At 41.4% G+C, this 72,089-nt stretch overlaps 1 protein-coding gene across 1 annotated transcript; it reads left to right on the top strand.

Moving 5' to 3' along the window:
* The first annotated feature begins 29,378 nt into the window (after positions 1-29,378).
* Positions 29,379-31,118, top strand: LOC128474792 (protein N-lysine methyltransferase METTL21D-like). The gene is made up of 4 exons (XM_053457189.1): positions 29,379-29,602; positions 30,106-30,216; positions 30,325-30,397; positions 30,955-31,118. Exons 1-4 carry the CDS (start codon positions 29,379-29,381, stop codon positions 31,084-31,086), a joined length of 540 nt encoding a protein of 179 aa, XP_053313164.1. The 3' UTR covers positions 31,087-31,118.
* The last annotated feature ends 40,971 nt before the right edge of the window (positions 31,119-72,089 follow it).

Below are 72,089 nucleotides of genomic sequence, written 5' to 3'. Positions count from 1 at the left end.
AATAATATCTCCATTTGTCGGGCTTTTGTATTGGACCCACTTGCCAGATAAAATTGAAGATCTGTAACCAATGTGATGAAAACCAGGAATACATCGCTCACAACGGGATTCAGATTGAATTAATTAATTTTTATTTATGTATATTTCGAAGAAGCCAGGTGTTGTATCTTTAAAACAATATCAACATGTTGTCAGTTCCATTGTACAGTTGTGTCTATGTTAAGTATCCATCGTGTATTTAAAATATTTAAAATAAAATTAAAAGTGTAGCAAAGTCTTGGTTCATTCTCACTGAGCTCCACAAGCAAAATGGACACTTAACTGCATACGTTGTATGGGGGGGGATTGTATCATACGTTGTATGATTTCTATTGAAAGGTGTATGTTTGGACATCAGAGGTCTCTCCTACAGAAGAAATGGTGACGAAAAGACCTCTGAGGTCTAGAAAGCTTATGTGCTTATAGCATGGACCAGGTTAAAAAAGTATAAAGATCAGTGGGTGCAGGGTTATGTAGCAAGAAGGAAAAATAGGAAACTAGAAATGTATGTACCTTTGGTATCCAGGTAGATAATTCCGATACCAGCCTGGAGTTAATTTTTAATTTTTTTTATATATATGACACCCCAGCCTAAAAAGCTTCCATCCACCAATTGGTGTACCCAAAACAAAAGTGCTCTGTGAAGACATGTAGAGTATGTTCTCTCCTCCATACACAATGAAAGTTTGGTGCTGGTACATGTCAGAGGTAAGGGTGATGCACAGTTCCCAAAACCACAGTGCATTATCAATAACAATAAAACGTGGTGGGGTATACCTTTCTGATCAAAGTCAACAGCCCTACCTAGTGTTAGGCAAAACCACAACATGGTATACAAAAGTTGTGATCTACCTGACCCAAGTTTCCGTGTTTAATACATAGGTACTTTAAGATAAATTTGGAACTGGAAAGAATTACACTTTTCTACAGTTCCAGCTAAAGATTTTGAGAAACATCCTCTGATCCAAAGACAAAAATGGCATTTTCTTTGTACAATCCCCCCACCAAACGCACAAAAAGTCTGCTATAAAAAAGGTATTAGGACAGACTCCTTAGGTACCACTGCCCTCCCTGTCCCTCTCTACCAGGTCTCTGTATCATACAAAAATAGGGAATTGGAAATGTTTTCAATAATATATATATATATCGTTCTGCTTTTGCTTTAACAGTAGGATTGCAATGACATCCTGGAGTGTTTTGATTCTGTTTTAGTTATGTTTATTTTTTATTAATACTGCTGTATTTTTGTAATACTATATTTTCTGACACGATCACAGTATGTTGATCTCCTCTCCGTATCTGGTCTTGTTCACTGTTCATTCTAGAGTCTTTCGGACCCTGGTATGCTTACCGATTTGTTTTAGCGGACCGTTGTTTTACTGTGCAAACGCGGGAGGTGTCTCTCATTCCTCTAATGTACACACTATAACTTGTCTTTTACGCATACCTTGAATAAATGGAGATTTGAATTGAGATAAAAAAAACAAAAAACCGTAGGATTGCTGCAACTTAATAAAACAAGATGAAAATGTAGGGTATTTTGATGGCACATGACCTACATAAAAACTCTACGCAGCTATCAAAAAGTTTGTTCCAGGCAAGTTTAAAAAAAAATAATGTAAAAAAACCTATGCATGTAGGGTATTTCCATAATCTAAAAAACACATACTGGATTTCTCTGCCATAACTCATAACCTGTGCCAAAAAAATTCTAAAAAACACAGAAGGGTTGGTGAAAAAAAATTCAACAAAGTATTTCTATAGCTAATTTCGGCAGTGATTGGTGGCCAAATGTCTGCTTGGACTGTGTCCTGAAACCACTAGTGACATATCCTAGATTGGGTGGTGTTCATGGCTTCATTTAAAATTTCCAGTTACAAACCCAACATACTAAATGTAAAAAAAAACAGTTCCAAAACAGCAATATACACCTTATAAGCCCAATTAAAATGCTCGAAATGCATATACAATCTGGACACCTGAATTGTTGTTGGGGGTATGTTCTGTCAATTTAACTGATTAAGTGAGGGTTTAGATATATATGAAAAATATGGGGTTTTAGTATTTTGTATAACATTACTCATTCTAAATGTTTAACTATGATGTGTGTGAAGATGTAAGTGACGTCTAAACATGAGACGCACGGATGCAAATTTGTAACCTTTTAAATGTATACATTGTCCTTTTTGTACACCTGTGCATTGGTGTTTTTTAATAAAGCATGAAATACCTGGCAAAGGGCCCTGAGGAAGCCAGCCCTTCAGCTCTTTAGCATACACACTGGTTGGGCCCGAACCATTGGTCTGGATAAACTCCATTCATTTTTGTTATTACATATGGTTACAGCTACTTTTAGTCAATAGTATAAAAAACACAACAGAAACTGATGGTCATTTAATTTGTTTATTATTAATTACAAAATTAATAGTCCAATTAATTAGGCCTGAAAGCAATGATCATGGTGACAGCTACCTCGAGACTCACGAAGAGTCACCTTTCAGCGCGCAGGAGAGGAAAAACCACCCTAAGGGTGGAAACCTCTGGGGAACCATGGCTTGAAAGATTGTCCTTCCCTCTGGACACTAAGAGGTTAACTGTGTATTTATACCTGTAGAAAAGAAAAGGCAAAACGTAATTGACAACACGGAAGCACAAAGCTTCTGTGGATGATTATGCCTCCACCGCAAGCTCTTTCCCTTTAATAGACTGCGTAACATCAGTTCAATATAAACGGACATCGCATTAAAAATAGACATCGCATTAAAAGTAGACATTGCATTACACATGGAGATAGCATTAAACATGGATGTAGACCTACTCACAGACATAGCATTAAACATGGACATAGCATTAAACATGGACAGAGCATTACACATGGAGATAATGATACACATGGACATAGCATTACACATAGAGTTAACATTAAACATGGACATTGCATTACACAATGACATAGCATTAAACATGGACATAGCATTTGTCACGGAGCTGGCTAGTCCGACCGACTACCTCCGCTGTCTTGTGCTCCCTCAGCTTTCCCCGGTTCCCCAGTCACTAGCCGAGACTCAGTGTAGGGTAAAACCAAACGAAGACTGATTTATTTTGGACACACAGGGCTGGATATATCCAGCAAAACACACATTTACATAAAATAAGATATTGAGACACAAACTGCCCCCCTTAATCTGCCTCCCAGAGACAACAGGGGCACTAACTAGATTAACAATACAATGGGGGGGGGCTGATTTATACAACATTAAACTGAAACAATGGCAGTCACTCCCTGGTTGCAGATCCTGGCTGTATGCTGGAGATAATCCCCTCAGCTAGTGATGAGATGGTACTGCTGGGGGTAGCCACAAAAGTCTTTACAAACCCAGGGCCCATAGTCAATAGGGAGGAGGCAGATTCTGGTATTGTTCTGTAGGCAGAGTAGTGGTGTAGCAAGAGAGGATGACCCACAGCAGCCCCTGGAATTCTGATACCACATCCATGTCCTCGTCAAGGCGACCGAACTCCGCCGTCCTGTTGGTTAATCCCGGTAGAAAGTGAGTGTCCCTCAGACTAAGAAGCAATCCCACTGCTTGCCACCAATGTCACGGAGCTGGCTAGTCCGACCGACTACCTCCGCTGTCTTGTGCTCCCTTAGCCTGGGACATCACACTTCCCCCGGTTCCCCAGGCACTAGCCGAGACTCGGTGTAGGGTAAAACCAAACGAAGACTGATTTATTTTGGACACACAGGGCTGGATATATCCATCAAAACACCCATTTGACTGAAGGGCAGGGCAGGTTCATAAAGGCAGGGTAATCACAGGTAACAAGGCCCAGCTGGATGTATTGGCTAGGGCTCAACCCAGGTAACAAGGCACACCTGAGTTCTGAGTGCTCCAGAGGGCGGAGGGCAGCCACTAGTGGTAGCAGATTTAAACACCACAGGTATAAAAAAAAGCCATGGTTCAGGCAGCGAAAAAGTGGTTCCTGACAGTACCCCCTCCCCAAGGAGCGGTCACTGAATGCGAACAGTCTGAACAAAATCTGTACACCTTTAATAAACCGAGCAGAAGGGTGTACTTAACGTGATTTCTTCTTTTTCTTTTTCGGTAAAGCTTGTTCACAGATCTCCAGGTCTTCATTTCTGATTATATTGCCATTAGAGGTAATAACACAATCAAAGGAAAGGTTATCTGTGGTGCAATCATAGGTCAAATTGGGACTGGATGCTGAAGAAGTTGATGAGAAGGTATGATTCAGTGCTTTCTCTTTCCATGTTCCAGGGGTCACATAGCTGCCCTGTACCCAGGGCACTACTGGGGGCAGGGGGGTAGTACCAGAACTGCACTGGTTCAAAACAGGAGAAGCAGACTTGGTATGGGAAGCACTGATGGAAGGTCCCTTCCTCCTCAGAGATGGAATAGGGTCATGTATCTTTGCTATCAGTCCAGAGGAGATATTAGGGGCTATGGTAGTCTCTGGTGTATCACACTTTGCTGAGGTAAGAGTGATAGGAGTTGCAATCATGGCTGAACAGAAAGCAATAGGAAGTTCATCCATATGGGAGCAACCCACACTGCCACAGACTGTAGAATCACAGAAGCTGCATTCCATCACAGAACAGTCATCAGGCTTCAGCTGGACATCCACTGGAGTTTGAGAAGCATTAGGAATCACCAGGGGTGGTATATACTCCATGGGTTCACTGTCCTGGGGAATAAAGCTACTTCCCCTTTTAGGAGAGCTCTGTGCTTGTGACGTAGACTGTTCAATCAGTACAGAGGGTTTGGGAGGTTTCAGAGGACATTGGGTGATCCAGTGTCCCTTTTTGCCACAGTAAAAGCAAGCCTCATCATCACGCCTTTGTTGCAATTCGGTTGTGGTAAGGGGTTCACGTTTCCTAGAAGATTCCTTTTTCATACTGGTAACAGGCTTGTTGGATTTCTCAGGTGTAGGTCTTCATGAGGACACAAAGCAGGGAGTCCGCTTGGAAGGACGCAAAGCAGGGAGTCCGTTTGGAAGGACGCATAGCAGGGAGTCCGCTTGGAAGGACGCAAAGCGGGGAGTCCGCTTGGAAGGACGCATCGCAGGGAGTCCGCTTGGAAGGACGCATAGCAGGGAGTCCGCTTGGAAGGACGCATAGCAGGGAGTCCGCTTGGAAGGACGCAAAGCAGGGAGTCCGCTTGGAAGGACGCAAAGCAGGGAGTCCGCTTGGAAGGACGCAAAGCAGCGAGTCCGCTTGGAAGGACGCAAAGCAGCGAGTCCGCTTGGAAGGACGCAAAGCAGCGAGTCCGCTTGGAAGGACGCAAAGCAGCGAGTCCGCTTGGAAGGACGCAAAGCACCGAGTCCGCTTGGAAGGACGCAAAGCAGCGAGTCCGCTTGGAAGGACGCAAAGCAGCGAGTCCGCTTGGAAGGACGCAAAGCAGCGAGTCCGCTTGGAAGGACGCAAAGCAGCGAGTCCGCTTGGAAGGACGCAAAGCAGCGAGTCCGCTTGGAAGGACGCAAAGCAGCGAGTCCGCTTGGAAGGACGGAAAGCAGCGAGTCCGCTTGGAAGGACGGAAAGCAGCGAGTCCGCTTGATCAGGACGCAAAGCAGCGAGTCCGCTTGATCAGGACGCAAAGCAGCGAGTCCGCTTGATCAGGACGCAAAGCAGCGAGTCCGCTTGATCAGGACGCAAAGCAGCGAGTCCGCTTGATCAGGACGCAAAGCAGCGAGTCCGCTTGATCAGGACGCAAAGCAGCGAGTCCGCTTGATCAGGACGCAAAGCAGCGAGTCCGCTTGATCAGGACGCAAAGCAGCGAGTCCGCTTGATCAGGACGCAAAGCAGCGAGTCCGCTTGATCAGGACGCAAAGCAGCGAGTCCGCTTGATCAGGACGCAAAGCAGCGGGTCCGCTTGATCAGGACGCAAAGCAGCGAGTCCGCTTGATCAGGACACAAAGCAGCGAGTCCGCTTGATCAGGACACAAAGCTGCGAGTCCGCTTGATCAGGACCCAAAGCAGCGAGTCCGCTTGATCAGGACACAAAGCAGCGAGTCCGCTTGATCAGGACCCAAAGCAGCGAGTCCGCTTGATCAGGACGCAAAGCAGCGAGTCCGCTTGATCAGGACGCAAAGCAGCGAGTCCGCTTGATCAGGACGCAAAGCAGCGAGTCCGCTTGATCAGGACGCAAAGCAGCGAGTCCGCTTGATCAGGACGCAAAGCAGCGAGTCCGCTTGATCAGGACGCAAAGCAGCGAGTCCGCTTGATCAGGACACAAAGCAGCGAGTCCGCTTGATCAGGACACAAAGCATCGAGTCCGCTTGATCAGGACGCAAAGCAGCGAGTCCGCTTGATCAGGACGCAAAGCAGCGAGTCCGCTTGATCAGGACGCAAAGCAGCGAGTCCGCTTGATCAGGACACAAAGCAGGGAACCAGGAACAGTACAGGTGCCGAGCCACAGCAGGAAGATCCATAGACTTCAATACAAAGGCCCTGACTGAAGGGCAGGGCAGGTTCATAAAGGCAGGGTAATCACAGGTAACAAGGGCCAGCTGGATGTATTGGCTAGGGCTCAACCCAGGTAACAAGGCACACCTGAGTTCTGAGTGCTCCAGAGGGCGGCCACTAGTGGTAGCAGATTTAAACACCACAGGTATAAAAAAAGCCATGGTTCAGGCAGCGAAAAAGTGGTTCCTGACAATAGCATTAAACATGGACATAGCATTGCACATAGAGATAACATTAAACATGGATATAGCATTAAACACTGACACTGCCTTACACATGGATAAAGCATTAAACATGGACATAGCATTTGTGACAGTGTAAACCCCAGGGAGATGCTTAGTGTGGCATTTGGGTACAGGTGCTATCCAGATCGTAAATATGGGTCCCTGGGGTGGAGCAATTGGAGAGCAGGGTGGGCCAATGCTCCGTTTCCCCATGCTGTGGAAATTCCATGCCGAGTTTTCCAGGAGGCAAGAAATCTGCAGGATCTGGTCCGGGATTCCTATGGGGCCGGCATCAGGCACAGGTGCTGGACATTAAAAGCCCCTGGAGCTTGATACTCAGAGAGACTGTTGGGGGAAGAGGAAGTTTCCCTGTGCTCCTAGGGCAAGGAGAGGCCCCGAAGAAGAGAATCCCTGAGCCAAGTGAGGCAATACCTGCCTGGACGTTTTGTGTGTTGTCTGGGGGAGGTTTTCCAGAGCCTGGCGTAGCTGGGTCTGGCTGGGAGGTTGAGGTAGTGGGTGATTAGGCTGGTCAGTCTGCACCAGCATAGTTCAGTTAGAGACATACCATGCAACAGTCAAACAGTGGTTTTTGGGGTTTAAGCGGTTAAAATAAAGTGAATTTTTTTTTTTCTTTTTTTTTTTTTGTTTTTCGTTTTTTTTTTTTGGTTCCTGCTTTCTGCCCACAGACCATAGCAGTGCTTTGCCCGCATCCTCCACCATATGTGACAAACCCTATAGCATGAGGGCCATACATGTCACTTTTAGGGGTCCTAAGCACCTAAGTCCTCTAGGGCAATTAGAGCCAGGAACAGCAGCTCATTTTTTTTATTTTTTTTTTCGTTTTTTTTTTTTTGGTTCCTGCTTTCTGCCCACAGACCATAGCAGTGCTTTGCCCGCATCCTCCACCATATGTGACAAACCCTATAGCATGAGGGCCATACATGTCACTTTTAGGGGTCCTAAGCACCTAAGTCCTCTAGGGCAATTAGAGCCAGGAACAGCAGCTCATTTTTTTTTGTTTTTTTTTTCCTCCTTATTTTAACCGCTTAAACCCCAAAAACCACTGTTTGACTGTTGCATGGTATGTGCCCTTGTGTATTGCTGGCTGAAATACATATCTTATGGAGGATGGCCTTGACGTGTTTGTGACGACTTATTGATGATCAGGACGTGAAGTTTCTTTTTGCTGGATAAAAGTATTGCATATCTGTGAAACCTGCAAAAGAAATGTCCAGGCAGGTATTGCCTCACTTGGCTCAGGGATTGTCTTCTTCGGGGCCTCTCCTTGCCCTGGGAGCACAGGGAACTTCCACTTCCCCCAACAGTCTCTCTGAGTATCAAGCTCCAGGGGTTTTTAATGTCCAGCACCTGTGCCTGATGCCGGCCCCATAGGAATCCCGGACCGGATCCTGTGGACTTCTTGCGTCCTGGAAAACTCGGCATGGAATTTCCACAGCATGGGGAAACGGAGCATTTCCCACCCTGCTCTCCAATTGCTCCACCCTAGGGACCCATATTTACGATCTGGATAGCACCTGTACCCAAATGCCACACTAAGCATCTCCCTGGGGTTTACACTGTCACACATTACACATAGAGATAACATTAAATATGGACATAGCATTAAACATGGACATAACACTACTCATTGAGATAGCATTAAACATGGAGTTAACATGCAACACATCGGAAGGATTTCATTTTGGAATGTATCGATTTTATTTTGAAATATAACTATTTCTTGTTTGAACACCAGTTTCAGGACACAAAGCAGGGAACCAGGAACAGTACAGGTGCCGAGCCACAGCAGGAAGATCCATAGACTTCAATACAAAGGCCCTGACTGAAGGGCAGGGCAGGTTCATAAAGGCAGGGTAATCACAGGTAACAAGGGCCAGCTGGATGTATTGGCTAGGGCTCAACCCAGGTAACAAGGCACACCTGAGTTCTGAGTGCTCCAGAGGGCGGCCACTAGTGGTAGCAGATTTAAACACCACAGGTATAAAAAAAGCCATGGTTCAGGCAGCGAAAAAGTGGTTCCTGACAATAGCATTAAACATGGACATAGCATTGCACATAGAGATAACATTAAACATGGAGATAGCATTAAACACTGACACTGCCTTACACATGGATAAAGCATTAAACATGGACATAGCATTTGTGACAGTGTAAACCCCAGGGAGATGCTTAGTGTGGCATTTGGGTACAGGTGCTATCCAGATCGTAAATATGGGTCCCTGGGGTGGAGCAATTGGAGAGCAGGGTGGGCCAATGCTCCGTTTCCCCATGCTGTGGAAATTCCATGCCGAGTTTTCCAGGAGGCAAGAAATCTGCAGGATCCGGTCCGGGATTCCTATGGGGCCGGCATCAGGCACAGGTGCTGGACATTAAAAGCCCCTGGAGCTTGATACTCAGAGAGACTGTTGGGGGAAGAGGAAGTTTCCCTGTGCTCCTAGGGCAAGGAGAGGCCCCGAAGAAGAGAATCCCTGAGCCAAGTGAGGCAATACCTGCCTGGACGTTTTGTGTGTTGTCTGGGGGAGGTTTTCCAGAGCCTGGCGTAGCTGGGTCTGGCTGGGAGGTTGAGGTAGTGGGTGATTAGGCTGGTCAGTCTGCACCAGCATAGTTCAGTTAGAGACATACCATGCAACAGTCAAACAGTGGTTTTTGGGGTTTAAGCGGTTAAAATAAAGTGAATTTTTTTTTTTCTCTTTTTTTTTTTTTGTTTTTCGTTTTTTTTTTTTGGTTCCTGCTTTCTGCCCACAGACCATAGCAGTGCTTTGCCCGCATCCTCCACCATATGTGACAAACCCTATAGCATGAGGGCCATACATGTCACTTTTAGGGGTCCTAAGCACCTAAGTCCTCTAGGGCAATTAGAGCCAGGAACAGCAGCTCATTTTTTTTTGTTTTTTTTTCGTTTTTTTTTTTTGGTTCCTGCTTTCTGCCCACAGACCATAGCAGTGCTTTGCCCGCATCCTCCACCATATGTGACAAACCCTATAGTATGAGGGCCATACATGTCACTTTTAGGGGTCCTAAGCACCTAAGTCCTCTAGGGCAATTAGAGCCAGGAACAGCAGCTCGTTTTTTTTTTTTGGTTCCTGCTTTCTGCCCACAGACCATAGCAGTGCTTTGCCCGCATCCTCCACCATATGTGACAAACCCTATAGCATGAGGGCCATACATGTCACTTTTAGGGGTCCTAAGCACCTAAGTCCTCTAGGGCAATTAGAGCCAGGAACAGCAGCTCATTTTTTTTTTGTTTTTTTTTTCCTCCTTATTTTAACCGCTTAAACCCCAAAAACCACTGTTTGACTGTTGCATGGTATGTGCCCTTGTGTATTGCTGGCTGAAATACATATCTTATGGAGGATGGCCTTGATGTGTTTGTGACGACTTATTGATGATCAGGACGTGAAGTTTCTTTTTGCTGGATAAAAGTATTGCATATCTGTGAAACCTGCAAAAGAAATGTCCAGGCAGGTATTGCCTCACTTGGCTCAGGGATTGTCTTCTTCGGGGCCTCTCCTTGCCCTGGGAGCACAGGGAACTTCCACTTCCCCCAACAGTCTCTCTGAGTATCAAGCTCCAGGGGTTTTTAATGTCCAGCACCTGTGCCTGATGCCGGCCCCATAGGAATCCCGGACCGGATCCTGTGGACTTCTTGCGTCCTGGAAAACTCGGCATGGAATTTCCACAGCATGGGGAAACGGAGCATTTCCCACCCTGCTCTCCAATTGCTCCACCCTAGGGACCCATATTTACGATCTGGATAGCACCTGTACCCAAATGCCACACTAAGCATCTCCCTGGGGTTTACACTGTCACACATTACACATAGAGATAACATTAAATATGGACATAGCATTAAACATGGACATAACACTACTCATTGAGATAGCATTAAACATGGAGTTAACATGCAACACATCGGAAGGATTTCATTTTGGAATGTATCGATTTTATTTTGAAATATAACTATTTCTTGTTTGAACACCAGTTTCAGGACACAAAGCAGGGAACCAGGAACAGTACAGGTGCCGAGCCACAGCAGGAAGATCCATAGACTTCAATACAAAGGCCCTGACTGAAGGGCAGGGCAGGTTCATAAAGGCAGGGTAATCACAGGTAACAAGGGCCAGCTGGATGTATTGGCTAGGGCTCAACCCAGGTAACAAGGCACACCTGAGTTCTGAGTGCTCCAGAGGGCGGCCACTAGTGGTAGCAGATTTAAACACCACAGGTATAAAAAAAGCCATGGTTCAGGCAGCGAAAAAGTGGTTCCTGACAATAGCATTAAACATGGACATAGCATTGCACATAGAGATAACATTAAACATGGAGATAGCATTAAACACTGACACTGCCTTACACATGGATAAAGCATTAAACATGGACATAGCATTTGTGACAGTGTAAACCCCAGGGAGATGCTTAGTGTGGCATTTGGGTACAGGTGCTATCCAGATCGTAAATATGGGTCCCTGGGGTGGAGCAATTGGAGAGCAGGGTGGGCCAATGCTCCGTTTCCCCATGCTGTGGAAATTCCATGCCGAGTTTTCCAGGAGGCAAGAAATCTGCAGGATCCGGTCCGGGATTCCTATGGGGCCGGCATCAGGCACAGGTGCTGGACATTAAAAGCCCCTGGAGCTTGATACTCAGAGAGACTGTTGGGGGAAGAGGAAGTTTCCCTGTGCTCCTAGGGCAAGGAGAGGCCCCGAAGAAGAGAATCCCTGAGCCAAGTGAGGCAATACCTGCCTGGACGTTTTGTGTGTTGTCTGGGGGAGGTTTTCCAGAGCCTGGCGTAGCTGGGTCTGGCTGGGAGGTTGAGGTAGTGGGTGATTAGGCTGGTCAGTCTGCACCAGCATAGTTCAGTTAGAGACATACCATGCAACAGTCAAACAGTGGTTTTTGGGGTTTAAGCGGTTAAAATAAAGTGAATTTTTTTTTTCTCTTTTTTTTTTTTTGTTTTTCGTTTTTTTTTTTTGGTTCCTGCTTTCTGCCCACAGACCATAGCAGTGCTTTGCCCGCATCCTCCACCATATGTGACAAACCCTATAGCATGAGGGCCATACATGTCACTTTTAGGGGTCCTAAGCACCTAAGTCCTCTAGGGCAATTAGAGCCAGGAACAGCAGCTCATTTTTTTTTGTTTTCTTTTTCGTTTTTTTTTTTTGGTTCCTGCTTTCTGCCCACAGACCATAGCAGTGCTTTGCCCGCATCCTCCACCATATGTGACAAACCCTATAGCATGAGGGCCATACATGTCACTTTTAGGGGTCCTAAGCACCTAAGTCCTCTAGGGCAATTAGAGCCAGGAACAGCAGCTCGTTTTTTTCGTTTTTTTTTTTTTTGGTTCCTGCTTTCTGCCCACAGACCATAGCAGTGCTTTGCCCGCATCCTCCACCATATGTGACAAACCCTATAGCATGAGGGCCATACATGTCACTTTTAGGGGTCCTAAGCACCTAAGTCCTCTAGGGCAATTAGAGCCAGGAACAGCAGCTCATTTTTTTTTGTTTTTTTTTCCTCCTTATTTTAACCGCTTAAACCCCAAAAACCACTGTTTGACTGTTGCATGGTATGTGCCCTTGTGTATTGCTGGCTGAAATACATATCTTATGGAGGATGGCCTTGATGTGTTTGTGACGACTTATTGATGATCAGGACGTGAAGTTTCTTTTTGCTGGATAAAAGTATTGCATATCTGTGAAACCTGCAAAAGAAATGTCCAGGCAGGTATTGCCTCACTTGGCTCAGGGATTGTCTTCTTCGGGGCCTCTCCTTGCCCTGGGAGCACAGGGAACTTCCACTTCCCCCAACAGTCTCTCTGAGTATCAAGCTCCAGGGGTTTTTAATGTCCAGCACCTGTGCCTGATGCCGGCCCCATAGGAATCCCGGACCGGATCCTGTGGACTTCTTGCGTCCTGGAAAACTCGGCATGGAATTTCCACAGCATGGGGAAACGGAGCATTTCCCACCCTGCTCTCCAATTGCTCCACCCTAGGGACCCATATTTACGATCTGGATAGCACCTGTACCCAAATGCCACACTAAGCATCTCCCTGGGGTTTATACTGTCACACATTACACATAGAGATAACATTAAATATGGACATAGCATTAAACATGGACATAACACTACTCATTGAGATAGCATTAAACATGGAGTTAACATGCAACACATCGGAAGGATTTCATTTTGGAATGTATCGATTTTATTTTGAAATATAACTATTTCTTGTTTGAACACCAGTTTCAGGACACAAAGCAGGGAACCAGGAACAGTACAGGTGCCGAGCCACAGCAGGAAGATCCATAGACTTCAATACAAAGGCCCTGACTGAAGGGCAGGGCAGGTTCATAAAGGCAGGGTAATCACAGGTAACAAGGGCCAGCTGGATGTATTGGCTAGGGCTCAACCCAGGTAACAAGGCACACCTGAGTTCTGAGTGCTCCAGAGGGCGGCCACTAGTGGTAGCAGATTTAAACACCACAGGTATAAAAAAAGCCATGGTTCAGGCAGCGAAAAAGTGGTTCCTGACAATAGCATTAAACATGGACATAGCATTGCACATAGAGATAACATTAAACATGGAGATAGCATTAAACACTGACACTGCCTTACACATGGATAAAGCATTAAACATGGACATAGCATTTGTGACAGTGTAAACCCCAGGGAGATGCTTAGTGTGGCATTTGGGTACAGGTGCTATCCAGATCGTAAATATGGGTCCCTGGGGTGGAGCAATTGGAGAGCAGGGTGGGCCAATGCTCCGTTTCCCCATGCTGTGGAAATTCCATGCCGAGTTTTCCAGGAGGCAAGAAATCTGCAGGATCCGGTCCGGGATTCCTATGGGGCCGGCATCAGGCACAGGTGCTGGACATTAAAAGCCCCTGGAGCTTGATACTCAGAGAGACTGTTGGGGGAAGAGGAAGTTTCCCTGTGCTCCTAGGGCAAGGAGAGGCCCCGAAGAAGAGAATCCCTGAGCCAAGTGAGGCAATACCTGCCTGGACGTTTTGTGTGTTGTCTGGGGGAAGTTTTCCAGAGCCTGGCGTAGCTGGGTCTGGCTGGGAGGTTGAGGTAGTGGGTGATTAGGCTGGTCAGTCTGCACCAGCATAGTTCAGTTAGAGACATACCATGCAACAGTCAAACAGTGGTTTTTGGGGTTTAAGCGGTTAAAATAAAGTGAATTTTTTTTTTTCTTTTTTTTTTTTTGTTTTTCGTTTTTTTTTTTTGGTTCCTGCTTTCTGCCCACAGACCATAGCAGTGCTTTGCCCGCATCCTCCACCATATGTGACAAACCCTATAGCATGAGGGCCATACATGTCACTTTTAGGGGTCCTAAGCACCTAAGTCCTCTAGGGCAATTAGAGCCAGGAACAGCAGCTCATTTTTTTTTTTTTTTTTCGTTTTTTTTTTTTTGGTTCCTGCTTTCTGCCCACAGACCATAGCAGTGCTTTGCCCGCATCCTCCACCATATGTGACAAACCCTATAGCATGAGGGCCATACATGTCACTTTTAGGGGTCCTAAGCACCTAAGTCCTCTAGGGCAATTAGAGCCAGGAACAGCAGCTCATTTTTTTTTGTTTTTTTTTTTTCCTCCTTATTTTAACCGCTTAAACCCCAAAAACCACTGTTTGACTGTTGCATGGTATGTGCCCTTGTGTATTGCTGGCTGAAATACATATCTTATGGAGGATGGCCTTGATGTGTTTGTGACGACTTATTGATGATCAGGACGTGAAGTTTCTTTTTGCTGGATAAAAGTATTGCATATCTGTGAAACCTGCAAAAGAAATGTCCAGGCAGGTATTGCCTCACTTGGCTCAGGGATTGTCTTCTTCGGGGCCTCTCCTTGCCCTGGGAGCACAGGGAACTTCCACTTCCCCCAACAGTCTCTCTGAGTATCAAGCTCCAGGGGTTTTTAATGTCCAGCACCTGTGCCTGATGCCGGCCCCATAGGAATCCCGGACCGGATCCTGTGGACTTCTTGCGTCCTGGAAAACTCGGCATGGAATTTCCACAGCATGGGGAAACGGAGCATTTCCCACCCTGCTCTCCAATTGCTCCACCCTAGGGACCCATATTTACGATCTGGATAGCACCTGTACCCAAATGCCACACTAAGCATCTCCCTGGGGTTTACACTGTCACACATTACACATAGAGATAACATTAAATATGGACATAGCATTAAACATGGACATAACACTACTCATTGAGATAGCATTAAACATGGAGTTAACATGCAACACATCGGAAGGATTTCATTTTGGAATGTATCGATTTTATTTTGAAATATAACTATTTCTTGTTTGAACACCAGTTTCAGGACACAAAGCAGGGAACCAGGAACAGTACAGGTGCCGAGCCACAGCAGGAAGATCCATAGACTTCAATACAAAGGCCCTGACTGAAGGGCAGGGCAGGTTCATAAAGGCAGGGTAATCACAGGTAACAAGGGCCAGCTGGATGTATTGGCTAGGGCTCAACCCAGGTAACAAGGCACACCTGAGTTCTGAGTGCTCCAGAGGGCGGCCACTAGTGGTAGCAGATTTAAACACCACAGGTATAAAAAAAGCCATGGTTCAGGCAGCGAAAAAGTGGTTCCTGACAATAGCATTAAACATGGACATAGCATTGCACATAGAGATAACATTAAACATGGAGATAGCATTAAACACTGACACTGCCTTACACATGGATAAAGCATTAAACATGGACATAGCATTTGTGACAGTGTAAACCCCAGAGAGATGCTTAGTGTGGCATTTGGGTACAGGTGCTATCCAGATCGTAAATATGGGTCCCTGGGGTGGAGCAATTGGAGAGCAGGGTGGGCCAATGCTCCGTTTCCCCATGCTGTGGAAATTCCATGCCGAGTTTTCCAGGAGGCAAGAAATCTGCAGGATCCGGTCCGGGATTCCTATGGGGCCGGCATCAGGCACAGGTGCTGGACATTAAAAGCCCCTGGAGCTTGATACTCAGAGAGACTGTTGGGGGAAGAGGAAGTTTCCCTGTGCTCCTAGGGCAAGGAGAGGCCCCGAAGAAGAGAATCCCTGAGCCAAGTGAGGCAATACCTGCCTGGACGTTTTGTGTGTTGTCTGGGGGAGGTTTTCCAGAGCCTGGCGTAGCTGGGTCTGGCTGGGAGGTTGAGGTAGTGGGTGATTAGGCTGGTCAGTCTGCACCAGCATAGTTCAGTTAGAGACATACCATGCAACAGTCAAACAGTGGTTTTTGGGGTTTAAGCGGTTAAAATAAAGTGAATTTTTTTTTTTCTCTTTTTTTTTTTTGTTTTTCGTTTTTTTTTTTTGGTTCCTGCTTTCTGCCCACAGACCATAGCAGTGCTTTGCCCGCATCCTCCACCATATGTGACAAACCCTATAGCATGAGGGCCATACATGTCACTTTTAGGGGTCCTAAGCACCTAAGTCCTCTAGGGCAATTAGAGCCAGGAACAGCAGCTCATTTTTTTTTGTTTTTTTTTCGTTTTTTTTTTTTGGTTCCTGCTTTCTGCCCACAGACCATAGCAGTGCTTTGCCCGCATCCTCCACCATACGTGACAAACCCTATAGCATGAGGGCCATACATGTCACTTTTAGGGGTCCTAAGCACCTAAGTCCTCTAGGGCAATTAGAGCCAGGAACAGCAGCTCGTTTTTTTCGTTTTTTTTTTTGGTTCCTGCTTTCTGCCCACAGACCATAGCAGTGCTTTGCCCGCATCCTCCACCATATGTGACAAACCCTATAGCATGAGGGCCATACATGTCACTTTTAGGGGTCCTAAGCACCTAAGTCCTCTAGGGCAATTAGAGCCAGGAACAGCAGCTCATTTTTTTTTGTTTTTTTTTCCTCCTTATTTTAACCGCTTAAACCCCAAAAACCACTGTTTGACTGTTGCATGGTATGTGCCCTTGTGTATTGCTGGCTGTAATACATATCTTATGGAGGATGGCCTTGATGTGTTTGTGACGACTTATTGATGATCAGGACGTGAAGTTTCTTTTTGCTGGATAAAAGTATTGCATATCTGTGAAACCTGCAAAAGAAATGTCCAGGCAGGTATTGCCTCACTTGGCTCAGGGATTGTCTTCTTCGGGGCCTCTCCTTGCCCTGGGAACACAGGGAACTTCCACTTCCCCCAACAGTCTCTCTGAGTATCAAGCTCCAGGGGTTTTTAATGTCCAGCACCTGTGCCTGATGCCGGCCCCATAGGAATCCCGGACCGGATCCTGTGGACTTCTTGCGTCCTGGAAAACTCGGCATGGAATTTCCACAGCATGGGGAAACGGAGCATTTCCCACCCTGCTCTCCAATTGCTCCACCCTAGGGACCCATATTTACGATCTGGATAGCACCTGTACCCAAATGCCACACTAAGCATCTCCCTGGGGTTTACACTGTCACACATTACACATAGAGATAACATTAAATATGGACATAGCATTAAACATGGACATAACACTACTCATTGAGATAGCATTAAACATGGAGTTAACATGCAACACATCGGAAGGATTTCATTTTGGAATGTATCGATTTTATTTTGAAATATAACTATTTCTTGTTTGAACACCAGTTTTACCGTCATCTATGTGGGACAGCCATGGGTGCCAGGTTTGTGCCGAGTTACGCCAACCTTTTCGTAGCCGAATGGGAAGCAGAACAGATATGGCACAACAATCCATTTGAAGCAGACCTGGTGCAGTGGAAGAGATATATCGATGACGTGTTAATTATATGGAGGGGAACACTGGATAAATTACATCAATTTATAGAATACATCAACCAGAACCAATACAACCTAAAATTTACTTTCAACATACTAAAGCAAAGTGTTGAATTCTTGGATGTGGAACTATTCACAGAAGGCAATGCTCCAGAAATTATAAAAATGCTACCGATGCCAATGGTTTCATTGATTACACAAGCTGTCATCACCCAGCATGGTTAGATAACATCCCCACGGGGCAGATGATGAGAATAAGGAGGAACTGTACACGGGACCAGGACTTTATAAAACACACCACAGATATTAAAAGTAAATTTAGGGAGAAACACTATCCAATAGAGTTATTAGCGAGAAGTCAACAGAAAGTGGAACAAATGGACAGATCTCATCTACTAAAAGGAAAGCCCGAACATAATATGAACAAGAAAGATTTCAGTTTTTCATTCATTAAGGAATATAATACTAAGGCTTACCACATTAAAAAGATATTGCGGAAACACTAGCATGTCCTGAAGAGCGATGACATTTTAGGTCCCCTCTTACCGGAAAAACCTCAAATCGTATACAAAAAAAACAAATAATTTGAAAAACATTTTCCTCCCAACAAAGAAAACAGAAATTAATTTTAATACCTTTCTGGGCAAGAAACCCATTGTTTTTTGCCCATGCGGTAGGTGCAAGATGTGCACCTACCTACCAAGGAAAACAAACAGTTTTATCAGTAATAGGACAGGGACTACATACGAAATTAAGAAATTCATCACCTGCACCACCAAATCTGTAATTTATTTATTACAATGTCCATGTGGTGCACAGTATGGGGGAAGAACAACCAGACCACTTAAAGGAAGAATTTAGGAACATCTTGGGAACATTATGAATTCAAGCATTAAACACGGTGTTCCGCGATACTGTAATTCATGTCCTGTTTTCTCAATTAATCAATTTTGAATCATGGGAATAGACACTGTACCCCCAAATTGGAGAGGAGGGAATAGTGCAGAAAACATTTCAAGAAAGGAAACTAAGTGGATCTTTAAATTAGGAACATATAAAAAAGGAGGCTTGAACATAAACTTGGATATTCACGCTTTCACCTAAGGGATCCTAACCCCCATTTGAAATAAATAGACACAGACTACTTATTCATTCATGGGTTCTTCAATATTACTTTTTACTATACACAATTCCAATATTTCATATTTTGTATTATTGTTTGGCATATTGCTCTCTTTTCTGTGGATTCATATAGACATTTATGTATAAACAAAACCCATAGTATGTTTAGTTATAGTTCATATATCCACGTTTAATGCAATCACATCCTTAAACGTTTACATCCTATAGCGTTTATACTTAGCGTTCATGTTAATCAAATGTCTTCAAATGTCATTTCTTAACATCTGCACTGCACAGCACAGCAGGACACTAGGACATGATGCAACACCAAGAAAAGAGACAGCCCTACGGAGAAGGAGAAGCCGTTTCTATGGGGACGCGTATAAACAGAATGACGGCAGTACGCACATCCAGCCTCCAATACGTCCTCACGTATTGTGGAATGACGTAACAGCGCCACCTAGTGTACATGTGAGTACAACACGTCCTCATGTTCTGGGAAACAACGTTACACCGCCATCTAGCGTATATAGAAGAAAATACAACGAATTAACACATAAAAAGAGTGGAAGAAGCGATCAAATACTTTTTTCCTGAGGAAGCCATTAAAGCCGAAACGCGTTGAGGAAAGACTTTTTATTTCACTGAATCGTTTGACGTTTACATATTTATATTTTATATATCTTAAAGTACTTTTTTTTAAAATTTAAATAAAATTATTTTAAAGGCATATTCCCGTAATAAACCTATATCTTTAAATATAAGCAGCAGTTGATTATTCTTTGGGGGTGGTTTTCCCGCTCCCTGGCTGGAAGAAGTTGCCGCACTGTATCACAGCGTTCGGGGGATTGGACCTGAAATTCCATGACATTTGGAGAAGAGATCCTGGACACCGTGGGCTTCCCCTACCCCCCTCCCTGAGCGCACCTTGCACATAATTTTACGTGCATTGGATCCCGTGATTGCAACCATTTACTACCTTTTTCACAAGCTGCTATGAGAGGGGAATGAGAAACAGACACAAATCTTCAGCACTATTGTGAGTGCAACTAACGCAATATAATTAACACCGTATTGACTGAACAGTCTACACTATTGTTGTTTCGTTTGTTTTTCTTACATGAGCGCCCCCTATTGAAATTGAACCTATACTTTACAACACCTGGAGAGAGTTGTTTTTAAGGAGGCAGCTGTGAGAAAACAAAAGGGAAGTATTTTTAAGAGATTTACTTATTTAGCACACACTATTTTTAGGGCACACCGGTTCTCCTCACAATCTTTTTACTAAAGCACACACACCCAGGCACTCACACTAACACAACCAGACAATCACCACTAATACACACACACCCAGACATTCACACTAACACCACCAGACCCATACATTAACACACACCCAGACACTAACACAACCAGACAATCAGCACTAATACACACACCCAGACATTCACACTAACACAACCAGACCCATACATTAACACACACCCTGACACTAACACAACCAGACAATCAGCACTAATACACACACCCAGACATTCACACTAACACAACCAGACCCATACATTAACACACACCCTGACACTAACACAACCAGACAATCAGCACTAATACACACACAGACACTCACACAACAAGGCCCATACATTAACACACATGCACAGACACTTAAACTAGCACAAATGCATGCTATCATACCCAGAGAAACACACATAGACAATATCATACCCATACACACACAGTCATAACATGCCTGCACACACGGGCGTAGGAACCGGGGGGGACGGGGGGGACAGATCCCCCCCAGGAAATCATGCGGGGGGGACCGATAATAGAGCAATCCCCCCCAGTGCCCTCGGTGCACAGCTGCCCGATCAGCAGCTGCAGCGTGCAGGACTGGTTGGGGATTTCCCTAACCAGTCCAACACTTACCGGTGTGCTGTCTGTCACTGAGTGCCGGCGATGGGATATGACGTTTATATCCCAGCCCCGGCGCTCAGCAGAAACAGCTCTGCGCAGCTGCACTGCACTAGAGCGGCAAACCACCAGAAGGGGAGGAGGAAGAGCAAGCAGAAAGCAGAAGAGAAAGGTAAGAGATGTGCAAAACGAGGGGGGGGGGTCTGATGTGCAAAACGAGGGGGGGGGGGTCTGATGTGCAAAACGAGGGGGGGGGGTCTGATGTGCAAAACGAGGGGGGGGGGGTCTGATGTGCAAAACGAGGGGGGGGGGGTCTGATGTGCAAAACGAGGGGGGGGGGGTCTGATGTGCAAAACGAGGGGGGGGGGGTCTGATGTGCAAAACGAGGGGGGGGGGTCTGATGTGCAAAACGAGGGGGGGGGGTCTGATGTGCAAAACGAGGGGGGGGTCTGATGTGCAAAACGAGGGGGGGGTCTGATGTGCAAAACGAGGGGGGGGGTCTGATGTGCAAAACGAGGGGGGGGGTCTGATGTGCAAAACGAGGGGGGGGGTCTGATGTGCAAAACGAGGGGGGGGTCTGATGTGCAAAACGAGGGGGGGGTCTGATGTGCAAAACGAGGGGGGGGTCTGATGTGCAAAACGAGGGGGGGGTCTGATGTGAAAAACGAGGGGGGGTCTGATGTGAAAAACGAGGGGGGGGTCTGATGTGCAAAACGAGGGGGGGTCTGATGTGCAAAACGAGGGGGGGTCTGATGTGCAAAACGAGGGGGGGGTCTGATGTGCAAAACGAGGGGGGGGTCTGATGTGCAAAACAGTGTATATGTGTATGGGCAGTGTATATGTGTACGTGTGTATGGGCAGTGTATATGTGTATGGGCAGTGTATATGTGTACGGGCAGTGTATATGTGTACGTGTGTATGGGCAGTGTATCTGTGTATGGGCAGTGTATATGTGTACGTGTGTGTGGGCAGTGTATATGTGTATGGGCAGTGTATATGTGTATGGGCAGTGTATATGTGTACGTGTGTACGTGTGTACGTGTGTATGGGCAGTGTATATGTGTACGTGTGTGTGGACAGTGTATATGTGTATGGGCAGTGTATATGTGTACGTGTGTATGGGCAGTGTATATGTGTGTGGACAGTGTATATGTGTATGGGCAGTGTATATGTGTACGTGTGTATGGGCAGTGTATATGTGTATGGGCAGTGTATATGTGTACGTGTGTATGGGCAGTGTATATGTGTACGTGTGTGTGGACAGTGTATATGTGTATGGGCAGTGGACAGTGTATATGTGTATGGGCAGTGTATATGTGTACGTGTGTATGGGCAGTGTATATGTGTATGGGCAGTGTATATGTGTACGTGTGTGTGGGCAGTGTATATGTGTATGGGCAGTGTACGTGTGTATGGGCAGTGTATATGTGTATGTGTGTGTATGGGCAGTGTATATGTGTACGTGTGTATGGGCAGTGTATATGTGTATGTGTGTATGGGCAGTGTATGTGTGTATGGGCAGTGTATATGTGTACGTGTGTATGGGCAGTGTATATGTGTACGTGTGTATGGGCAGTGTATATGTGTACGTGTGTATGGGCAGTGTATATGTGTACGTGTGTATGGGCAGTGTATATGTGTACGTCTGTATGGGCAATGTATATGTGTGTGTATATAAGGAGTGTATTTGTCTTATAGTGTATACGTCTGTGTAAGTATGTGCAAAGGCAGTGTATATTTATGGGGAGGCGTGTGTGTGTGTGAGCAGTTTATGTATGTTTGGGCAGGCGTGTATAAGGGTAGTGCATATGTGTGAGTACTGGCAAGTGTGTATGTGCAGGCAATTGCAGTGTATGTGTGTGTTTTTGTGGGCAGGCATGCGTAAGGGCAGTGCATATGTGTGTATGGATAGTGTATATGTGTGTATGGATAGTGTATATGTGTGTATGGATAGTGTATATGTGTGTATGGATAGTGTATGTGTGTGTATGAGCAGGCATGTCGTACTTAAAGGGAAGATTATGATTCCCTGTAACACATGTTTAACTCAGGGGCACCTAGGGTTAAATCCAGGCCTATTTCTGGTTAAAATGAGTATGTGTGTCACTGTATGTCACAGCATTCGGACACAAGAGAATATTTCGGGGTGCTACTTGGTCTAGGGCATCACTAATAAAAAGCACCACGAGTTAATCTAGGGGTAGGCAGAGTAAGTGAAGGATGTGTTTGCGTGTCTGGGTGTGATAGCGTATGTTTGTGGGTTTGTTATTGTGCACATCTGTTTTTATGGGTATGATAGTATGTTTCCAGGTGTGTTATGGTGGGCATGTGTCTAGGTATATTAGGGTGGGAATGTTTTGGGGTGTATTATTGTGTGCGTGTGTATGTTATTCAAGTGTTTAAGTGTGTGGATATGTTCCTGTGTGCATGACGTGTTAGGAGTCTTAGATGGATCCTTCAATACATCATAGTAGTCTCTGTGGCCGTGTCCAGTGGGGTCCATCTGTGGTTGTAAGATTTTTCTGTTTCTGTGGGAATTTTCTCCCATTCATCCAGTAGAACGTTTTATGAGCTGTAGGTGATATACCTTTTTGGACAGCACTATGCTTCTAACTTTGTGGGAACGGTTTTGGGGAAGGTCCTTTTCTATTCCATCATGACTGCCCCAGTGTACAAAACAAGGCCCATAAAGGCATGGCTGCAAAAATTCCCCACAGAAACTCTCCAAAATCTTGTGGAAATCGTTCCCAGATGAGTGAAAGCCGTTATAGCGGCAAAGGGGGACCAACTTCATATTAATGTCTATGTATTTATAATGTGATGTCATAAAGTCCCTGTTGGTGAAATGGTCAGGTATACCCTACCAGAAAAAATGCTATCCCCCCCAGATTTTTAGGGGTTCCTACGCCCATGCCTGCACACACAGTCATAACATGCCTGCACACACACTAACATAAAACAATAGAAGAATTCTGCGCATATTCAGCGAATATCAATCACTGATCTGAGGAGTAAGTATTGGGGGTTGCAAAAAAACAACCCCCCCCGATGTTTTAATTTAAACCCTGTGCGGACGCACACCTGTAAGGCCGGCCCTGGCGGGGGCTTCCGAGCCCCTTTGAGTGGCGGACCCGGTCGCAGTTGCGGCGGGTTTAAGGGGCAGGTGCATTTTTCGGTGCACAAGTTTATAGCAAGATGCACAAAACATTTCATAAAAGCCAAAATACACCTACATTTCCATTCCGACATGTCATGTTTGGGACAGTCTATTTTAGTAGTATTAATTTTAATTCCAACTATGTACCACATGAGAGATACAAAAATAAAATACCTGTATTAACACCAATATAGGCTATGCAATGTAATACTTCAAGTGTAAAAAAGGAACTATTATTTATTAACTCTAGTTACCTGGGGAAAGAAATATATTTTTGCGAGCAGTTGAAAGCTACAGGTTGCAGGTGCAACTTATAACCGTTACAAAAATAAAAATGCCCTGGTCCCCAAACCTTAATAGAACTTAAGATACTGGAAACGGCATGTGATGTAATTCTCTGCACTAAGGGAATGACATCCGTAGTTCCCGCTGGTCTCTAATCTTTTGTTCGGAGCTTGGAAGACACTGACCCCGGCATATAACAGCCCTCTGCCATAGTGACCGTCGAACCAGTTGCCTCAGATTCTGGTATTGTTCTGTAGGCAGAGTAGTGGTGTAGCAGGAGAGGATGACCCGCAGGAGCCCCTGGAATTCTGATACCACATCCATGTGTTCGTCAAGGCGACCGAAGTCTGTCGTCCTGTCGGTTAATCCCGGTAGAAAGTAAGTGTCCCTCAGACTAAGAAGCAATCCCGCCGCTTGCCACCAATGTCACGGGCTGGCTAGTCTGACCGACTACCTCCGCTGTCTTGTGCTCCCTTAGCCTGGGACAACACTTTCCCCAGTTCCCCAGTTCCCCAGTCACTCGCCGAGACTCAGTGTAGGGTAAAACCAAACGAAGACTGATTTATTTTGGACACACAGGGCTGGATATATCCATCAAAACACACATTTACATAAAATAAGATATTGGGACACAAACCGCCCCCCTTAATCTGCCTCCCAGAGACAACAGGGGCAGTCACGAGATTAACAATACAATGGGGGGGGGGACTGATTTATACAACATTAAACTGAAACAATGGCAGTCACTCCCTGGTTGCAGATCCTGGCTGTCTGCTGGAGATAATCCCCTCAGCAAGTGATGAGATGATACTGCTGGGGGTAGCCACAGAAGTCTTTACAAACCCAGGGCCCATAGTCAATAGGGAGGAGGCTGGCAGTCAGGCTTCTCCAGTAGTCCCAGTGATGGAGGGTTCCGTCACAGCATTAAACATAGAGATAACATTATCCTATGGGCATTCCATCAATACTGTCATTCACCTGTCATTCCATAGAACACAGCTATAATTCCACTTAATATGAGGTTTAGAACCTATAACTGTACTAGGGGAGTATACATGACACAGTTCTATATGATATTTAAGATGGTTTTCTCTAAAAAACAAGTTTAATTTTTCTCCCATTATATCCTATGGGCATTCACTCAATTCACATTCACTCAATCACTATAATCCCACATAATCTGAGTTTTAGATCCTGTGTCTGTGCTAGGGGAGAATGTGTGCCAAAGATCTAAATGATATGTTTTAAATTCAAAATCAATTATTCTTTTACCTTCCATTATAGTCAATGGGCATTTCTCCCCATTAAAGTCTATGGGCATTCCTCCCCATTAAAGTCTATGGGCATTCCTCCCCATTATAGTCTATGGGCATTCCTCCCCATTATAGTCTATGGGCATTCCTCCCCATTATAGTCTATGGGCATTCCTCCCCATTATAGTCTATGGGCATTCCTCCCCATTATAGTCTATGGGCATTCCTCCCCATTAAAGTCTATGGGCATTCCTCCCCATTAAAGTCTATGGGCATTCCTCCCCATTAAAGTCTATGGGCATTCCTCCCCATTAAAGTCTATGGGCATTCCTCCCCATTAAAGTCTATGGGCATTCCTCCCCATTAAAGTCTATGGGCATTCCTCCCCATTAAAGTCTATGGGCATTCCTCCCCATTAAAGTCTATGGGCATTCCATTTTGTCATTCGTTTTAGTATGTCCCTTGTATCAAGCGCTGCATAAACTGCTGGCGCTATATAAATAAAAGATAATAATAATAATGATAATAATAAATATGTGCAGGAATATTTCTCTACCAAACACATTATACAGAGAGATTTCCAGCTGCTGCTTCATGTTAAAGTTACTTTGTTACATGTGAATAGCGGAGCCGATGAGTTTTACAGCAGCTCAGATGTTTCTTCTGGGCGTTTATTTCTTTGCAACCAGACAGACGAATGGGATTTCCAAAAACAAAAATATTGGACAAATTTTGTCCGTTCCGGAGACGGACATATTTCACAGAATACGAAGACATCGTTTCTACTGAAAACTAACACAAAAGAAACTTTCAACATAATATACATAAAATTGCTTTAGGTTTACTCCCATGTGACCAATGATGTACGTCATGAAAAGATGGTAGCACAGAACTCATGATGTACCTGGTACATAAGCGGTTAAATCGCTCCCACATCAACGAGATCAACAAGAGCATGGGGGGGGCACTGCTGCTGATGGCTCCCCGATCAGAGCCGTCAATCAATGGCAGATCTTCCATGCTACAGCCAATCACATGCATGGAAAAAGTCAAAAGACAAAGGTGATGCTTGCAAGCATTGCCTTTGTCTCGGCTCTCAGTGATTGTGAACGGGTTTTTTTTACTATATTTAATTTTTTTTTTTATTTTATATGGTTAGTATGGTACTTAGTAGGGAATGTTTTAGATATGGAAAGGAAGGTGTTAAAAAAAAATGAAACAGGAATCTAGGGTGATTTGTAAATTAGGGATATGTTAAGCAATAAAATGTTTGGTAATTGTTCATTTTATATATCTTTTATATATAAAACTTTATTTCATAAAGAAATTGCTTCACATATATGAATATGAATTTTGAGAAAATCCCTACTTGTCCAAAAAAAATGTATATAATTCATGTGCGTACACGAACTGAGAAATGGGAACATAGCTGTTTAAGTCGTGTAGTGATTTTGGTGTTTTAATCCATTAGTAAAATGAAACAAAAATCCCTAACATACCCGTTACAATGAGATGAGGAGTGGATGCGCAACAGATGAGTAATAGCAATAGTCCTGCAGTATAACAACTACAGGGATTTGCTACAAAAGATTGGCTTGTAAGCTAGAATTTCTGTGTTTATAACTCAGAATAAGTCAGTTTGTCCAAACGTGACCTACTATCGCTACTCTCAGTAATAGAGTGATTGTCTGGGCTCGTGATCCCTTAATGTATACACTTAGAATGTGTGACATCACAAAGCTATGACACAACAATTGACCAGTTACCATGGTGATGATGTAAACAGTCATGTGGAATTCAATAGCCTTGCAAAGTAGCAGTTATGCTGGCTTGCTAAGCTTTCTTTTTAATGCAATGAAAAGGTATTAATGATGAAAGTTTAAGTTTACTTGTTTCATATCAGTCCCTGTGTGCTTCTGTCCTATTTGTTGTCCATCTTGTTTATGAACCCAGAACACAATGTATTTTGGTTTAATGACTACAGCTTCGACAAGAAGCTACAGACAAACGGTAATCCCTACTTGCCCCCCAAAATGTATATATAATTTGAGTGGGTAGACTAACTGAGAAAAACAGAAATAACTGTTAAAGAAAGAAATAGGAAAAACTCGTACAATAACCCTGTCCCTTAATGGTGCACGGGGTGTATGCTCCTTGTTTGATGTTATGAGTGATTTTGGTGTTTTTATCCATTAGTAAAATGAAACAAAAATCCCTAACATACCCGTTACAATGAGATGAGGAGTGGATGCGCAACAGATGAGTAATAGCAATAGTCCTGCAGTATAACAACTACAGGGAGTTGCTACAAAAGATTGGCTTGTAAGCTAGAATTTCTGGGTTAATAACTCAGAATAAGTCAGTTGGTCCAAACGTGACCTACAATCGCTGCTCTCAGTAATAGAGTGATTGTCTGGGCTCGTGATCCCCTAATGCATACACTTAGAATGTGTGACATCACAAAGCTATGACACAACAATTGACCTGTTACCATGGAGATGATGCACCACCATGCCAAAACTGTAGTGGGAAATGGGTGTGTCACAGTGACATCATAAACCTATCAATGCTGTAAACAGTCATGTGGAATTCAATAGCCTTGCAAAGTAGCAGTTATGCTGGACTGCTAAGCTTTCTTTTTAATGCAATAAAAATGTATTAATGATAAAAGTTTTAGTTTACTTGTTTCATATCAGTCCCTGTGTGCTTCTGTCCTATTTGTTTTCCACCTTGTTTATGAGCACAGAACACAATTTATTTTGGTGAAATAACTACAGTTTCAACAATAAACTACAAACGGTATATTATACTAAAACAAGAAAATGTTTATTTAACATGTAAATTATAGTAGTACATAATAATATAAGTATTTAGAGAATGTATATAGTTATATTTATATAGTTGGGGAAAATGTCTAAGTAGAACAGCAGCTTTAATTTAGAGAAATCAGGAAGATGCATTATGCATTATTCCCCCAGATATAGATATATGCCTTATATCCCCTGATATTCCACTGTGCCCCCCTGACATGCCTTATAACCTCCTATATGCCACTCTGACCCCAGATATGCCCCTCTGCCCCCCAAATATGCCTTTTACCCCTTATATGGTCATGTCACACTGGTGCTCCATCATAGAAGCCCGGCCGGAAGTCGACGACAGTAGTGGAGGATGTCTGCGCGCATCGCACAGACACCTGCCGGCTGTCAGAGAGGAGGATCCGGGTCCCCTGCAGCGCTGTATTATTATCCAACCACTAATCAAGGTCTGATTATAAGACGAAGTGTATTTTTCAGAGCATTTGCTCTGAAAAAACCCTAATTTTATATTCCATAAAATCGATTCAACATTGTCGATTAGAATTTTTTTCTCTCACGCAGTATAATTTACCCGTTTATATATATATTTATGACAATAATATTGTGTTGATCTTTGGTACCAATTTGCCTTTTTATAAGTTTTCTTCCACCCATCCTGGATTTATAGGATCTTAACCCTGCGTGGCCAATGCAGCCTTTCTTGGATATTGTACCCTGTGCATGGCTGTTAAACACACAGTGGCGGCAGAGTGCGATAGAGACGCTTTTATAAAGAAGAAAACGCTTTAAACATATTAAGAGAAAAACGGATTTTAATTTCAGTTCCAAGTGCATTCCATGTTATGTGCATTTACATATCCGTGAGCAATTCTAATATGAAACGTGGCTGTTGCTTTATTATTATATATTATATTCTCGTATACAGTACACATTGTGCAAGTGTCAGTCACCGAGCGGGCGCCAGAGACAGACAGACACACCGAGCAGAGACAGACAGACAGGCAGACAGACAGGCAGACACACCGAGCGGACGCCACAGACAGACGGACACACACACCGGGCAGACGCCAGTGACAGCCAGAGACACACCGAGCGGACGCCAGAGACACATCCCCCCTCCCGAACGGACACCGGCGCGCTATCAGTTCAATGCATTTCCACTCATTTCAGTCTCCGGTTTCCGGCAGTACTTTGTACCATGTGATCAGTCACATGATCTGACAACCTCTTTAGAGTCCTACTGGGTAGGAACTAGCAGCTGTTTGGGCTTTGTGGGCGTCAATGCTGGCACAGTGAGGACGCGGGCACCTGAGGGGTTTGGCCTGTCGTGACGGACCCGAGGGCAATGTTTTTGCGGAAGCTGGAGCGCAGTGATGGGACGGTTCTGGCGATTCAGCAGCTGAGCTCCGGAGACGTAGGCTGCGTGGTGTGGGACGCCGCTATCGTACTATCCAAGTTCCTGGAGGGCGAGGAGTTTGTGGGCCCTGGATTCCATAAGCTGAGGGGGAGATCGGTTCTGGAGCTGGGGTCTGGCACCGGCATTGTGGGGATCATGGCGGCAACCCTCGGGTAAGTGGCAGATCTGGTGCCACACAATGTAAATAAATGACTGATATATTCTTTATGAGGAGAGTAATAAATCTCAACTATAATTTTATAACCCTTTTAGAAATATGAATGAAACCAAGTTATGTTTTTTCATTAACTTGGCATAATCAATACATATAGGTTATATAGGTGCCTGTGTGTACGTGGATATACATTTATAGATTCATTCAGTACATAAAAAATATGGCCTGCTCCCTTATAAAACACTACAGCATGACTTCCAACGCATACCTACCAAGTGTCCCGAAATTCCTGCTTCCCTCTTTCCTCACGGATGCCCCTGTTTTGTATGTACTCAGAATATCGGACGCTGCTGCCCATTTCCCACCCGCCATGATAATATTCTAAAAGCAGATTTTTTTTTTCCTTTTAGCTCCAAAATATCCATTGATGATTCTATGCTTTTGATCTTTTACTTGGCACGACTATTCTTTCATTCTAAGTACAATTTATTTTCTGTACAGGGCAGACGTCACGTTGACGGATCTTGAAGACTTGAAGGACTTGATGAACGTGAACATTGAAAGCAACAAGGATCTAATCACCGGTAGCTGCCGAGCGAAGGTACTAAAATGGTTTGTATATCTCGGCTTGGTGGCAATAGGTTCTCTTTACTAGGATATGATTCGCCTTTAAATAATTAATCATGTTGTTAATACTTGGGGATATGTTTTCTTCTTCAGGGGTGAGGATGTCACAGAGTTCCTGCCTTCACCTAACTACATTTTGATGGCGGACTGCATATACTATGAAGAGGTGCGGGTGCTTCCGTATTTATTACATGGCTCAAAAGAGATCTTGTCTAAAATGGAAATGTGATGGCAGATATGTTCCATTTAGCCCATCTAATCTGCTGGGGTTTTTTTTGGGGGGGGGTCCCCTCCTGGTGTTAAAGACTCAATTCTTGATCTTGGTTTTGGGTAGGCCTATACCTATGGGACTCATGTTTAAATGTTCTTACTGCATTAACCTGCTGCAATCAGGCTGGTTCAGGTATTAGAATAGTGTGTATCATATGTGCCCACCTTGGTGCTGTGACACCCCTGAATGTTATTTGCTATATGTTTATTATGTCCGTCCTGTGAGTAGTTCCCTCATTAGGGTAATGTATAAAATCTGTATATGTATTGTAAGGGCCACTGGGCGGTATGCTAGGGGAGTAGGGATAAAGACATAAGTCTTGGACTTAACTCTGTCTCACCAATGGACCAATCAAAGACTTACATCAATTTTATTTCATGATCTCACCAGGTATATTGAAATTCTGTCATTATCAACACATGTAAACCTGTTTATTTTTGTTATTAATACAGTCCTTGTGTCTGCTGCTGAAGACCCTTAAAGATCTCTGTAGCCTGGAGACTTGTATCCTGTGCTGTTACGAACAAAGAACCACTGGGAAAAACCCTGAAATTGAAAGAAGATTTTTTGAGGTGAGATCATAGAGCCCCCCTTGATAGGTTTAAATATTTCTGCTTCTGCAGATTGTTAAACACATTTTTGTTGCTAGTATCAGTTTATCCGTCCTTGGTCTGTCGTTTTTGTCTGGTCTACTAAACAAACAGCCTGTTCCTCTATAATACTGCCCGTGGTAAACGTTAGAATGGCTCTGTCTCAATCACTCAGCTCTGGAGCTCTGACTAATATAGCCTGTGGGAAAAAAGGATTCCATTATCGTGGCTCTAGGAGTCAGCTCAGTGTGTTGCTTGAGCAGGGAAGGCACCCTAAATATCACATGACTGGCAATGTCGGTCTGCAGATAAAAGGGGGTATAATGGGACAATATTAGATAAAACCAATATTTTTGTATACAGGTCTTTGTGTTATGGTACTACAGGCAGACAACCTGCGCTATGGACGCAGACAACCCCCGCTGCTAACCGCATCTCCTTCCGGCTGCAGCGGAAGTTGCGAATTGCGTAGACGTCTACCCGCTGCAGCGACTACACAGCAGGGAATCGGAAGCACCGTTAAGTGTGTGTGTGTGTGGGGGTTAAATGGGGGGCATAAAGCATTTCTGTAGGCAGAGTGCTCTATGATGCCTTTAACCCCCTTAATGCCTCTCTGCCTCCAGAGATGCCTTTTAACCCTCTATACACCACTCTGCCTCCTGAAATACCTTATACCTCCCTATATGCCACTCTGCCCCATAATATGCCTTTCAAACCCCTAAATGCCAGAGTGGCATATAGGGGTATAAGGCATTTCTGGAGGAAGAGTGGCACATAAGGGGTCAAAAGGCATATCATGGGGCACAGTAGCATATAGAGGGTTAAAAGGCATATCATGGGGCACAGTGGCATTTGGAGGCTTAAAAGGCATATCATGGGCCACAGTGCCATATAGGAGTGGCAAGCCTGGGGGCAGATGTTCATAACTGGAGGGCAGGTTGGAAAATAAAAGGAAATAAACACAAAAAAATATTGTTCTCAAACATAGATTTTATTGAAAAAAAAAAAGGTTTACATAGTTTACATGAATTAACATTTACTAGGAAAACTTTTTTCCTACAGGGTCGTCTTACATTCAGGCTTTTTCTTTTTTTCCTAAACTAATATTCAGATTTTGGGGGGTCATCTTATAATCGAGCAAATACGGCAATATGTCATTTTTTTAAGCATGGTTAACTTTATAGCACTTTGAATTTAATGATGTTTTAAAGTTTATTTCAGTTATAAAGCCTGAGTGACTGATGTATTTCTGTGTATTTCTACTTCCCAGGATTGGGCCTTCTTGGACCAATGAGAAAAGGGGGATAGGATGGTTGGCCTATGCAGGGATGCTTTGATTCCTTCTCATTCATTGGTCATGTTTACAGCCATGTAGAAGGTATATAAGCAGAGGTGGAAGTTTCTAGTAGCTTCCTCTTCAACCAGGATCCGGCAGGGAGGAGGTCTGAAGATTTGAATGGCTACTGAGGACTTACACAGCCCCTGATTTAGTTGCTGCGCAGCAGGACATGGACGCTGTTCTAGATTCCTGTCAGAAGTGAAGAGAACGCATGTCGCACTTACATGGGCTTCATAATCCGGTACAGCAGATGCTACCAGGGCTGAGTGGTGATGCCAGGAAAAACCAGTAAGCGCAGGATGCCACGTGGAGCCTTTTTCAAGTGGAAACGGGTCCAGGAGGAGCCCATCTTATCCTCTTATAACCAACAGAAACACACCGGGGAGGCCGGCTTCCATGGGAGCTTCCTGGCAGCGAGGGCGCAGTAAGTATTTGTAAGATGTCCAGAGATGCTAAAAAAGGGGTAAAGTTTAAAGCCTAATGCAGTAAGGAGTCTTTCCCAGTTTTAGGTAATGTGTATGTATGTATATATGTGATTTTGCATATGTATGTTTATTGGTGGGTATGTTTGTGCATATGTATGTATTCATGTGGGTATGTTTATGTATACATGTGTGTATGTTTATGTGCATATGTATGTATACAGGTGGGTTTGTGTATATGTGCATATGTATGTATACAGGTGGGTATGTCTATGTTTATGTGCATATGTATGCATACAGGTGGGTATGTGTATATGTTTACGTGCATATGCATGTATGCGTGCATATGCATGTATACATGTGGGTATGTGTATGTTTACGTGCATAAGTGTGGTGTGTGTTTATGTGCATATGTATGTATACAGGTGGGTTTGTGTATATGTGCATATGTATGTATACAGGTGGGTATGAGCATATGTATGTATACATGTGGGTATGTGTATGTTTACGTGCGTATATGTATGTATACAGGTGGGTATGTGTATATGTTTACGTGCATATGCATGTATACATTTGGGTGTGTATGTTTACGTGCATATGTATGTATACAGGTGGTGTGTGTTTATGTGCATATCTTTGTATACATGTGTGTATGTGCATATGTATGTATACATGTGTGTATGTGTATGTGCATATGTATGTATACAGGTGGGTTTGTGTATATGTGCATATGTATGTATACAGGTGGGTATGAGCATATGTATGTATACATGTGGGTATGTGTATGTTTACGTGCATATATGTATGTATACAGGTGGGTATGTGTATATGTTTACGTGCATATGCATGTATACATTTGGGTGTGTATGTTTACGTGCATATGTATGTATACAGGTGGTGTGTGTTTATGTGCATATCTTTGTATACATGTGTGTATGTGCATATGTATGTATACATGTGTGTATGTGTATGTGCATATGTATGTATACAGGTGGGTTTGTGTATATGTGCATATGTATGTATACAGGTGGGTATGTGCATATGTATGTATACATGTGGGTATGTGTATGTTTACGTGCATATATGTATGTACACAGGTGGGTATGTGTATGTTTACGTGCATATGTATGTATACAGGTGGTGTGTGTATATGCATATGTATGTATACAGGTGGGTATGTGCATATGTATGTATACATGTGGGTATGTCTATATGTTTATGTGCATATGTATGTATACATGTGGTTATGTGTATATGTTTACGTGCATATGTATGTATCTATGTGAATGTGCATATGTATGTTTATTGGTGGGTATGTTTGTGCATATGTATGTATACATGTGGGTATGTTTATGTATACATGTGTGTATGTGTATATGTTTACGTGCATATGTATGTATCTATGTGAATGTGCATATGTATGTTTATTGGTGTGTATGTTTATGTGCATATGTATGTATGCAGGTGGGTTTGTGTATATGTGCATATGTATGTATACAGGTGGGTATGTCTATGTTTATGTGCATATGTATGCATACAGGTGGGTATGTGTATATGTTTACGTGCATATGCATGTATACATGTGGGTATGTGTATGTTTTCCGTGCATATGTATGTATACAGGTGGTTATGTGTATATGTTTACGTGCATATGTATGTATCTATGTGAATGTGCATATGTATGTTTATTGGTGTGTATGTTTATGTGCATATGTATGTATACAGGTGGGTTTACATGTGGTTATGTGTATATGTTTACGTGCATATGTATGTATCTATGTGAATGTGCATATGTATGTTTATTGGTGTGTATGTTTATGTGCATATGTATGTATACAGGTGGGTTTGTGTATATGTGCATATGTATGTATACAGGTGGGTATGTCTATGTTTATGTGCATATGTATGCATACAGGTGGGTATGTGTATATGTTTACGTGCATATGCATGTATACATGTGGGTATGTGTATGTTTACGTGCATATGTATGTATACAGGTGGTGTGTGTTTATGTGCATATGTATGTATACATGTGTGTGTGTTTCTGTGCATATGTATGTATACATGTGTGTATGTTTATGTGCATATGTATGTATACAGGTGGGTAGGTGCATATGTATGTATACAGGTGGGTATGTCTATATGTTTACGTGCATATGTATGTATACAGGTGGGTTTGTGTATATGTGCATATGTATGTATACATGTGGGTATGTGTATGTTTACGTGCATATATGTATGTACACAGGTGGGTATGTGTATGTTTACGTGCATATGTATGTATACAGGTGGTGTGTGTATATGCATATGTATGTATACAGGTGGGTATGTGCATATGTATGTATACATGTGGGTATGTCTATATGTTTATGTGCATATGTATGTATACATGTGGTTATGTGTATATGTTTACGTGCATATGTATGTATCTATGTGAATGTGCATATGTATGTTTATTGGTGGGTATGTTTGTGCATATGTATGTATACATGTGGGTATGTTTATGTATACATGTGTGTATGTTTATGTGCATATGTATGTATACAGGTGGGTTTGTGTATATGTGCATATGTATGTATACAGGTGGGTATGTCTATGTTTATGTGCATATGTATGCATACAGGTGGGTATGTGTATATGTTTACGTGCATATGCATGTATACATGTTGGTTATGTGTATGTTTACGTGCATATGTATGTATACAGGTGGGTATGTTTATGTATACATGTGTGTATGTTTATGTGCATATGTATGTATACAGGTGGGTATGTCTATGTTTATGTGCATATGTATGCATACATGTGGGTATGTGTATGTTTACGTGCATATGTATGTATACAGGTGGTGTGTGTTTATGTGCATATGTATTTATACAGGTGGGTTTGTGTATATGTGCATATGTATGTATACAGGTGGGTATGTGCATATGTATGTATACAGGTGGGTATGTGTATGTTTACGTGCATATGCATGTATACATGTGGGTGTGTATGTTTACGTGCATATGTATGTATACAGGTGGTGTGTGTTTATGCGCATATGTATGTATACATGTGTGTGTGTTTATGTGCATATGTATGTATACAGGTGGGTTTGTGTATATGTGCATATGTATGTATACAGGTGGGTATCTGCATATGTATGTATACATGTGGGTATGTGTATGTTTACGTGCATATATGTATGTATACATGTGGGTATGTGTATGTTTACGTGCATATGCATGTATACATGTGGGTGTGTATGCTTACGTGCATATGTATGTATACAGGTGGTGTGTGTGTGTGTTTATGTGCATATGTATGTATACATGTGTGTATGTTTACGTGCATGTATGTATGTATACAGGTGGGTATGCGTATATGTTTACGTGCATATGCATGTATACATGTGGGTATGTGTATGTTTACGTGCATATGTATGTATACAGGTGGTGTGTGTTTATGTGCATATGTATGTATACATGTGTGTGTGTGTGTGTGTGTGTGTGTTTATGTGCATATGTATGTATTCAGGTGGGTTTGTGTATATGTGCATATGTATGTATACAGGTGGGTAGGTGCATATGTATGTATACATGTGGGTATGTGCATATGTATGTATACAGGTGGGTTTGTGTATATGTGCATATGTATGTATACATGTGGGTATGTGTATATGTTTACGTGCATATGCATGTATACATGTGGGTATGTGTATGTTTACGTGCATATGTATGTATACAGGTGGTGTGTGTTTATGTGCATATGTATGTATACAGGTGGGTATGTGCATATGTATGTATACAGGTGGGTATGTGTATGTTTACGTGCATATGCATGTATACATGTGGGTGTGTCTATATGTTTATGTGCATATGTATGTATACATGTGGTTATGTGTATATGTTTATGTGCATATGTATGTATACATGTGGTTATGTGTATATGTTTACGTGCATATGTATGTATACAGGTGGGTATGTGCATATGTTTATGTGCATATGTATGTATACAGGTGGTGTGTGTTTGTGTGCATATGTATGTATACAGGTGGGTTTGTGTATATGTGCATATGTATGTATACAGGTGGGTATGTGCATATGTATGTATACATGTGGGTATGTCTATATGTTTATGTGCATATGTATGTATACATGTGGTTATGTGTATATGTTTATGTGCATATGTATGTATACATGTGGTTATGTGTATATGTTTACGTGCATATGTATGTATACAGGTGGGTATGTGCATATGTTTATGTGCATATGTATGTATACAGGTGGTGTGTGTTTATGTGCATATGTATGTATACAGGTGGGTTTGTGTATATGTGCATATGTATGTATACAGGTGGGTATGTGCATATGTATGTATACATGTGGGTATGTCTATGTTTATGTGCATATGTATGTATACATATGTTTATGTGCATATGTATGTATACATGTGGTTATGTGTATATGTTTACGTGCATATGTATGTATACAGGTGGGTATGTGCATATGTTTATGTGCATATGTATGTATACAGGTGGTGTGTGTTTATGTGCATATGTATGTATACAGGTGGGTTTGTGTATATGTGCATATGTATGTATACAGGTGGGTATGTGTATGTGCATATGTATGTATACAGGTGGGTATGTGTTTATGTGCATATGTATGTATACAGGTGGGTATGTGTATGCGTTTATGTGCATATGTATGTGGGTATGTGTGTATGTCAGGGCTCCACAAATCCCAGGCGCCAGTTCGCCATGGCGACAGAATTTTGTCCTGGCGCCTAGGTGTTTGTCAGCCTTAAACATTTTGTGAAAAAATTGTGGATGTAAGAGGCTGCGTCACCACAAGGGGGCGCTGCTGCTGCTGTAGGCTGAAAACGTGGTTGCTGGAAAACCAGCAATCGCGTTTTCAGATGCCACAGGCAGCTTCAGGGAAGGGGGTGGTGTGTTGATTGGGTCCCCACACAAGTGTGGGGACCTGACACAACACCCCCCTGCTGCCTGATAGCTCCATGAGAGTGACAGTGCAGCGGTAACCCCTTCAATGCCGCAATGGCGGCATTTTAGGGGTTAATTCCCGTTTTGTGCGGGGCTCTGCTGCTGGTGGTCTGTCTGGATGCCCGGGCAGACCAGCAACAGCAAAAACGAGCCCCCACAAGCCCTTTGATGACTCCTGTAGGCATGGAAGCCAAATACCTTTACATTTCCACAGTTAGATCTTTTTATATTGTAAGATATTACAGAGGAGGGTATATGCGATGCTTTTTACCCATATAGAAAATTGAAAAATGTCAGTTTCTAACTACTGGGCAGATATTTGTGGCGCTATATCTTTACATGTCCACAGTAAAATGCCATTTTGTAAGATATTGTAGGGATTTGTGTGTGAGGTATATGTGGTATAATTATATCGGTCCAATGAAGAATTTTTTTTTTTACCCCATGTAGAATGTTGAAAAATGTCAGTTTCTAACTACTGAGTTGATATTTGGGATGCTGTATCTGTAAGTTTACACAGTAAAATCTTTCCACATTGTAAGATATTAACAGTGGGAGGGTATGTGTGACACTGCATTGTTTGTCTTTTTTTGTTTGTTTTTTAACCCATATAGAATATTGAAAAATATCAGTAACTACTGGGCTCATATTTGGGCGCAATATCTTAATATTTCCAGTTTAGTAATACCATATTGTAAGATATTATAGAGGCGGATGTGTGTGAGATATATGGTAGTGTAAATATATTGGTTGAATGGAGATTTACCCCTTATAGAATTTTGAAACATGCCAGTTTCTAAGCAATAGGCTGATATTTGGGGCTCTATATCTTAAAATTTCCACAGTAAATTTATATCATATTGTAAGATATTGTAGGGGGATAAGTGAGGAATATGGAGTGTAAATATATCAGTATAATGGGGTAATTCTTTTTTACCCCATATAGAATGAAAAATGTCAGTTTTTAACCAATGGGCTAATATTTGAGGCGCTATATCTTTAAATTTCCACAGTAACATCTTTCCCTATTGTAAGACGTTATAGAGGGGGGGTATACATGACACTACTGCACTGTTAATATTATGGTCCAGTGGGGAATTTTTTTCTTGCCCACAGTAATAGCTTTAGGGTCTGGTATTCCCACTGTTGTGTCATTGTCTAGGGACTTTTCCATTTAGTGCACAACATGTGGGTTTCATGTTGTTGTTGGCATTATGCATTAAAATGCTAGGTTTTGAGGAGTTTCCGTTGTCACATTGTGTGGAGGTTCAATAAGCTGGTAGATCTACAGGTTGTAGGATTGATAGTTGTGTTTGGAGGCTAGCAGTGGTGTTTGGAGGCTAGCAGTGGTGGTTGGAGGCTATTTAACTGTTCTTACTCTGCTCAGATGTTCTCCCCACCTACGTGTTGTCTACCTCTTGATGTTTTGTGCCTTTAGTCCCCACAAGCTCGTGAGAACCAAATCATAGTTGTCGTCGTAATCTTATGGAGCACCTGCATTGACAGAGACCTGGAAGGTCTTCTTCAAATTAGAAATAGAATTTGACAGCAGATATGATCCATGCAGCCCACCTAATCTGTCTGTTTTTCAAGACTCTGTCCTCTCATTGCATTAACCTCTGCCTCTTCTCTTGGGACACTATTCCACTTACCCACCACCCTTTCAAAGTGATGGATTGAAATACCCTCTGATTTACAAACGTTTTAAAGGATTTCATCTTGGTGTTAAATGTAGTTACTCAGATGGGCAGTTACAAGTTACTCTTAAACTGGCAGATTCTCAATGTTGTTATGCTCTCTGAATGTGAGGGGCAGTTATGGCTAATGGGGTGTTGAGCGATAATTTAGTTGCAGTTATGGCTGATGGGGTCTTTAGGTTTAATTTAACCCTAAAGAAAGCCGTACTTGTATGATTTGTGTGGGTGCACTAATTGATAAGAGAGAAATTAGAGTTGAAGAAAAACAGCAAAAACACAAAAACGTCTCCAGTCCTTTAGAGACATGTTAGTATCAAAATCCCGGTCCTGAAGGGGTTAAACACGTTTAGAAGTACATTTATTGGGAATAAACTATACAAACCATATATTGTTTTTCAGCGCACCCAGCAGATTACAAATATACCATTTTTATACGTGTATGTCTCATTAGGTTTGAAAAATAAAGCCAAAAATGGGGGAAAAAAGTGTATTTTTTTCACTTCTGACTCAATAAAAACTAGTTTGTAATTTTATTTTTCTAAACTCTAATATCAAAACCTGTGTTGCTTAATATTTGTAGTAGGTAACCAGTCTAAAATAAACAGGAATTTAGAACCGTAGACTGTTTTTCTAATATTTTATTGCTAAAAGGTCAATTTACTAGACTATCACAAAAGACATCTTTAAATTTAATGCATGGCTGCCATCAATTAAACAGCTCTAGCTGCCTGGGATGGTAAAATATGCCAACAAAACTATATATTTTTAGAAACTACACCCCTAACTGCAGCAAATGAGGTCTTATTTGTATTTGTATCACAAATCTGACGTGCAAAACAAATAAGTGAATATCACACTTACAAAAAAGAAATTAAAAGCAGCAAGTTAATTTGTCATGTGCACTCCAGTCTTGTGCTACTAATACATGCAGCCCCTCATTTGATGCGCCAAGGGGTCTCTCCCAGCCAACTTACGGCACCAGGATTTTAAAAGTCTGTACGAGCGACTCTATTGGTCGCTCGTACAGACTTTTAAACTCCTGGTGCCGTAAGTTGGCCGGGAGAGACCGCTGGTCTCCTGCTCTATCAGTTAAATGTCCGCACAAGCGGCTTTATTGGTCGTTCGTACGGACATTTAACTGATAGAGCAGGGAGACCAGCGGTCTCTCCTGGCCAAGTCACGGCACCAGGAGTTTAAAAGTCTGTACGAGCGACTCTATTGGTCGCCAGCAGGGGGCTCGTCTGCCATCAACCAATGGTTCATAACTGGGGGGCCAGGTTGGGAAATAAAAACAAGAAATGCATTTTATCAAGGTTTTTTTATTCTGCCATTTGTTTATGGTTGATGGGGTCTTTAGGGTTAATTTAGGGGCAGTTATGGTTATTGGGGTCTTTAGGGTTAATTTAATGCTGAGGACTGAAGAGTTAACTTAATCAATTTAATAAGGGTAACTTACGGTTAGGGCTGCAACAACTAATCGATAATGAAAATCGTTGCCAACTAATTATCGTTTCGTTGAATTGGCTTTTAACGATTATAAAACAAGTGTTTTTTCAGAGCAAATGCTCTGAAAAATACCCCTCGTTTTATAATCTGTTTGTGACCCACAGCAGTTCCTACTTACCAGTCCCTCCCATTTCCTATAGCGTCCTGTGAGTATAACGTTAATATTTGGGCTGTTGAAAGGGGTTAATTTAGGGGCAGTTGTGGTTGATGGGGTCTTCAGGGTTAATTTAGGGGCAGTTATAGTTAATGGGGTGTTTGGGGTTAATTTAGGGACAGTTATAGTTAATGGGTTAATTTAGGGTCAGTTGTGGTTGATGGGGTCTTCAGGGTTAATTTAGGGGCAGTTATATTTAATGGTGTGTTTAGGGTTAATTTAGGGGCATTTGTGGTTGATGGGGTGTTTAGGGTTAATTTAGGGGCAGTTATAGTTAATGTGGTGTTTAGGGCTAATTTAGGGGCAGTTATGGTTAATGGGGTCTTCTCTTCAGGATTAATTTAATGCTGAGCACTGAGGGTTAATTTAATTAAGTTAATGAGGTTAACTTAAGGTGCAGTTAGAGGTAAGGGGGGGCAAACTGAGGGGAATCTAAATCCTGGGGGCAGTGAAGATTAACCCTTTATTTATTTATAAAAGTATTGACTGTGAACGAGTCTGCAAATCTATGAGTGCACTATGGGATATCAGAGGGGTATACGGCATACTTGGGGAGGACGGAGTGACATATCGGGGTATAAGGCATATAGGGTATATAAGGCATGTCTGGGAGGCATTGTGGCATATCTAGGAGGCAGTATGGCAAGCCTGGGCTCAAATGTGCATAACTGGGGGGCCAGGTTGGGAAATAAAAACAAGAAATGCATTTTTATCAAGGTTTTTTTTTTTTTTATTCTGCCATTTGTTTTTAACATCCTATGAAATTATTTGAAATAAATGAAAAATTTACATTTTTTTATCCGATAAATCGAAAAATAATCGGCCAACTAATCGATAGTTGCAGCCCTGCTTACAGTGCTGTTAGAGGTAAAGGGGGGTAAACGAAGGGGCATCTAAATCCTGGGGGCAGTGAAGATTAATCCTGTATTTATTTATAAAAGTATTGTCAGTGTGCTGTAACGAGTCTGCGAACGAGTCTGAATCTATGAGGGCACTATGGGATATCTGGGGGTATAAAGCATATCAGGGGGTATAAGGCGTATAGGGTATATTAAGCATATGTGGGGAGGGCAGAGTGGCATATCTTGGAGGCAGTGTGGCAAGCCTGGGCTCAAATATGGGGGGGGCAGGTTGGGAAATTAAAACAAGAAATGCATTTTTATCAAAGTTTTTTTATTCTGCTATTTGTTTTTAACATCTTGTTTATTGAATTATTTTAAATAAATGAAAAATTTACATTTACTTTTTTTATTCGATTAATCAAAAAAATAATCTGCCAACTAACCGATTATAGGGCTGCAACTAACTATTATTTCCATAATCGATTAGTTGGACGATTATTTTTTCGATTAATCGGATAAAAAAAAAATTCATGTATTTAAAATAATTTAATTAACGTGGGATGTTAAAAACAAACAGCAGAATAAAAAAACACAATACTTTTATAAATAAATACAGGGTTAATCTTCACTGCCCCAAGGATTTTGATTCCCCTCAGTTTGCCCCCCCCTTTTGTTTATTGCTAATTTAGGGGCAGTTGTGGCTGATGGGGTATTACAAGTTAATTTAGGGGCAGTTATGGTTAATGGGGTCTTTAGGGTTAATTTAATGCTGAGGACTGGGGGTTAATTTTATTTAATAAAGTTAACTTAAGGCGCAGTTAGAGGTAAAGGGGGACAGACTAAAGGGAATCTAAATCCTGGGGACAGTGAAGATTAACCCAGTACTTATTTATAAAAGTATTGTGTCAGTGTGCTGTGAACGAGTCTGAATCTATGAGGGCATATCTGGGGAGGACGGAATGGCATATCTGGGGGTATAAGGCATACTGGGGTATAAGGCATATCTGGGGAGGACGGAACGGCATATCACGGTTCACAGTGGCATATCAGAGGGTATAAGGCATATAGGGTGGCATATCTGGGGGTATGTGGCATATCTGGCAGGCAGTGTGGCAAGGGTGGGCTCAAATGTGCATAACTGGGGGGGCAGGTTGGGAAATAAAAAAGTTTTTTTTTTTCTGCTGTTTGTTTTTAACATCCTGTTTGTTTAATAAATTATTTTACATACATGAAAAATTGACATTTATTTTTTTATCCGATTAATCGAAACAATAATCGTCCAACTAATCGATTATGAAAAACATGATGCTTGTAAACATTTCCCCATGTACATAGATCATCAATAGGCCACTGAATCAAACTTTTTGGTAAGGCCCCTGCCCCTTAATATGCCTATTTCATAGACTACATATGGGCAGAAATTAAGGATAACAACTACCGATGAGCCATTTCTGTTTGGCGATTGCAAGCTATTGGTCTAATGTGCAACGGCAATAAGGTTGATAGTACATTGTTACTGGCTGGCACGGCTGTCAGGGTAATGGCATTAACACATCCATAGTGAAATATATATTCATATTGGAGGGGTCCAAAATGCGTCATTCAAGGTCCAATGATACCGGGCTCAGTCCTGGAAATAAGAGATGCCGAGGAAGGATGTGATGGATTAGTACTTGAAAGTTATTAAAGACATGCTAAGGAATCGAAGGACAACAGTAATAACGGTTGAACGCTGAGTAGTGGGTGTTATTTCAAAATCTATAATTTGCTTATTATGGGAAAATAGAAACCTTTAGAAATTATAGGGTATGCTATCACATGACTTAAATTACATTGGGCCCACATAAAGTGGATTACTTAAAATCCAGTTTTACAATACACAATCTGTGTATGACATCTTAAAAGCAGAAGCTCTGTAGTAAGGTCCCAGCCATGTAGAGCGATCTGTGAACAATGGTACCTGTACTTATACAACATGAAGGAAACAATAACAAAAAATGCAGGTGTTTCTCAAATTTATTCTGATTTTATGATGTTAATTGGAAACCACCGATCTTGATACACTTGGCCAGGGCTCCGTCCATCCTTCAGGCCATCCAGTCTGGAGTGACAAAGGAAAAGCCAGAGAGACTCTGGCTGCCTGATGAAGAGGACGTGCAAGATGCAGAGGACATGTCACATGAAGAGGACATATAAGATGATGAGTCCTCTGTGGTGTCCAAAACTAATGGAATCTCTTGGAGTGTCTGCAAGCGGAGATTTGGTGTTGATGGCTGGTACGGGGGAGTTGAAAGGCAGCTCTCAATATCCTCCCACTCAATGTTCTGGAAGAATGGATGCTGCTTAATACATCCTGCAGTCGAGAGGCGATACTGAGGATCTTTCCTCAAAAGATGCTTCAACATGTCACCAGCTTCTTCAGAGAGCTGTTTGATATACCGAGGTCTTTCATGTAAAATGGAATAGATTATATAGAATGGTAAAGCCCCGTTAAGCATCTGGAATAGAATCACCCCAAAGGACCACCAGTCCACAGCAACACCGTATGCTTGGTTCTCATGTATTTCCGGGGCCATGTACAAGAATGTTCCACATTCTCCTTCTGCTTCTGCTGTTCCAAAAATACCTTCTGCAACAAGACCGAAATCGCAGATCTTCGCATGGCCCTCTCCGTCAAGCAAGATGTTGTCCGGCTTCAGGTCTCGATGTATAACGCCCCGAGAGTGGAGGAACTGGATGCCACAGATGATTTCAGCTGAATAAAATGCAGCTGTGGTGTCGGTGAGGCAGCCCACCCTGTTCATATATGACTTGAGGCTTCCACCAGCCATATATTCCATCGCAAATAATACGCAGCTCTCGGTTTGGAAGGCTGCATATCCGTGACACAGGAACTGGCTGTCTCGAGCCATCTCCAGCATCCTCCTCTCTTTCAGTAAATCTTGGGGGTTTATGGCTTTCTTGCGGATGGCTTTTTACCGCTACCATGGAATCTTTTCTAGGTACAGAAGCCAGCATGACCTCTCCTAGTACTGAATGGAAGGTAAAGCCGGAGAGCGTCATGGGGAGAAGGCTCCGAAATCGTTTCGCATTAAGACTGCTTTCCTCCATACTCCTGCGTCTTTTCATGGGAACCTTTCCCCTTCTGCGCTCCTCCAGATGTTCCTCTGCTCTTTCTTTCTCCTGCTGCCTCAGATTCTGGCTGCTTTTCTCGCTGTATCTACACCACTTTTTGTCATGTTCGGAGCTGCCTGTGCTGGTTCTGGGGCGTTGTGTCCTTTGCCCTCTCACACAGGCTGCTCTCCTCCCTCTCTTTAGGAGTATGTTTGGTCCTCTTCCTCGCTCTCCCTCTTTCTTCCTGAGTATTGCTACTCTCTTTCTTCTTTTTGAGGACAGGGACTCTACTGGCCGAGTGCTCCTTGCTCTGATCCGTACTCCTTTTTGCGGTGTTAGTGCAAGCTGTTTTCAGTCTTTTGAAAAACTTGCGCAGTTTTCTGGGGCAGGATCTCTTTACAATCCACCTAAGTCCATGGAGCCGTATGTCTATCCCATGCATGTTCAATACCCTCACCTTAATAACATCACTCATCCTAGGATAACTTTTCACTTCCAGCATTATAGATATTACCTATTGCTACTTAGACTCAGGTATCGTCTTCTCCCATGTGCTCCTTTTTGTATTTACATAAAACATTTTCCCCAGTATGTCCCAATATCTAACAAATCAAGTTAAAAAAAGAAAGGAACAGAAACAAAATTTTCTTAAAAGGCCTTTATAAATGTATCCCATACATGTGTTTGTACATACATGTAGATTGAACATGAGGTCTATGTAGGTGACTGTACACAACATATGCCAGGGTCGGCACGCTTAGATGGTGGAATTAAATGCCATAGTAATATGAGGAAAAACTCAAATGGAGAAAATATATTTTATATTTATTTGAGGGACTTTGAGAGGTGAGATTGCACCTGTGACATGATCTTGACATGTTGGTAGTTACGCTGACAAGCTGCTCTACCACGCATGTATGGATATGTGGTTGGCCCTCCTGAGCCTGCTTTGCCAACGACTTGTCTCATTTGTGGTTGGAACTGAAATGATTTAGGCCCCGCCCACTTGATTCAGCCACGCCTATTATTGCATCATCTGCCTGTTTGTCTCGCTGGCTACACCATGGAGTCCAAGACCATCATCCTACACTGACCTCCACCAGAGGATTTTCATGTTATCTGTAAACTGAACTTCCAATTTAACGTGTCAATAAAATTCTGTTAACATTTAGTATAGTTCATGCTGTTTATTTAAAAATATTATTATTTCCCACAAATAACGTATGATATTTAGCAATTATCAGTTAATGTTCTAAGATAACGGGTCAGTTTAATTTGATCAAGGGCAATATCAACGTACTGAGAGCAACAGCTACATTTGGAACGTTGGAACCAATGGAATGTTCTATCAGGTCTATCACCATAGCAACCATAGGAATGGTCTAAGCAGAAGAACCAGGTCAATGGTTGCCACGGTGATAAGATCAACATTGAAACTTTGCACCAAAAAGGAATCATTTTGTTTTCCGTGTATTCTGCGCGACTTTTCAAGCCAGAAATCAAACGGAACCGAAATATCCATTTATGAAATATTACTTTTTACCTTTTGGTTTTTTTTTTATTAAACAAAAATCCATTTCTGTAAGATTAAGCCAGGCTTTAAGGGACTTGTCTCATTTGTGGTTGGAACTGAAATGATTTAGACCCCGCCCACTTGATGCAGCCACGCCCACTATTGCATCATCAGCCTCTGTGATGTCATCATAGGAGGTTATATAAAGCAGGTGAAACTCAGTCACTTCTCATTGCTCAGCAGAGCAGGCGAGTGAGAAGATGTTAGATACTCTTCTGATAATCGAGGGGTGCCTCTGCACCTTCATGATGCTTTTATTACTTGTTGGATTAGGAAAACGTAGTGGAGGACGAAAGGCAAATGAAGCCGACCTCTACCTAGAGATTATGTTCGCAATCGAACGCACAAACCACACCATGTTCCAGATACAGACCATAACGGGTCAGTTTAATTTGATCAACGTACTGAGAGCAACTGCTACGTTTGGAACGTTGGAACCAATGGAATGTTCTATCAGTTCTATCACCATAGCAACCATAGGAATGGTCTAAGCAGAAGAACCAAGTCAATGGTTGCCACGGTGATAAGATCAACATTGAAACTTTGCACCAAAAAGGAATCATTTTGTTTTCTGTGTATTCTGCGCGACTTTGGAAGCTAGAAATGAAACAGAACCGAAATATCCATTTATTTATGAAATCTTACTTTTTACCTTTTGGAGGTTTTTTTTTTAACAAAAATCCATTTCAGCAAGATTAAGCCGGGCTTTAAGTGACTTACTTAAAATTGAAATTGATGTTTTAGCTAACTGAAGACTATTTAAAATTATGAAGCGTGGCAGTTAACGCCGTGATGACTCCATTAAAAACTATTTCAGCCAATCAAACATTTTCAGGGGGAGTCTTGTTTTTTTCGAGAGGCTCCAACCGTTCCTTGGCCTCCCCTTATAGACTTTTTACGTAAAAAGTGTGTGTGTGTGTGTGTGTAACAGAACATATACACGTCACAAATTGCATGCATTCTTTTTTCCTTTTGCTACATCATACAGCATAATATACAGAATTATGCTTTCATTATTTTGCTACATTGTAGCGGTTAACAGGTGACTCTGTGAAGCCACAATGTTGAACAAATATGATACAAAGGGTCTCAAAGCAACGCATAGCGCATTTTGCTCTTTTAAATCTAATATTATAGAATCATGGAACCTGCCGACAGATCGGCCCCATTCGGCCCCCGTCTACTCGCCCGTTTCTCCTGCTGTAAAGACTCAAACCTTAATCAGTCGTTGGTCTTGTCTTAGATTCAGGAGCCGTATGTCTATCCCATGCATGTTTAATACCCTCACCTTAATAACATCACTCATCCTAGGATAACTTTTCACTTCCAGCATTATAGATATTACCTATTGCTACTTAGACTCAGGTATCGTCTTCTCCCATGTGCTCCTTTTTGTATTTACATAAAACATTTTCCCCAGTATGTCCCAATATCTAACAAATCAAGTTAAAAAAAGAAAGGAACAGAAACAAAATTTTCTTAAAAGGCCTTTATAAATGTATCCCATACATGTGTTTGTACATACATGTAGATTGAACATGAGGTCTATGTAGGTGACTGTACACAACATATGCCAGGGTCGGCACGCTTAGATGGTGGAATTAAATGCCATAGTAATATGAGGAAAAACTCACATGGAGAAAATATATTTTATATTTATTTGAGGGACTTTGAGAGGTGAGATTGCACCTGTGACATGATCTTGACATGTTGGTAGTTACGCTGACAAGCTGCTCTACCACGCATGTATGGATATGTGGTTGGCCCTCCTGAGCCTGCTTTGCCAACGACTTGTCTCATTTGTGGTTGGAACTGAAATGATTTAGGCCCCGCCCACTTGATTCAGCCACGCCTATTATTGCATCATCTGCCTGTTTGTCTCGCTGGCTACACCATGGAGTCCAAGACCATCATCCTACACTGACCTCCACCAGAGGATTTTCATGTTATCTGTAAACTGAACTTCCAATTTAACGTGTCAATAAAATTCTGTTAACATTTAGTATAGTTCATGCTGTTTATTTAAAAATATTATTATTTCCCACAAATAACGTATGATATTTAGCAATTATCAGTTAATGTTCTAAAATAACGGGTCAGTTTAATTTGATCAAGGGCAATATCAACGTACTGAGAGCAACAGCTACATTTGGAACGTTGGAACCAATGGAATTTTCTATCAGGTCTATCACCATAGCAACCATAGGAATGGTCTAAGCAGAAGAACCAGGTCAATGGTTGCCATGGTGATAAGATCAACATTGAAACTTTGCACCAAAAAGGAATCATTTTGTTTTCCGTGTATTCTGCGCGACTTTTCAAGCCAGAAATCAAACGGAACCGAAATATCCATTTATGAAATATTACTTTTTACCTTTTGGTTTTTTTTTTTATTAAACAAAAATCCATTTCTGTAAGATTAAGCCAGGCTTTAAGGGACTTGTCTCATTTGTGGTTGGAACTGAAATGATTTAGACCCCGCCCACTTGATGCAGCCACGCCCACTATTGCATCATCAGCCTCTGTGATGTCATCATAGGAGGTTATATAAAGCAGGTGAAACTCAGACACTTCTCATTGCTCAGCAGAGCAGGCGAGTGAGAAGATGTTAGATACTCTTCTGATAATCGTGGGGTGCCTCTGCACCTTCATGATGCTTTTATTACTTGTTGGATTAGGAAAACGTAGTGGAGGACGAAAGGCAAATGAAGCCGACCTCTACCTAGAGATTATGTTCACAATCGAACGCACAATCCACACCATGTTCCAGATACAGACCATAACGGGTCAGATTAATTTGATCAACGTACTGAGAGCAACTGCTACATTTGGAACGTTGGAACCAATGGAATGTTCTATCAGTTCTATCACCATAGCAACCGTAGGAATGGTCTAAGCAGAAGAACCAAGTCAATGGTTGCCACGGTGATAAGATCAACATTGAAACTTTGCACCAAAAAGGAATCATTTTGTTTTCTGTGTATTCTGCGCGACTTTGGAAGCTAGAAATGAAACAGAACCGAAATATCCATTTATTTATGAAATCTTACTTTTTACCTTTTGGAGGTTTTTTTTTTAACAAAAATCCATTTCAGCAAGATTAAGCCGGGCTTTAAGTGACTTACTTAAAATTGAAATTGATGTTTTAGCTAACTGAAGACTATTTAAAATTATGAAGCGTGGCAGTTAACGCCGTGATGACTCCATTAAAAACTATTTCAGCCAATCAAACATTTTCAGGGGGAGTCTTGTTTTTTTCGAGAGGCTCCAACCGTTCCTTGGCCTCCCCTTATAGACTTTTTACGTAAAAAGTGTGTGTGTGTGTGTGTGTAACAGAACATATACACGTCACAAATTGCATGCATTCTTTTTTCCTTTTGCTACATCATACAGCATAATATACAGAATTATGCTTTCATTATTTTGCTACATTGTAGCGGTTAACAGGTGACTCTGTGAAGCCACAATGTTGAACAAATATGATACAAAGGGTCTCAAAGCAACGCATAGCGCATTTTGCTCTTTTAAATCTAATATTATAGAATCATGGAACCTGCCGACAGATCGGCCCCATTCGGCCCCCGTCTACTCGCCCGTTTCTCCTGCTGTAAAGACTCAAACCTTAATCAGTCGTTGGTCTTGTCTTAGATTCAGGAGCCGTATGTCTATCCCATGCATGTTTAATACCCTCACCTTAATAACATCACTCATCCTAGGATAACTTTTCACTTCCAGCATTATAGATATTACCTATTGCTACTTAGACTCAGGTATCGTCTTCTCCCATGTGCTCCTTTTTGTATTTACATAAAACATTTTCCCCAGTATGTCCCAATATCTAACAAATCAAGTTAAAAAAAGAAAGGAACAGAAACAAAATTTTCTTAAAAGGCCTTTATAAATGTATCCCATACATGTGTTTGTACATACATGTAGATTGAACATGAGGTCTATGTAGGTGACTGTACACAACATATGCCAGGGTCGGCACGCTTAGATGGTGGAATTAAATGCCATAGTAATATGAGGAAAAACTCACATGGAGAAAATATATTTTATATTTATTTGAGGGACTTTGAGAGGTGAGATTGCACCTGTGACATGATCTTGACATGTTGGTAGTTACGCTGACAAGCTGCTCTACCACGCATGTATGGATATGTGGTTGGCCCTCCTGAGCCTGCTTTGCCAACGACTTGTCTCATTTGTGGTTGGAACTGAAATGATTTAGGCCCCGCCCACTTGATTCAGCCACGCCTATTATTGCATCATCTGCCTGTTTGTCTCGCTGGCTACACCATGGAGTCCAAGACCATCATCCTACACTGACCTCCACCAGAGGATTTTCATGTTATCTGTAAACTGAACTTCCAATTTAACGTGTCAATAAAATTCTGTTAACATTTAGTATAGTTCATGCTGTTTATTTAAAAATATTATTATTTCCCACAAATAACGTATGATATTTAGCAATTATCAGTTAATGTTCGAAGATAACGGGTCAGTTTAATTTGATCAAGGGCAATATCAACGTACTGAGAGCAACAGCTACATTTGGAACGTTGGAACCAATGGAATGTTCTATCAGGTCTATCACCATAGCAACCATAGGAATGGTCTAAGCAGAAGAACCAGGTCAATGGTTGCCATGGTGATAAGATCAACATTGAAACTTTGCACCAAAAAGGAATCATTTTGTTTTCCGTGTATTCTGCGCGACTTTTCAAGCCAGAAATCAAACGGAACCGAAATATCCATTTATGAAATATTACTTTTTACCTTTTGGGGTTTTTTTTATTAAACAAAAATCCATTTCTGTAAGATTAAGCCAGGCTTTAAGGGACTTGTCTCATTTGTGGTTGGAACTGAAATGATTTAGACCCCGCCCACTTGATGCAGCCACGCCCACTATTGCATCATCAGCCTCTGTGATGTCATCATAGGAGGTTATATAAAGCAGGTGAAACTCAGTCACTTCTCATTGCTCAGCAGAGCAGGCGAGTGAGAAGATGTTAGATACTCTTCTGATAATCGTGGGGTGCCTCTGCACCTTCACGATGCTTTTATTACTTGTTGGATTAGGAAAACGTAGTGGAGGACGTAAGGCAAATGAAGCCGACCTCTACCTAGAGATTATGTTCGCAATCGAACGCACAAACCACACCATGTTCCAGATACAGACCATAACGGGTCAGTTTAATTTGATCAACGTACTGAGAGCAACTGCTACGTTTGGAACGTTGGAACCAATGGAATGTTCTATCAGTTCTATCACCATAGCAACCATAGGAATGGTCTAAGCAGAAGAACCAAGTCAATGGTTGCCACGGTGATAAGATCAACATTGAAACTTTGCACCAAAAAGGAATCATTTTGTTTTCTGTGTATTCTGCGCGACTTTGGAAGCTAGAAATGAAACAGAACCGAAATATCCATTTATTTATGAAATCTTACTTTTTACCTTTTGGAGGTTTTTTTTTTAACAAAAATCCATTTCAGCAAGATTAAGCCGGGCTTTAAGTGACTTACTTAAAATTGAAATTGATGTTTTAGCTAACTGAAGACTATTTAAAATTATGAAGCGTGGCAGTTAACGCCGTGATGACTCCATTAAAAACTATTTCAGCCAATCAAACATTTTCAGGGGGAGTCTTGTTTTTTTCGAGAGGCTCCAACCGTTCCTTGGCCTCCCCTTATAGACTTTTTACGTAAAAAGTGTGTGTGTGTGTGTGTGTAACAGAACATATACACGTCACAAATTGCATGCATTCTTTTTTCCTTTTGCTACATCATACAGCATAATATACAGAATTATGCTTTCATTATTTTGCTACATTGTAGCGGTTAACAGGTGACTCTGTGAAGCCACAATGTTGAACAAATATGATACAAAGGGTCTCAAAGCAACGCATAGCGCATTTTGCTCTTTTAAATCTAATATTATAGAATCATGGAACCTGCCGACAGATCGGCCCCATTCGGCCCCCGTCTACTCGCCCGTTTCTCCTGCTGTAAAGACTCAAACCTTAATCAGTCGTTGGTCTTGTCTTAGATTCAGGAGCCGTATGTCTATCCCATGCATGTTTAATACCCTCACCTTAATAACATCACTCATCCTAGGATAACTTTTCACTTCCAGCATTATAGATATTACCTATTGCTACTTAGACTCAGGTATCGTCTTCTCCCATGTGCTCCTTTTTGTATTTACATAAAACATTTTCCCCAGTATGTCCCAATATCTAACAAATCAAGTTAAAAAAAGAAAGGAACAGAAACAAAATTTTCTTAAAAGGCCTTTATAAATGTATCCCATACATGTGTTTGTACATACATGTAGATTGAACATGAGGTCTATGTAGGTGACTGTACACAACATATGCCAGGGTCGGCACGCTTAGATGGTGGAATTAAATGCCATAGTAATATGAGGAAAAACTCACATGGAGAAAATATATTTTATATTTATTTGAGGGACTTTGAGAGGTGAGATTGCACCTGTGACATGATCTTGACATGTTGGTAGTTACGCTGACAAGCTGCTCTACCACGCATGTATGGATATGTGGTTGGCCCTCCTGAGCCTGCTTTGCCAACGACTTGTCTCATTTGTGGTTGGAACTGAAATGATTTAGGCCCCGCCCACTTGATTCAGCCACGCCTATTATTGCATCATCTGCCTGTTTGTCTCGCTGGCTACACCATGGAGTCCAAGACCATCATCCTACACTGACCTCCACCAGAGGATTTTCATGTTATCTGTAAACTGAACTTCCAATTTAACGTGTCAATAAAATTCTGTTAACATTTAGTATAGTTCATGCTGTTTATTTAAAAATATTATTATTTCCCACAAATAACGTATGATATTTAGCAATTATCAGTTAATGTTCTAAGATAACGGGTCAGTTTAATTTGATCAAGGGCAATATCAACGTACTGAGAGCAACAGCTACATTTGGAACGTTGGAACCAATGGAATGTTCTATCAGGTCTATCACCATAGCAACCATAGGAATGGTCTAAGCAGAAGAACCAGGTCAATGGTTGCCATGGTGATAAGATCAACATTGAAACTTTGCACCAAAAAGGAATCATTTTGTTTTCCGTGTATTCTGCGCGACTTTTCAAGCCAGAAATCAAACGGAACCGAAATATCCATTTATGAAATATTACTTTTTACCTTTTGGGGGTTTTTTTATTAAACAAAAATCCATTTCTGTAAGATTAAGCCAGGCTTTAAGGGACTTGTCTCATTTGTGGTTGGAACTGAAATGATTTAGACCCCGCCCACTTGATGCAGCCACGCCCACTATTGCATCATCAGCCTCTGTGATGTCATCATAGGAGGTTATATAAAGCAGGTGAAACTCAGTCACTTCTCATTGCTCAGCAGAGCAGGCGAGTGAGAAGATGTTAGATACTCTTCTGATAATCGTGGGGTGCCTCTGCACCTTCACGATGCTTTTATTACTTGTTGGATTAGGAAAACGTAGTGGAGGACGTAAGGCAAATGAAGCCGACCTCTACCTAGAGATTATGTTCGCAATCGAACGCACAAACCACACCATGTTCCAGATACAGACCATAACGGGTCAGTTTAATTTGATCAACGTACTGAGAGCAACTGCTACGTTTGGAACGTTGGAACCAATGGAATGTTCTATCAGTTCTATCACCTTAGCAACCATAGGAATGGTCTAAGCAGAAGAACCAAGTCAATGGTTGCCACGGTGATAAGATCAACATTGAAACTTTGCACCAAAAAGGAATCATTTTGTTTTCTGTGTATTCTGCGCGACTTTGGAAGCTAGAAATGAAACAGAACCGAAATATCCATTTATTTATGAAATCTTACTTTTTACCTTTTGGAGGTTTTTTTTTTAACAAAAATCCATTTCAGCAAGATTAAGCCGGGCTTTAAGTGACTTACTTAAAATTGAAATTGATGTTTTAGCTATCTGAAGACTATTTAAAATTATGAAGCGTGGCAGTTAACGCCGTGATGACTCCATTAAAAACTATTTCAGCCAATCAAACATTTTCAGGGGGAGTCTTGTTTTTTTCGAGAGGCTCCAACCGTTCCTTGGCCTCCCCTTATAGACTTTTTACGTAAAAAGTGTGTGTGTGTGTGTGTGTAACAGAACATATACACGTCACAAATTGCATGCATTCTTTTTTCCTTTTGCTACATCATACAGCATAATATACAGAATTATGCTTTCATTATTTTGCTACATTGTAGCGGTTAACAGGTGACTCTGTGAAGCCACAATGTTGAACAAATATGATACAAAGGGTCTCAAAGCAACGCATAGCGCATTTTGCTCTTTTAAATCTAATAATATAGAATCATGGAACCTGCCGACAGATCGGCCCCATTCGGCCCCCGTCTACTCGCCTGTTTCTCCTGCTGTAAAGACTCAAACCTTAATCAGTCGTTGGTCTTGTCTTAGATTCAGGAGCCGTATGTCTATCCCATGCATGTTTAATACCCTCACCTTAATAACATCACTCATCCTAGGATAACTTTTCACTTCCAGCATTATAGATATTACCTATTGCTACTTAGACTCAGGTATCGTCTTCTCCCATGTGCTCCTTTTTGTATTTACATAAAACATTTTCCCCAGTATGTCCCAATATCTAACAAATCAAGTTAAAAAAAGAAAGGAACAGAAACAAAATTTTCTTAAAAGGCCTTTATAAATGTATCCCATACATGTGTTTGTACATACATGTAGATTGAACATGAGGTCTATGTAGGTGACTGTACACAACATATGCCAGGGTCGGCACGCTTAGATGGTGGAATTAAATGCCATAGTAATATGAGGAAAAACTCACATGGAGAAAATATATTTTATATTTATTTGAGGGACTTTGAGAGGTGAGATTGCACCTGTGACATGATCTTGACATGTTGGTAGTTACGCTGACAAGCTGCTCTACCACGCATGTATGGATATGTGGTTGGCCCTCCTGAGCCTGCTTTGCCAACGACTTGTCTCATTTGTGGTTGGAACTGAAATGATTTAGGCCCCGCCCACTTGATTCAGCCACGCCTATTATTGCATCATCTGCCTGTTTGTCTCGCTGGCTACACCATGGAGTCCAAGACCATCATCCTACACTGACCTCCACCAGAGGATTTTCATGTTATCTCTAAACTGAACTTCCAATTTAACGTGTCAATAAAATTCTGTTAACATTTAGTATAGTTCATGCTGTTTATTTAAAAATATTATTATTTCCCACAAATAACGTATGATATTTAGCAATTATCAGTTAATGTTCGAAGATAACGGGTCAGTTTAATTTGATCAAGGGCAATATCAACGTACTGAGAGCAACAGCTACATTTGGAACGTTGGAACCAATGGAATGTTCTATCAGGTCTATCACCATAGCAACCATAGGAATGGTCTAAGCAGAAGAACCAGGTCAATGGTTGCCATGGTGATAAGATCAACATTGAAACTTTGCACCAAAAAGGAATCATTTTGTTTTCCGTGTATTCTGCGCGACTTTTCAAGCCAGAAATCAAACGGAACCGAAATATCCATTTATGAAATATTACTTTTTACCTTTTGGGGTTTTTTTTATTAAACAAAAATCCATTTCTGTAAGATTAAGCCAGGCTTTAAGGGACTTGTCTCATTTGTGGTTGGAACTGAAATGATTTAGACCCCGCCCACTTGATGCAGCCACGCCCACTATTGCATCATCAGCCTCTGTGATGTCATCATAGGAGGTTATATAAAGCAGGTGAAACTCAGTCACTTCTCATTGCTCAGCAGAGCAGGCGAGTGAGAAGATGTTAGATACTCTTCTGATAATCGTGGGGTGCCTCTGCACCTTCACGATGCTTTTATTACTTGTTGGATTAGGAAAACGTAGTGGAGGACGTAAGGCAAATGAAGCCGACCTCTACCTAGAGATTATGTTCGCAATCGAACGCACAAACCACACCATGTTCCAGATACAGACCATAACGGGTCAGTTTAATTTGATCAACGTACTGAGAGCAACTGCTACGTTTGGAACGTTGGAACCAATGGAATGTTCTATCAGTTCTATCACCATAGCAACCATAGGAATGGTCTAAGCAGAAGAACCAAGTCAATGGTTGCCACGGTGATAAGATCAACATTGAAACTTTGCACCAAAAAGGAATCATTTTGTTTTCTGTGTATTCTGCGCGACTTTGGAAGCTAGAAATGAAACAGAACCGAAATATCCATTTATTTATGAAATCTTACTTTTTACCTTTTGGAGGTTTTTTTTTTAACAAAAATCCATTTCAGCAAGATTAAGCCGGGCTTTAAGTGACTTACTTAAAATTGAAATTGATGTTTTAGCTAACTGAAGACTATTTAAAATTATGAAGCGTGGCAGTTAACGCCGTGATGACTCCATTAAAAACTATTTCAGCCAATCAAACATTTTCAGGGGGAGTCTTGTTTTTTTCGAGAGGCTCCAACCGTTCCTTGGCCTCCCCTTATAGACTTTTTACGTAAAAAGTGTGTGTGTGTGTGTGTGTAACAGAACATATACACGTCACAAATTGCATGCATTCTTTTTTCCTTTTGCTACATCATACAGCATAATATACAGAATTATGCTTTCATTATTTTGCTACATTGTAGCGGTTAACAGGTGACTCTGTGAAGCCACAATGTTGAACAAATATGATACAAAGGGTCTCAAAGCAACGCATAGCGCATTTTGCTCTTTTAAATCTAATATTATAGAATCATGGAACCTGCCGACAGATCGGCCCCATTCGGCCCCCGTCTACTCGCCCGTTTCTCCTGCTGTAAAGACTCAAACCTTAATCAGTCGTTGGTCTTGTCTTAGATTCAGGAGCCGTATGTCTATCCCATGCATGTTTAATACCCTCACCTTAATAACATCACTCATCCTAGGATAACTTTTCACTTCCAGCATTATAGATATTACCTATTGCTACTTAGACTCAGGTATCGTCTTCTCCCATGTGCTCCTTTTTGTATTTACATAAAACATTTTCCCCAGTATGTCCCAATATCTAACAAATCAAGTTAAAAAAAGAAAGGAACAGAAACAAAATTTTCTTAAAAGGCCTTTATAAATGTATCCCATACATGTGTTTGTACATACATGTAGATTGAACATGAGGTCTATGTAGGTGACTGTACACAACATATGCCAGGGTCGGCACGCTTAGATGGTGGAATTAAATGCCATAGTAATATGAGGAAAAACTCACATGGAGAAAATATATTTTATATTTATTTGAGGGACTTTGAGAGGTGAGATTGCACCTGTGACATGATCTTGACATGTTGGTAGTTACGCTGACAAGCTGCTCTACCACGCATGTATGGATATGTGGTTGGCCCTCCTGAGCCTGCTTTGCCAACGACTTGTCTCATTTGTGGTTGGAACTGAAATGATTTAGGCCCCGCCCACTTGATTCAGCCACGCCTATTATTGCATCATCTGCCTGTTTGTCTCGCTGGCTACACCATGGAGTCCAAGACCATCATCCTACACTGACCTCCACCAGAGGATTTTCATGTTATCTGTAAACTGAACTTCCAATTTAACGTGTCAATAAAATTCTGTTAACATTTAGTATAGTTCATGCTGTTTATTTAAAAATATTATTATTTCCCACAAATAACGTATGATATTTAGCAATTATCAGTTAATGTTCTAAGATAACGGGTCAGTTTAATTTGATCAAGGGCAATATCAACGTACTGAGAGCAACAGCTACATTTGGAACGTTGGAACCAATGGAATGTTCTATCAGGTCTATCACCATAGCAACCATAGGAATGGTCTAAGCAGAAGAACCAGGTCAATGGTTGCCATGGTGATAAGATCAACATTGAAACTTTGCACCAAAAAGGAATCATTTTGTTTTCCGTGTATTCTGCGCGACTTTTCAAGCCAGAAATCAAACGGAACCGAAATATCCATTTATGAAATATTACTTTTTACCTTTTGGGGTTTTTTTTATTAAACAAAAATCCATTTCTGTAAGATTAAGCCAGGCTTTAAGGGACTTGTCTCATTTGTGGTTGGAACTGAAATGATTTAGACCCCGCCCACTTGATGCAGCCACGCCCACTATTGCATCATCAGCCTCTGTGATGTCATCATAGGAGGTTATATAAAGCAGGTGAAACTCAGTCACTTCTCATTGCTCAGCAGAGCAGGCGAGTGAGAAGATGTTAGATACTCTTCTGATAATCGTGGGGTGCCTCTGCACCTTCACGATGCTTTTATTACTTGTTGGATTAGGAAAACGTAGTGGAGGACGTAAGGCAAATGAAGCCGACCTCTACCTAGAGATTATGTTCGCAATCGAACGCACAAACCACACCATGTTCCAGATACAGACCATAACGGGTCAGTTTAATTTGATCAACGTACTGAGAGCAACTGCTACGTTTGGAACGTTGGAACCAATGGAATGTTCTATCAGTTCTATCACCATAGCAACCATAGGAATGGTCTAAGCAGAAGAACCAAGTCAATGGTTGCCACGGTGATAAGATCAACATTGAAACTTTGCACCAAAAAGGAATCATTTTGTTTTCTGTGTATTCTGCGCGACTTTGGAAGCTAGAAATGAAACAGAACCGAAATATCCATTTATTTATGAAATCTTACTTTTTACCTTTTGGAGGTTTTTTTTTTAACAAAAATCCATTTCAGCAAGATTAAGCCGGGCTTTAAGTGACTTACTTAAAATTGAAATTGATGTTTTAGCTAACTGAAGACTATTTAAAATTATGAAGCGTGGCAGTTAACGCCGTGATGACTCCATTAAAAACTATTTCAGCCAATCAAACATTTTCAGGGGGAGTCTTGTTTTTTTCGAGAGGCTCCAACCGTTCCTTGGCCTCCCCTTATAGACTTTTTACGTAAAAAGTGTGTGTGTGTGTGTGTGTAACAGAACATATACACGTCACAAATTGCATGCATTCTTTTTTCCTTTTGCTACATCATACAGCATAATATACAGAATTATGCTTTCATTATTTTGCTACATTGTAGCGGTTAACAGGTGACTCTGTGAAGCCACAATGTTGAACAAATATGATACAAAGGGTCTCAAAGCAACGCATAGCGCATTTTGCTCTTTTAAATCTAATATTATAGAATCATGGAACCTGCCGACAGATCGGCCCCATTCGGCCCCCGTCTACTCGCCTGTTTCTCCTGCTGTAAAGACTCAAACCTTAATCAGTCGTTGGTCTTGTCTTAGATTCAGGAGCCGTATGTCTATCCCATGCATGTTTAATACCCTCACCTTAATAACATCACTCATCCTAGGATAACTTTTCACTTCCAGCATTATAGATATTACCTATTGCTACTTAGACTCAGGTATCGTCTTCTCCCATGTGCTCCTTTTTGTATTTACATAAAACATTTTCCCCAGTATGTCCCAATATCTAACAAATCAAGTTAAAAAAAGAAAGGAACAGAAACAAAATTTTCTTAAAAGGCCTTTATAAATGTATCCCATACATGTGTTTGTACATACATGTAGATTGAACATGAGGTCTATGTAGGTGACTGTACACAACATATGCCAGGGTCGGCACGCTTAGATGGTGGAATTAAATGCCATAGTAATATGAGGAAAAACTCACATGGAGAAAATATATTTTATATTTATTTGAGGGACTTTGAGAGGTGAGATTGCACCTGTGACATGATCTTGACATGTTGGTAGTTACGCTGACAAGCTGCTCTACCACGCATGTATGGATATGTGGTTGGCCCTCCTGAGCCTGCTTTGCCAACGACTTGTCTCATTTGTGGTTGGAACTGAAATGATTTAGGCCCCGCCCACTTGATTCAGCCACGCCTATTATTGCATCATCTGCCTGTTTGTCTCGCTGGCTACACCATGGAGTCCAAGACCATCATCCTACACTGACCTCCACCAGAGGATTTTCATGTTATCTGTAAACTGAACTTCCAATTTAACGTGTCAATAAAATTCTGTTAACATTTAGTATAGTTCATGCTGTTTATTTAAAAATATTATTATTTCCCACAAATAACGTATGATATTTAGCAATTATCAGTTAATGTTCTAAGATAACGGGTCAGTTTAATTTGATCAAGGGCAATATCAACGTACTGAGAGCAACAGCTACATTTGGAACGTTGGAACCAATGGAATGTTCTATCAGGTTTATCACCATAGCAACCATAGGAATGGTCTAAGCAGAAGAACCAGGTCAATGGTTGCCATGGTGAGAAGATCAACATTGAAACTTTGCACCAAAAAGGAATCATTTTGTTTTCCGTGTATTCTGCGCGACTTTTCAAGCCAGAAATCAAACGGAACCGAAATATCCATTTATGAAATATTACTTTTTACCTTTTGGGGTTTTTTTTATTAAACAAAAATCCATTTCTGTAAGATTAAGCCAGGCTTTAAGGGACTTGTCTCATTTGTGGTTGGAACTGAAATGATTTAGACCCCGCCCACTTGATGCAGCCACGCCCACTATTGCATCATCAGCCTCTGTGATGTCATCATAGGAGGTTATATAAAGCAGGTGAAACTCAGTCACTTCTCATTGCTCAGCAGAGCAGGCGAGTGAGAAGATGTTAGATACTCTTCTGATAATCGTGGGGTGCCTCTGCACCTTCACGATGCTTTTATTACTTGTTGGATTAGGAAAACGTAGTGGAGGACGTAAGGCAAATGAAGCCGACCTCTACCTAGAGATTATGTTCGCAATCGAACGCACAAACCACACCATGTTCCAGATACAGACCATAACGGGTCAGTTTAATTTGATCAACGTACTGAGAGCAACTGCTACGTTTGGAACGTTGGAACCAATGGAATGTTCTATCAGTTCTATCACCATAGCAACCATAGGAATGGTCTAAGCAGAAGAACCAAGTCAATGGTTGCCACGGTGATAAGATCAACATTGAAACTTTGCACCAAAAAGGAATCATTTTGTTTTCTGTGTATTCTGCGCGACTTTGGAAGCTAGAAATGAAACAGAACCGAAATATCCATTTATTTATGAAATCTTACTTTTTACCTTTTGGAGGTTTTTTTTTTAACAAAAATCCATTTCAGCAAGATTAAGCCGGGCTTTAAGTGACTTACTTAAAATTGAAATTGATGTTTTAGCTAACTGAAGACTATTTAAAATTATGAAGCGTGGCAGTTAACGCCGTGATGACTCCATTAAAAACTATTTCAGCCAATCAAACATTTTCAGGGGGAGTCTTGTTTTTTTCGAGAGGCTCCAACCGTTCCTTGGCCTCCCCTTATAGACTTTTTACGTAAAAAGTGTGTGTGTGTGTGTGTGTGTAACAGAACATATACACGTCACAAATTGCATGCATTCTTTTTTCCTTTTGCTACATCATACAGCATAATATACAGAATTATGCTTTCATTATTTTGCTACATTGTAGCGGTTAACAGGTGACTCTGTGAAGCCACAATGTTGAACAAATATGATACAAAGGGTCTCAAAGCAACGCATAGCGCATTTTGCTCTTTTAAATCTAATATTATAGAATCATGGAACCTGCCGACAGATCGGCCCCATTCGGCCCCCGTCTACTCGCCCGTTTCTCCTGCTGTAAAGACTCAAACCTTAATCAGTCGTTGGTCTTGTCTTAGATTCAGGAGCCGTATGTCTATCCCATGCATGTTTAATACCCTCACCTTAATAACATCACTCATCCTAGGATAACTTTTCACTTCCAGCATTATAGATATTACCTATTGCTACTTAGACTCAGGTATCGTCTTCTCCCATGTGCTCCTTTTTGTATTTACATAAAACATTTTCCCCAGTATGTCCCAATATCTAACAAATCAAGTTAAAAAAAGAAAGGAACAGAAACAAAATTTTCTTAAAAGGCCTTTATAAATGTATCCCATACATGTGTTTGTACATACATGTAGATTGAACATGAGGTCTATGTAGGTGACTGTACACAACATATGCCAGGGTCGGCACGCTTAGATGGTGGAATTAAATGCCATAGTAATATGAGGAAAAACTCACATGGAGAAAATATATTTTATATTTATTTGAGGGACTTTGAGAGGTGAGATTGCACCTGTGACATGATCTTGACATGTTGGTAGTTACGCTGACAAGCTGCTCTACCACGCATGTATGGATATGTGGTTGGCCCTCCTGAGCCTGCTTTGCCAACGACTTGTCTCATTTGTGGTTGGAACTGAAATGATTTAGGCCCCGCCCACTTGATTCAGCCACGCCTATTATTGCATCATCTGCCTGTTTGTCTCGCTGGCTACACCATGGAGTCCAAGACCATCATCCTACACTGACCTCCACCAGAGGATTTTCATGTTATCTGTAAACTGAACTTCCAATTTAACGTGTCAATAAAATTCTGTTAACATTTAGTATAGTTCATGCTGTTTATTTAAAAATATTATTATTTCCCACAAATAACGTATGATATTTAGCAATTATCAGTTAATGTTCTAAGATAACGGGTCAGTTTAATTTGATCAAGGGCAATATCAACGTACTGAGAGCAACAGCTACATTTGGAACGTTGGAACCAATGGAATGTTCTATCAGGTCTATCACCATAGCAACCATAGGAATGGTCTAAGCAGAAGAACCAGGTCAATGGTTGCCATGGTGATAAGATCAACATTGAAACTTTGCACCAAAAAGGAATCATTTTGTTTTCCGTGTATTCTGCGCGACTTTTCAAGCCAGAAATCAAACGGAACCGAAATATCCATTTATGAAATATTACTTTTTACCTTTTGGGTTTTTTTTTATCAAACAAAAATCCATTTCTGTAAGATTAAGCCAGGCTTTAAGGGACTTGTCTCATTTGTGGTTGGAACTGAAATGATTTAGACCCCGCCCACTTGATGCAGCCACGCCCACTATTGCATCATCAGCCTCTGTGATGTCATCATAGGAGGTTATATAAAGCAGGTGAAACTCAGTCACTTCTCATTGCTCAGCAGAGCAGGCGAGTGAGAAGATGTTAGATACTCTTCTGATAATCGTGGGGTGCCTCTGCACCTTCACGATGCTTTTATTACTTGTTGGATTAGGAAAACGTAGTGGAGGACGTAAGGCAAATGAAGCCGACCTCTACCTAGAGATTATGTTCGCAATCGAACGCACAAACCACACCATGTTCCAGATACAGACCATAACGGGTCAGTTTAATTTGATCAACGTACTGAGAGCAACTGCTACGTTTGGAACGTTGGAACCAATGGAATGTTCTATCAGTTCTATCACCATAGCAACCATAGGAATGGTCTAAGCAGAAGAACCAAGTCAATGGTTGCCACGGTGATAAGATCAACATTGAAACTTTGCACCAAAAAGGAATCATTTTGTTTTCTGTGTATTCTGCGCGACTTTGGAAGCTAGAAATGAAACAGAACCGAAATATCCATTTATTTATGAAATCTTACTTTTTACCTTTTGGAGGTTTTTTTTTTAACAAAAATCCATTTCAGCAAGATTAAGCCGGGCTTTAAGTGACTTACTTAAAATTGAAATTGATGTTTTAGCTAACTGAAGACTATTTAAAATTATGAAGCGTGGCAGTTAACGCCGTGATGACTCCATTAAAAACTATTTCAGCCAATCAAACATTTTCAGGGGGAGTCTTGTTTTTTTCGAGAGGCTCCAACCGTTCCTTGGCCTCCCCTTATAGACTTTTTACGTAAAAAGTGTGTGTGTGTGTGTGTGTGTAACAGAACATATACACGTCACAAATTGCATGCATTCTTTTTTCCTTTTGCTACATCATACAGCATAATATACAGAATTATGCTTTCATTATTTTGCTACATTGTAGCGGTTAACAGGTGACTCTGTGAAGCCACAATGTTGAACAAATATGATACAAAGGGTCTCAAAGCAACGCATAGCGCATTTTGCTCTTTTAAATCTAATATTATAGAATCATGGAACCTGCCGACAGATCGGCCCCATTCGGCCCCCGTCTACTCGCCCGTTTCTCCTGCTGTAAAGACTCAAACCTTAATCAGTCGTTGGTCTTGTCTTAGATTCAGGAGCCGTATGTCTATCCCATGCATGTTTAATACCCTCACCTTAATAACATCACTCATCCTAGGATAACTTTTCACTTCCAGCATTATAGATATTACCTATTGCTACTTAGACTCAGGTATCGTCTTCTCCCATGTGCTCCTTTTTGTATTTACATAAAACATTTTCCCCAGTATGTCCCAATATCTAACAAATCAAGTTAAAAAAAGAAAGGAACAGAAACAAAATTTTCTTAAAAGGCCTTTATAAATGTATCCCATACATGTGTTTGTACATACATGTAGATTGAACATGAGGTCTATGTAGGTGACTGTACACAACATATGCCAGGGTCGGCACGCTTAGATGGTGGAATTAAATGCCATAGTAATATGAGGAAAAACTCACATGGAGAAAATATATTTTATATTTATTTGAGGGACTTTGAGAGGTGAGATTGCACCTGTGACATGATCTTGACATGTTGGTAGTTACGCTGACAAGCTGCTCTACCACGCATGTATGGATATGTGGTTGGCCCTCCTGAGCCTGCTTTGCCAACGACTTGTCTCATTTGTGGTTGGAACTGAAATGATTTAGGCCCCGCCCACTTGATTCAGCCACGCCTATTATTGCATCATCTGCCTGTTTGTCTCGCTGGCTACACCATGGAGTCCAAGACCATCATCCTACACTGACCTCCACCAGAGGATTTTCATGTTATCTGTAAACTGAACATCCAATTTAACGTGTCAAGAAAATTCTGTTAACATTTAGTATAGTTCATGCTGTTTATTTAAAAATATTATTATTTCCCACAAATAACGTATGATATTTAGCAATTATCAGTTAATGTTCTAAGATAACGGGTCAGTTTAATTTGATCAAGGGCAATATCAACGTACTGAGAGCAACAGCTACATTTGGAACGTTGGAACCAATGGAATGTTCTATCAGGTCTATCACCATAGCAACCATAGGAATGGTCTAAGCAGAAGAACCAGGTCAATGGTTGCCATGGTGATAAGATCAACATTGAAACTTTGCACCAAAAAGGAATCATTTTGTTTTCCGTGTATTCTGCGCGACTTTTCAAGCCAGAAATCAAACGGAACCGAAATATCCATTTATGAAATATTACTTTTTACCTTTTGGGTTTTTTTTTATTAAACAAAAATCCATTTCTGTAAGATTAAGCCAGGCTTTAAGGGACTTGTCTCATTTGTGGTTGGAACTGAAATGATTTAGACCCCGCCCACTTGATGCAGCCACGCCCACTATTGCATCATCAGCCTCTGTGATGTCATCATAGGAGGTTATATAAAGCAGGTGAAACTCAGTCACTTCTCATTGCTCAGCAGAGCAGGCGAGTGAGAAGATGTTAGATACTCTTCTGATAATCGTGGGGTGCCTCTGCACCTTCACGATGCTTTTATTACTTGTTGGATTAGGAAAACGTAGTGGAGGACGTAAGGCAAATGAAGCCGACCTCTACCTAGAGATTATGTTCGCAATCGAACGCACAAACCACACCATGTTCCAGATACAGACCATAACGGGTCAGTTTAATTTGATCAACGTACTGAGAGCAACTGCTACGTTTGGAACGTTGGAACCAATGGAATGTTCTATCAGTTCTATCACCATAGCAACCATAGGAATGGTCTAAGCAGAAGAACCAAGTCAATGGTTGCCACGGTGATAAGATCAACATTGAAACTTTGCACCAAAAAGGAATCATTTTGTTTTCTGTGTATTCTGCGCGACTTTGGAAGCTAGAAATGAAACAGAACCGAAATATCCATTTATTTATGAAATCTTACTTTTTACCTTTTGGAGGTTTTTTTTTTAACAAAAATCCATTTCAGCAAGATTAAGCCGGGCTTTAAGTGACTTACTTAAAATTGAAATTGATGTTTTAGCTAACTGAAGACTATTTAAAATTATGAAGCGTGGCAGTTAACGCCGTGATGACTCCATTAAAAACTATTTCAGCCAATCAAACATTTTCAGGGGGAGTCTTGTTTTTTTCGAGAGGCTCCAACCGTTCCTTGGCCTCCCCTTATAGACTTTTTACGTAAAAAGTGTGTGTGTGTGTGTGTGTAACAGAACATATACACGTCACAAATTGCATGCATTCTTTTTTCCTTTTGCTACATCATACAGCATAATATACAGAATTATGCTTTCATTATTTTGCTACATTGTAGCGGTTAACAGGTGACTCTGTGAAGCCACAATGTTGAACAAATATGATACAAAGGGTCTCAAAGCAACGCATAGCGCATTTTGCTCTTTTAAATCTAATATTATAGAATCATGGAACCTGCCGACAGATCGGCCCCATTCGGCCCCCGTCTACTCGCCCGTTTCTCCTGCTGTAAAGACTCAAACCTTAATCAGTCGTTGGTCTTGTCTTAGATTCAGGAGCCGTATGTCTATCCCATGCATGTTTAATACCCTCACCTTAATAACATCACTCATCCTAGGATAACTTTTCACTTCCAGCATTATAGATATTACCTATTGCTACTTAGACTCAGGTATCGTCTTCTCCCATGTGCTCCTTTTTGTATTTACATAAAACATTTTCCCCAGTATGTCCCAATATCTAACAAATCAAGTTAAAAAAAGAAAGGAACAGAAACAAAATTTTCTTAAAAGGCCTTTATAAATGTATCCCATACATGTGTTTGTACATACATGTAGATTGAACATGAGGTCTATGTAGGTGACTGTACACAACATATGCCAGGGTCGGCACGCTTAGATGGTGGAATTAAATGCCATAGTAATATGAGGAAAAACTCACATGGAGAAAATATATTTTATATTTATTTGAGGGACTTTGAGAGGTGAGATTGCACCTGTGACATGATCTTGACATGTTGGTAGTTACGCTGACAAGCTGCTCTACCACGCATGTATGGATATGTGGTTGGCCCTCCTGAGCCTGCTTTGCCAACGACTTGTCTCATTTGTGGTTGGAACTGAAATGATTTAGGCCCCGCCCACTTGATTCAGCCACGCCTATTATTGCATCATCTGCCTGTTTGTCTCGCTGGCTACACCATGGAGTCCAAGACCATCATCCTACACTGACCTCCACCAGAGGATTTTCATGTTATCTGTAAACTGAACTTCCAATTTAACGTGTCAATAAAATTCTGTTAACATTTAGTATAGTTCATGCTGTTTATTTAAAAATATTATTATTTCCCACAAATAACGTATGATATTTAGCAATTATCAGTTAATGTTCTAAGATAACGGGTCAGTTTAATTTGATCAAGGGCAATATCAACGTACTGAGAGCAACAGCTACATTTGGAACGTTGGAACCAATGGAATGTTCTATCAGGTCTATCACCATAGCAACCATAGGAATGGTCTAAGCAGAAGAACCAGGTCAATGGTTGCCATGGTGATAAGATCAACATTGAAACTTTGCACCAAAAAGGAATCATTTTGTTTTCCGTGTATTCTGCGCGACTTTTCAAGCCAGAAATCAAATGGAACCGAAATATCCATTTATGAAATATTACTTTTTACCTTTTGGGGTTTTTTTTATTAAACAAAAATCCATTTCTGTAAGATTAAGCCAGGCTTTAAGGGACTTGTCTCATTTGTGGTTGGAACTGAAATGATTTAGACCCCGCCCACTTGATGCAGCCACACCCACTATTGCATCATCAGCCTCTGTGATGTCATCATAGGAGGTTATATAAAGCAGGTGAAACTCAGACACTTCTCATTGCTCAGCAGAGCAGGCGAGTGAGAAGATGTTAGATACTCTTCTGATAATCGTGGGGTGCCTCTGCACCTTCACGATGCTTTTATTACTTGTTGGATTAGGAAAACGTAGTGGAGGACGTAAGGCAAATGAAGCCGACCTCTACCTAGAGATTATGTTCGCAATCGAACGCACAAACCACACCATGTTCCAGATACAGACCATAACGGGTCAGTTTAATTTGATCAACGTACTGAGAGCAACTGCTACGTTTGGAACGTTGGAACCAATGGAATGTTCTATTAGTTCTATCACCATAGCAACCATAGGAATGGTCTAAGCAGAAGAACCAAGTCAATGGTTGCCACGGTGATAAGATCAACATTGAAACTTTGCACCAAAAAGGAATCATTTTGTTTTCTGTGTATTCTGCGCGACTTTGGAAGCTAGAAATGAAACAGAACCGAAATATCCATTTATTTATGAAATCTTACTTTTTACCTTTTGGAGGTTTTTTTTTTAACAAAAATCCATTTCAGCAAGATTAAGCCGGGCTTTAAGTGACTTACTTAAAATTGAAATTGATGTTTTAGCTAACTGAAGACTATTTAAAATTATGAAGCGTGGCAGTTAACGCCGTGATGACTCCATTAAAAACTATTTCAGCCAATCAAACATTTTCAGGGGGAGTCTTGTTTTTTTCGAGAGGCTCCAACCGTTCCTTGGCCTCCCCTTATAGACTTTTTACGTAAAAAGTGTGTGTGTGTGTGTGTGTGTAACAGAACATATACACGTCACAAATTGCATGCATTCTTTTTTCCTTTTGCTACATCATACAGCATAATATACAGAATTATGCTTTCATTATTTTGCTACATTGTAGCGGTTAACAGGTGACTCTGTGAAGCCACAATGTTGAACAAATATGATACAAAGGGTCTCAAAGCAACGCATAGCGCATTTTGCTCTTTTAAATCTAATATTATAGAATCATGGAACCTGCCGACAGATCGGCCCCATTCGGCCCCCGTCTACTCGCCCGTTTCTCCTGCTGTAAAGACTCAAACCTTAATCAGTCGTTGGTCTTGTCTTAGATTCAGGAGCCGTATGTCTATCCCATGCATGTTTAATACCCTCACCTTAATAACATCACTCATCCTAGGATAACTTTTCACTTCCAGCATTATAGATATTACCTATTGCTACTTAGACTCAGGTATCGTCTTCTCCCATGTGCTCCTTTTTGTATTTACATAAAACATTTTCCCCAGTATGTCCCAATATCTAACAAATCAAGTTAAAAAAAGAAAGGAACAGAAACAAAATTTTCTTAAAAGGCCTTTATAAATGTATCCCATACATGTGTTTGTACATACATGTAGATTGAACATGAGGTCTATGTAGGTGACTGTACACAACATATGCCAGGGTCGGCACGCTTAGATGGTGGAATTAAATGCCATAGTAATATGAGGAAAAACTCACATGGAGAAAATATATTTTATATTTATTTGAGGGACTTTGAGAGGTGAGATTGCACCTGTGACATGATCTTGACATGTTGGTAGTTACGCTGACAAGCTGCTCTACCACGCATGTATGGATATGTGGTTGGCCCTCCTGAGCCTGCTTTGCCAACGACTTGTCTCATTTGTGGTTGGAACTGAAATGATTTAGGCCCCGCCCACTTGATTCAGCCACGCCTATTATTGCATCATCTGCCTGTTTGTCTCGCTGGCTACACCATGGAGTCCAAGACCATCATCCTACACTGACCTCCACCAGAGGATTTTCATGTTATCTGTAAACTGAACTTCCAATTTAACGTGTCAATAAAATTCTGTTAACATTTAGTATAGTTCATGCTGTTTATTTAAAAATATTATTATTTCCCACAAATAACGTATGATATTTAGCAATTATCAGTTAATGTTCTAAGATAACGGGTCAGTTTAATTTGATCAAGGGCAATATCAACGTACTGAGAGCAACAGCTACATTTGGAACGTTGGAACCAATGGAATGTTCTATCAGGTCTATCACCATAGCAACCATAGGAATGGTCTAAGCAGAAGAACCAGGTCAATGGTTGCCATGGTGATAAGATCAACATTGAAACTTTGCACCAAAAAGGAATCATTTTGTTTTCCGTGTATTCTGCGCGACTTTTCAAGCCAGAAATCAAACGGAACCGAAATATCCATTTATGAAATATTACTTTTTACCTTTTGGTTTTTTTTTTATTAAACAAAAATCCATTTCTGTAAGATTAAGCCAGGCTTTAAGGGACTTGTCTCATTTGTGGTTGGAACTGAAATGATTTAGACCCCGCCCACTTGATGCAGCCACGCCCACTATTGCATCATCAGCCTCTGTGATGTCATCATAGGAGGTTATATAAAGCAGGTGAAACTCAGTTACTTCTCATTGCTCAGCAGAGCAGGCGAGTGAGAAGATGTTAGATACTCTTCTGATAATCGTGGGGTGCCTCTGCACCTTCACGATGCTTTTATTACTTGTTGGATTAGGAAAACGTAGTGGAGGACGTAAGGCAAATGAAGCCGACCTCTACCTAGAGATTATGTTCGCAATCGAACGCACAAACCACACCATGTTCCAGATACAGACCATAACGGGTCAGTTTAATTTGATCAACGTACTGAGAGCAACTGCTACGTTTGGAACGTTGGAACCAATGGAATGTTCTATCAGTTCTATCACCATAGCAACCATAGGAATGGTCTAAGCAGAAGAACCAAGTCAATGGTTGCCACGGTGATAAGATCAACATTGAAACTTTGCACCAAAAAGGAATCATTTTGTTTTCTGTGTATTCTGCGCGACTTTGGAAGCTAGAAATGAAACAGAACCGAAATATCCATTTATTTATGAAATCTTACTTTTTACCTTTTGGAGGTTTTTTTTTTAACAAAAATCCATTTCAGCAAGATTAAGCCGGGCTTTAAGTGACTTACTTAAAATTGAAATTGATGTTTTAGCTAACTGAAGACTATTTAAAATTATGAAGCGTGGCAGTTAACGCCGTGATGACTCCATTAAAAACTATTTCAGCCAATCAAACATTTTCAGGGGGAGTCTTGTTTTTTTCGAGAGGCTCCAACCGTTCCTTGGCCTCCCCTTATAGACTTTTTACGTAAAAAGTGTGTGTGTGTGTGTAACAGAACATATACACGTCACAAATTGCATGCATTCTTTTTTCCTTTTGCTACATCATACAGCATAATATACAGAATTATGCTTTCATTATTTTGCTACATTGTAGCGGTTAACAGGTGACTCTGTGAAGCCACAATGTTGAACAAATATGATACAAAGGGTCTCAAAGCAACGCATAGCGCATTTTGCTCTTTTAAATCTAATATTATAGAATCATGGAACCTGCCGACAGATCGGCCCCATTCGGCCCCCGTCTACTCGCCCGTTTCTCCTGCTGTAAAGACTCAAACCTTAATCAGTCGTTGGTCTTGTCTTAGATTCAGGAGCCGTATGTCTATCCCATGCATGTTTAATACCCTCACCTTAATAACATCACTCATCCTAGGATAACTTTTCA

This window comes from Spea bombifrons, chromosome 2 (genome assembly GCF_027358695.1).
Source record: "Spea bombifrons isolate aSpeBom1 chromosome 2, aSpeBom1.2.pri, whole genome shotgun sequence".
NCBI classification, from domain to species: Eukaryota; Metazoa; Chordata; class Amphibia; order Anura; family Pelobatidae; genus Spea; species Spea bombifrons.
Note: the sequence above shows the minus strand (reverse complement) of the source record. Positions and strands in the feature narration are given on the sequence as shown.

Coding starts and splice junctions, on each gene's coding strand:
- LOC128474792 (XM_053457189.1), top strand. CDS start 29,379: ATGTTTTTGCGGAAGCTGGAGCGCAGTGATGGGACGGTTCTGGCGATT. Junction 30,217..30,324: donor CGAGCGAAGGTACTAAAATG/GTTTGTATATCT, acceptor TTTCTTCTTCAG/GGGTGAGGATGTCACAGAGT. Junction 30,398..30,954: donor ACTGCATATACTATGAAGAG/GTGCGGGTGCTT, acceptor TTATTAATACAG/TCCTTGTGTCTGCTGCTGAA.